Source organism: Balaenoptera ricei, chromosome 8, assembly GCF_028023285.1.
Source record: "Balaenoptera ricei isolate mBalRic1 chromosome 8, mBalRic1.hap2, whole genome shotgun sequence".
NCBI classification, from domain to species: domain Eukaryota; kingdom Metazoa; phylum Chordata; class Mammalia; order Artiodactyla; family Balaenopteridae; genus Balaenoptera; species Balaenoptera ricei.
Window position 1 is genome coordinate 60,498,957 of NC_082646.1, and position 57,201 is coordinate 60,556,157.

Here is a 57,201-nt window from a genome sequence, read left to right on the forward strand (position 1 = left end):
GGCCAAAGACCCTGCCAAGGGTCCAGGCAGCTTGGTGTACCCAGGGACAGAAAGAAAGCCAATGTACTAGAACCTTGCAGGCCCCGGCAGGATGGTCTACAGTTAGAGGGCAGGCAGAGGCCAGGTCATGGAGGGGTTTTCAAAATATGACAAAGGGTTTAGATTTTATTCTAAGTGCACTGGAGAGGTTTTAAGCAAGAAGGTGACACTGAATGATTTACATTTTTAAAAGATAACTCTGGTGGTTCCTCACTCTACCTTTGGGTGGATACAGTGCCTGCCACTGTCTGGCTATAGACCCCAAGTCGTGTGGCACTGTTTACTGGTGCTCTAGCTACATCTTCACAGACCTACGGAAAGAAGTCTCTGAGGACAAGCTGCTTTTCAAAAGTCCCCCTGAGCTTGGAGGAGGTAGGAACAGAAGATCCATTCTCCTTGGTGCTTGGTTAGTGATGACGCCAGCCGTGGAGGAGGCCTCTGGTTGGTTGCAAAGCTTAGGACCTGGATGAATGATGCTCCCACTCCATGCCTTCCATTGAAGACGCTTTGTCCCCACTCAGTGTCCCTCATGAGAGCTCTGTGAAATTAAGGGCTATGTGTTCCCCCATCCTGCTTTCCTGATACCTCCTCCATCAGAATCTCTGTGTGCAGGCTATCCTGGGAAGAGATGGCCCACTGACGGAGGAAAAAAAGGACTTAGGAATATTCACATAGCCACATAAGTACCCATACAAATAAATATGGGTGAGCCTCACGTTCATTCTACAAACGTTTATTTAGGCCAACTACATGCACAGTATCTGGAGATCCAAATGAACATGTCCTAAAATAACGGTAGGTCTTAAATAAATATTTTTTACATGGATGAATAACTCTGACCTGGCTGAAGAGTAGAAGTGGAGTGGGGACTGTTCACTTTACAAATAACATCAACTTTAACAGCTCCTATAAATAAGACTCTCCTCTTAATGTATCTAAATTGGACACAACTTTCAAGAGTCAATTTGTTCACCCTTTTCAGGGCATCGCATAAAGGCAATGTACTAGAGTTGGCTTATAAGGGCTTGGGAGAGCCCAGTGGTAAATTTTCAGGAATTTTGCAAGCTGATGGTTAAACTCGATCGTTACTCAACAGTAACTTATATAAATTTACAGTTAAATAATTTATATTTAAAACATTCAAATTATTGCCTCCTAATTATTTTACTACATTTTATTACCAATGTTCTTGACACTATTTACATTTATTGTATCTGTATGATGGAAGCACTGCATAATGGTGTCCTACTGTGCATCTCAACTCTGCATCCAATGATGTCCATCAGTAGCCTGAAATTGGCCCTGATGGGAATATTTACACCATGGAAATTGGCAAATGCTATAAACCAGGGCTTTTTTCCTTTGGAGAACTGGTTGTTAAACGTTTATCAGCATACCACTGTTGTAGTATGTATTATGTAGTCCTCTTATATTGATTCTTATATGGTAAATCTGCTTTTAGGATCTTACTTACAGAACTAAGTTGACTGAGTTAAGAAAACTTTCCTTGACTCTGAACTCGATGGTCCTTATTGCTATATTAATTTTACATAATCAGCAGCCTGCAGTCCAGGAGGAGGCCTGTTGGCCACAAATAACAAGTCACAAAAGGACTGTTTGAAAGAACAAGAATTCTGTTCAACAAACCTTTATTTAGCAGCTACTATGTACAAAACTGTGTGCTGAAAGCTAGGGAGGATATTAGACAAATAACAGTGAATGTCCTCACTTTAGAGGAGGTGACATAAAACCTTTGGTGATACAGTGCAATAAGGGCTATAATGGAGATACAGAAGCATGGAGGAAAGAAGGCCATTAGAGGGACTTCAGCGAGAACCTAGACTATAAGGATCAGTGTCTGTCTTGTTCTCCACTGTGTCCCTAGCACCTAGCACTGTGCCCAGCACAGGGTTGGCTCTCAATAACTATTGGATGAATGAAGGAGGTTACCTTGATCCTGGAAAAATAAGCCAGACAGATAAGAGTGGGTAGAGGGAGGTGTTAGAAAAAAACATACTGTGCAGAGGCGTAGGGAGAAAAGAGCTCAGCACATCTGAAGAGAGAGAAAATTTAATGTGGCATGAGGGGTCCAGGGGCCAGAACTGGTAAAGATGAGAGTACGGAAGAGTTCTCTGCCTCACATCTCTGTAGAGATCTCAAAAGACCAAAGGACTTGGCTTGTTCTGTGCAGCCCTGAGGGCAGAGCTAAGAGCAAAGAGGGGAATCTCAGAGAATCAGATTTCAGTTAAAGAGCTTTCTAACAGAGCTGTCCAACAGTGCAATGGGCCACCTAGGAAGGCTGTGAGCAAGTTCCCTAAGGCAGAAGCAAGCAGGTGCCAGACAAACTTGGTGCAACAAATTGCTATGGGTAATTTTTTTTCCTGACTAGATTTTGGAAAAATTTATCAAATCTCCTTTTTAAAAGGATATTAGATAATATATGGACAACCATCCTCAACAACATTTCTACAGATGACACAGAAACTTTCCTCAAGAGCTTGTTTCTTATGTCAATCACTGATTAAAGCTGAGGGCAATAGGGGTGCTGAAGGCTCTCCCATGAGAGAATAATATCACTGAGGTCTTCATTCCTTCATGAAGCAATTATTTACCCAGTATCTTTGTGTATCAGGGACTTTGCTAAATGCTGGAAATATAGATATAGATGAAAACAAACAAACAGGGCTTCCCTGGTGGCGCAGTGGTTGAGAATCTGCCTGCCGATGCGGGGGACATGGGTTCGAGCCCTGATCTGGGAGGATCCCACATGCCGCGGAGCGACTAGGCCCGTGAGCCACAACTGCTGAGCCTGCGCGTCTGGAGCCTGTGCTCCGCAGCAAGAGAGGCCGCGACAGTGAGAGGCCCGCGCACCGTGATGAAGAGTGGCCCCCACTTGCCGCAGCTGGAGAAAGCCCTCACACAGAAACGAAGACCCAACACAGCCATAAATAAATAAATAAATAAATAAAATTTTTTTAAAAAAAGGAAAAAAAAACAAACCCTTCCCTCAGAGTGCAGGGTAGAAATGCAAATATTTACACTTCAACAGTTAAAATACAAATTGCTACCAAAAATTCACTTTGCCTGGGGGACTCAGAGAAGGCCTGAGAGAGAAATGCCTCAGAGCTGACTTTTGAAAAGTAAAACAAAATTCATTAGATGAAGGAGGAGAAAGATAGTCCAGGCAGAAGGAAAACATATACAAAGCTATGGAGGTGTGAAAATGCACGGCCAGTTTGGGAGGTGAGTGGCTGGTGAAAGTATAGGGTAGGTGGCAATGGTGAGTAGGAGCCAAAATATGTGTGGTCTTGAATCCAATGCTAATGATTTTGGATTATAATCCATAAATGATAGGAAGTCAATAATGTTTTATCTTGTTATATATTTAATAAACTTTTTATTTTGGAAGGGTTTTAGATTGACAGTAAAGTTGCAAAGATAGTACAGAGTTTTTATCTAAGAACCATAGATCTTTCACCCTGTTTCCCCCAATGTTATCATCTTAGATAGGCATGGCACATTTGTCAAGACTAAGAAACCAATGTTGGTACATTATTATAAACTAAAGTATGGACTTTATTCATCAGTTTTCCCACTAATGTCCTTTGACTGCCCCAGAATCCAATCCAGGATATCACATTGCACTTAATGTTATATATTTTTTATTTCCAATAATGGGTTTTAAGTGGGAAAATGATGTGATCAGATTTGTCAGTAGAAATGATCAACATAATCCTTATGGCAGGTGTGAAGAAAATAGATTGGAGGGGCCACGCTAGGGACAGAAGACTTGCTAAGAGGCTGTTAAGAAAGTCCAGTAGGGGATGAAGATGGCCTGACCTCTGAGGACAATAAGGATGGAGAGGAGTGTTGAGACCTTTTTTGTCTCGTGGTAGAGACCTTTCCTGAAGTAGAATGGACAGGATGTAGGGGAGGCCAATCTCAATCCACCTCTTTTACCTGAGACATGAATATATGTGTAGAGCAGACTTTAAACAAAGATGGAGAAAGGAAAAGAGCTCTGTCCCAAGTCCTTGGGATGAGGTTATTTCTGCAATTAAACACTAAAATGGGAATTCCCTGGAGGTCCAGTGGTAGAACTCGGCACTTTCACTGCCAAGGGCGAGGGTTCAATCTCTGGTCAGGGAACTAAGATCCCACAAGCCTCGCGCAGAGTGGCCCAAAAAAGGGGGGCGGTGGGGAGGGAGGACGCAATTAAACACTAAATTTAACTCTGAGTGCCCTGAAAGCCTAAGCAAAAAGGGAAACTCAAGGGAGAGGAAGTGGCTGGCCATGTTGGAGAAGGAGAAATTAAGCCTGAAGGGCACCCAGGGGCAGATCATGTTTGTCTCTATTTCGGAGAGCCCTGGGGAAACTCTGTTTCTGGGATCACTCGTTCCTCCAGTGCTCTCTGTTCTTGGAGAGCATGGACTGGCCACACAGTAGATGGGGAGCACAGCCATAGCCCAGGAAGTCATCTTTACAGACACAGTCAGAAGTGTTTCAACCTGGAAATGTGATTCCCTACCAGAGTGGGATGTGATTCAACATCCCATCTTATCTCTTACTCCTCCCAGTCTTCTCCCCTCCAACATTCACTGGAGTTCCCAGCAGCTCTGCAAGAGAAGCTGGGCAGGAAGCTGAGGTCCAAATTGGGGATGGATGAACTTACACAAGATGTCCAAGCTAGGGAGAGAGCCAGGACAAGGGCCCTGCCCTTTTGAGTTCAGATTTTGAGTGTTTCTTATCTGGACTGAGCTGGTGGTTCTCTTCTTAGGTCCTATTAATTCATACACTCATTCAACACGAGGTATGGAGCACCAACCATGGGCTGGGATGGGGAGCTCTAGGCTTTGCCCTCCCAGAACTCACCTTCTGGTAAGAAAGACAACACTTTGACAAAAAGCTCTTACTCAAGAGGACTGAGTATGACAAACATTCTCAGAGAGGTGCAGGCCTCACCTGCAGAGGCAAAGGAGAGATTGTGTCCTGCTTCAGGACTGGGAGGGGGAAGCAGAGGAAGACTCCCAGAGTAAGAACCAAGGATCCCTCTGGGCTGGATTTCAGCTTGGGCATAGTGTCTGTGGGTTCGGGGGTGGGGGGTAACTGTTAAAAGCATTCCAGGCTCCTGGAATTAGGACCCCTTCCTTTCGAGATCTGAGTGCTTTGACGTTCATTATCTCATTTCATGTTCGAAATAATTGTGGGAAGACATTAAAATATCAAAAGATACTGAAGATACTAAGATCCCAATTTTAGTATCGGGATCTGGGAAACAGACTCAGGTGGAGTGGCCAAGTCCACAACATAATTAAGAAGAGCAAGTGTCCCGATTTCATCCAGAGGCGGAGTTCCGTGCACGCACCGCCGAGTTCCCTAACCTGAGCGCCTCTCGGTTCCTCAGCCCGCTTCCCCTCCCCGACTCGACATCTCATCCTTCCCCACCCCCACGTCCCACCTGAAGCCTAACTGGGTTCGGTCCTCCTGCACTCTGGGCGCCGCGGGGAGTCAGGGGTTAAAACCCGTGGCCCGGGTGGCTCCTTCCCCCTCCCCAGCCCCCTCGCCTCCACTCGGCGCCGCGCCTGGAGCGTCTGTCCCAGAGACCGGCACTAGAGAGGAGGGGGAAAAGTGGGCCTGTTTCTCGGGTGGCCAATCCACCGAGCCCGCGGTGCCCCAGAGGAGGCGCCAGCGCTAGGCCAGCGCCAGGCCGGGGCTGCCTGCTTCCCGCGGCAAAGTACAAATGCGCCCGAGCGCGGCGCCTGGCGCCCTTGGCGTGCACAGCCGGCCCGCGCGCAGCCTCCCCCAGCGGCCGCCGCGCCGTCGCCGCCGCCGGTACCGCCGCCCCGCCGGGCCCCAGGACCCCGCGGCCCGACCCCGAGCCCAGCGAGCAGAGGGCGCCGGCCGCTTCTAGCCCGCACGCCCGGAACAGCCCGCCGGTCCCGCGCGCCTCGCCCAACGCTGCGCGCTCGGTGGACCCCTGTCCTCTCCTGTCTTTCTTCTCCACCCCTCCCTCTCACCTTCTCCTTTGCTTTAATCGCTTTCCCCTCTTGCATACCTTCCTCTATCCCTCCATCTCTTTCCCTCCGTTCTCTTTCCACCTTCCCCTTATTCCCACCTTGGACCTCTCTTTTTGTCCTCACCACCTTCTTCTCGACGCTTCTCTGAATCTCCACTGTAGCAGCCGCCCTCCCTGTGTCTGTGCATTGCTTTGTGGCCCTGTGCCTCAGTGACCCCCTCATCTCATTTTCTCCCGACTCCCCCTCCCGGCTCAGCGCCTGGGGGCCTGGCCCTGGGGAAGGAAGGATGGTTCCCGAGGTAAGGGTCCTCTCCTCCTTGCTGGGACTCGCGCTGCTCTGGTTCCCCTTGGACTCCCACGCACGAGCCCGTAAGTAGCGCGGTGGGTGTACTGGATGGCAGAAGAGGGATGGGAGACCCGGGATGCGTGGGAAAGTGCCAGGACTTGGGACCCCAGACTGTTCTGACAGCCATCCAGGGAGCACCTGTACCGGGAGGGTGGAGACTTCTCTGCGGACCAGTATGGGCTCATGAGTCTGGGAGACTGGGGGGAACTTGGCAAGACTCAGAGCCAAGGGGGCTGCAGCCATGGACCCGAGGAGGAGGGAACTGAGAGCAGTGGGAGAGAGGGCAGGGCACTGTGCTTTTTGTTGGGGAGGTGGTATGCTTATTCCTAGTAGAGAGTCTGGTATGTTTGGCTGTAAGGGTCTGATGAAGGCAAAGAGGCTACTGCACTTAAAGAGAGCCAGTGGAAAGAAAGAAGAGCTAACTAGGATAACTTTCCCATTACTTTTCTCTTTTGATGCTCACAACACTCCCATGAGGTGGGTATTATCATTTGCATTTTACAGATGAGAAAACTTAAGCTGAGAGAAGAAACGCGCTCAAGTTTACAGAGGTAGTGAGCTATCCCAAGCCAGGACTCTCCAGTTCCAAATCCTATGCCTTCTTCCCCCGTGTCCCACAGCATGTGGAAGGAACCCTGATTTGGAGTTGTGAGACACTGGAAGATAGCAGGGCACAGTGAGATAGACCAGGGTCTTCACTATCCCAGATCTGTTGAATACCAGCTGGTAGGAGGCAGGCATGGAGGGCATGTCTCGGAGCCTCAGTTTGCTAATCTATAAAATGGGAGTGAAAAATCCTAGGACTGTTCTGAGGATTAAATTCAAGAAAACATGGAAAGCAACCAGCACCAGCAACTCGCTGGTCCATGGTAGGTTCTTGAAAAACATGTTCCCTAATTCATGCTTTTCCACTTAGACACAGCGTAACCGCAAACAGTTTATATAATCTCTCTGAACCTCAGTTTCCTCACTGTTTCCACAATAGGCTGGTGGACCTCCTCCCCGTCTTCTGCCAATCTCTTGGAACGCTGTGAGGATGGAAAAACAAAACCAAAGATTCTCTTAAAAAGAAGGAAGGAGCTTAGTTCAAACCCTGACATACCCAATAAAGAAACCGAGGCCCAGGGCAGTGGTCTGCTCCAGGTTACACAGGGCGGAGCCTAGGATGAAACCCCAGTTTCCCAGCCTAGAGCTCTTTGCTCTCCACAGCTCAGCTCCCCCACCTCTGCCTTCTTTTGCACGTGACTTTCTGGAGCCGGCAGTGCTGGATTTTGTTTCATTCTTGTCTCTGATCATGAGGGCAGGCTGCATGTCTGGTCGTCTCTGGGCTGCCAGCAGCGTGAAACTCATAGAAGTCCTTAGTAACAAGTCCTGAAAAGAGCCCAGGGTTGGTTCAAGTCCTGGCTCTGCCTCTTAGTAGCTGTGTGACTTTTCATAAGTGACAACTTCTCTGAGCCTCAATTTCTGCATCTATCTAAGACCCATACTCACCTGGAACCCGAACACTTCATGGGAGGATTAAACGAGGTGACTGTGTTAAGTACCCAGCACAATGCCTACTACTCAATCAATGTCTCCTCCCCCTCTTGGAGCCCTGGAGGTTTCCTCCTAGTACCTTCCTGTTGTTTCTTAAAAGAAACTTAGCACAGGAAGCCCTCCATGCCTGCCTCCCTTCCACTTGGCACATGGCTCTTAACCCCCAAGGCTTTTCTCCAAATTTCGTTGCCCTGGATGTGTCTTAGAAAGATGTCCTAGAATCAGATCTTTCTGCAGATTGCTCGTGTCCTACCCACACCTCTCCTCCTTGCCTCCCACAGTTTGTCAGCCCTCTACAGCCTTGCTTAGGTCACACCTCTTCCAGCAAACTCTCCCTGCCACCTGATGCACTCTGATCTCCCCTCCTCTGTGCCTCCACTGGCCTTTGGGCCATGTTTCTCACTAGGTGCTGCCAGTATTCCATCTCCCCTAGTCTGGAGCCTGGTTCCCGACATGCAAGAAGAACCTCAGAGCAGAACTGTTGAGTTAATGTGAGGTGGACTGGTAGTCAGAGGGGTGTAAGATTCTGGGATGTCAAAGCCAGAAGAACCTTTGAAAATCTTCTACCCCTCGATGTACCAATCCTTATAGTTAAACTGAAGCCCAGAAAGGGGGAGTGACTTGCCCAAAGTCACAAAGCAAATTTATTAAAGCAAAGAACAGAGGCCTGGATCCTAGTCCCCGATTTGTCACTTACTGGTTGTGTGAATTAGGACAAATCACTTTCCTTCTCTGAGCCTCATTCTGTGTAGTACTAACAACCTATGAATCTAGAAACAATCCTATAGTCATTTGCCCAGATCTTATGTGAAGATCTCCTATGAAGACCCTCATCTTAGTTTAGTAAGTTTAGTTAGTAAGGTCTCGGGCCTGTTATAGATAAGAAATCTCCTGGTGACATCTTAGGTGCTTTCAGAAGTGGTACCAACAGATGGAAATTCTCAAGCCCGTGTGGTGTCTGACTCCTGAGGTGGCCCAGTCCTGCAGAATGCCTAGGTCCTGTGAACATGCGTGGCAGCTTGCTCCTTATTTAAAGCACAAGGGTATTCAAACAAAGGTTATTCTATCCTTGGCTCTATTTCCAGCCACAGATTGAGCCTTGATCCTAGCCCAAACTGAATCTCAACTCCAGCCACAGGCTGAGGCCTAATCCTCAAACACTACCATAGATCAAACCCCTATTCCATTCCCAGCTAGAGCCCTTAGCCAGGGTGAGGTCCCTGACCTGGTCACTGACCAGTACTGTTGCCAGTCCCAGGCTGAGCCGCATGCGTACATGATGTCAGTCGCTTTGGGCACCCATCCCTCCCTTCTGTCTGTGGAACAAGAACCTGCCTAGTACCTTGACTCCCTCTCCAGTGCTCTTTCTCCTATGTCAGCTCCTCTTCTTTGTGCTCTTTCCTTACTAATTGTGCCCTCCACACCCCCCTTTAAGGGGTCCAGCACACTTCTGCTTTCTCATCTCTCCCTCCAGCCAATCCTGACTTCAGGAGAGAGTCAGTTATCAGGTAAAAGCATCGGCTCCTCTATTCTATCTCCAAGGGTTATATATACTATGGGAATCAAAGTTTTTTTTCCCAGGTGACAAAACCCCAGACCCCATAGGCAGAGATGGGGCGGGAAGGGAGCTCCCATGGTATGATATGGTGCAGAGGGCAAACTTGGAATCAGGAGGTCAGGGCTCCAGCCCTGGCTCTGCCACCAATTCCAACTGTGACCCAGGGCAAATTGCCTTTCTCTGCCCCTGAGATTTCCCCAGCTGTAAAGTGAGATGGTTGGAGTCAAATAGATAATCATTGAGGACCATTCCAGCTTTAACATCCCATGAATCTAAGACTCTAAGAACCAAAGATGCTGTTGCCTTGGTTCTGAGTCTGCTCTGACCTTTGGAAAAGGGAGTTGGGAGAGTGTGGGTCGGCAGCCTGGTACTCCTGCCCTGCCAGGGAGGACTGGATAGACAGACTGATTCTCAGACACCAAGAGAAAGTGCCTAGAGAGCCTGGCACAGTGAGTACAGAGGGCTGACACCTGGCTCCAGTCAGGCCCCTCTCTGGGTCTGTCTAGGAGGTTCTGCACCTCCTCTCTCCCACCAGTAGAGGTCTCTGTCTCACTCACTGGCTTGCCGGCTGCCGAGCCGAGCAGGGCAGCAGCTGTGCAGTTGCTCCAGCTGTTGCACCTGTTCCAGGACTGGCCTCTCAAGTTCCCCCAGCCGCTGGCCACGGTGCCAGGCTCTGGGAGAGGGACCTTGAATCCCTTGGACTCCCAAAGAAGAGGACTGGCATGGGAGCAGTGCTGCTGGGAGGTGCAATGCAGAGATCATTGCAGGCATCCCCCTGCCTCTGGGCAGGATCCCATCCCAGAGAAGCCTGTTCCACACTCTTCTGTTGCAGTCAGGATTCTTCCTTGTGTCTCAGCTAAACCCTTTTGTTTGCAATTTAAAGCCATTTCTTCTGATCCTGTCCCTTAGGGTATGGGTTTACCTATAATCAGCCCCCACCTACCCAGATCTGAAGACTGGCATTGGAGTTCTTGCTAGCAAAAATCAATGATCTTAGACAAGTCCCAATCCCTTTCTGGGACTCAGTGTCCACATCTGTAAAACAGGGGATTGGACATCATCTCTCAATCCCTAACTTTCTAAGATTCTGTAAGTCTATAAATGTACACGTCCAAGGCAGAATGGAATATAAATAGGGTCTTCTATGCCCCCTGACCTTTGCCAGGCAACAGAGCTGCCTTTCCTGGTTTGAGGACTCTCTCCTTTGAGGTCCTTCTATGCTCCTGAACATCTGCCATGTGCCAGGTAAGAATTCAGCTTCAGGGAAGTGAGGGCACTTTCCCTAGGTTGCACAGCTCAGCCACTGAGGAGCCGAGGTTTGTACTTCTGATTCCCTTCGGAGGCCTCCCCCATCGAGTGCCAGTGCCCAGAGCAGAGCTTATGTCTCAGAGGGGAGCAAGTTTGTTTGTGTGAAAAGGGAACTATACATAAATAAAGTATGGCTGATTGGGCGTGAGGGAAAAGATGTGAACATTCTCACATTCCCTCGCAGGCTGGCTCTCTCTAAGGTTTCCTGAGTTCTCTCAGGCTGGGGACAGGCCAGCCACAGTTCCAGCCCCAGCTCCACCTGGTGCCATTTTCGTGGTCTTATCCAGCCTCTCCTGCAGCCCAGAAGTTTCCTTCTTGTCTTTTCTGTCTCTTTTTGGAAGAATTCCCAGCCACACTACCCACTCCTGACTACTCCATAAGAGAGCTTTATCGCAGCATGAGGGTTTCAAGGCAGAATGTGCATTGACCTTGGATGGGGCAGCTTGGGAATTTTGACTTACACGTGAAGATCATGGAATCGCTCAGCCGCATACCTCCCCAGGCTCCTGGCCTTTTTGTACATGGTGTTTGGTTTGGTGGGTAATTTGAGAGTTCAGATGATGGGAGATGGAAAGGGGAGGTCAAAGGCTAATTCCCATTAGGTGGCAAGATCAAAGTGCCTAAAGGGATTTGGCCCTCCTGTCACATCCTGAATTTCCCTTTTTGTTAAAGCAAGAGGTTTCCAGGATTAAGGGCCAGCAATCCCCTCCTCTTCCAGAACCTCCCTCAACTCCATTCAGCCTCTCCCTGGTCTCTCTGATGTTTAAAGCACAACATCATGCATTCATTTATCAAGTGCCAACTCTATGTAGCCTCTGCACGGAACACTGGAGATACAAAAATGAATGAGATCTGGTCCTTGCTCTCAAGAAACTCACAGTTTAGTAAGGAAGAGGAACCCATTCAATAAGTATTTCTAATCTAGTATGATGAAAATTGTGACAGAGGGCTGAACTCAGTTCTGTGGGACCCCACAGGAAGGACTGGCCAGTGGCCCGGAAGGTTTGGGTGGCTTCACGGGGTGGCATCTAAACAGGCTTTGGAAGAATGAGGAGTTGGTCAAACGTTGGAGATGGGGGATCACATTCCAGGTGGAAGAAACAGTGTGTGTAAAGGCACAGAAGCCTGAAGGAGCGTGGGTGGGGGCTGGATGGGGGGAGTGAGAAATTTAGCAAGAGAAGGTGAGGCTTAAAAAAGGGCCACCACAGAGAGTTCTGCTGGAAAAGCAGGTGGGAGCCTGCTCGTGACAGGCTAGGGTGACGTGATAACATTGTGACAGATCCCAGAGTCTGATAAACGTTGCTACCCTGAATTCAGATTAGGTCAACCCGTCTCTACCTTGTTAACTCCTTCAAGGTCCAGCTCAGGCACCTTCTCAGGGAAGCCTTCCCTCAAGCCCCCATGCTTCCACTATTTTAGAACTTGTCAACTGTATGTATCCTATCTATCTGTCTTCTTCATTAGGCTGTAAGCTCCTTGAGGGTGGGGTGGGTGTCTTATTTAGTTACGTACTAGGCCCATGGACATGTATGACTTGATATACAAAATGCTCAATCAGTGAATGAATAGCAGGAACTAATGTTACTATTACTAATGATAATAATACATCAAAACTAATGACAATAACATTTACTGCCTGTTGTGCTAAGAACCCCACATTCACCTGTTTATTCAGGCCTGAAACCTCAATCCCAGCCTTGACTGCTCTTTCACCCTCTCCACCCACATCCAGTCTGTCTGAAAGCCTACCTACTGTACCTACTTAGTGTTCCTCAAATCTGTACTTTTGCCAATCAGCACTGCTCCTGCGTTGGTCCAGGCCAGCATTATCTCAAAACAGATGACTGTAACAGCCTCTCCCTGGTCTCTCTGCCTCCAGTCTTGCTCTCCAAACCATTCTCCATTCCTGCAGACGCAGTGATGATTCTAAAATGCAAACCTGACCATGGGCACACCCCAGTTTAAAGCCTTTCTGTGGCTTTCCTTTGCCCTTGGGGGTCTCAAGGCCCTTCGTGAGCCTCTGCCTCTTTCTCCAGCCTGATCTCTGGCCTCTCATCCCTGCCCTCCCATTTTCTCCTCCAACCTTTCTGACCACTTTCGTGGCTGTATCCCAGCCCAGATCTGTGTAGGCAGAGGTGGTGTTGAGGGAGTCTGGCTTGTGAGGAGAGTGCAGGAAACCACAGGAAGCAAGGTTGGTGAGGTTGAGACCTGGGAGATTTGACCTTAATGGCAGGCACCATGATGTTCATGCCCTAATAGAATTCTGGGAGTAGAAGGAATACCATGAGGAACGGACTGTTAGGGAAGTTTGGGGTCAGCACCCAGGTCTGCTTTCTGTCTGTTTGTTTTTAACCTACCATTTAATTGAGCATCTAATACGTGGCAGGCATTAGGCATATTACACATATTATTTGATTTAATTCTGCAATAACCCCCAAAGATTATTACTAATCTCATTGAACAGATATGGAAACTGAGGCCTGGAATGTTTAAATAGCTTGTCTAAATGCAGGCTGCAGATAAAAGCCAGATCCAATTTGAACCCCAGCCTATTGGATTCTGAAGCCAGAGTTTGGGAACTACATACACACTGGGTGAGGGGTTTTGAGGGGTATGAGACCTGTCCCACTTTAATTCTTCTTTGTCTCTCTAAAGCCTGGAACAGGGCCAATCATCCTCCTCAAACAGAAACTTCCTCCACTAATGTCTTTTTCCTGGGTTAGACATCACTGGCGGGGCACGTTAACTCCGAAAGTCCCCTGAGAGAAGGCACAGCTGGCCCCTGAGTTGGAGAAAGAGATGATGGGTGGGATGAGATATGGTGGCGGGGTGGAGAGAAGAAGCAGGGCAGGCCTCAGGCCAGGGCTGGAGTGGGAAGGCCACAGAGGACCAACAGAGAGTGGATGGGAAGGGAGGGGATATGAGAAACAGACTTTGCCTCCTTCTCCATGTCATCAGGATCGGCTGCACTGGCTACCTGAGCCTCATCCTAGCCCCCCTTGGAGCCCCTGAGAGCCTAGGTGTATGGGACCATCAACACATCCGAAATCATGGAAGCCTGAAATGATCGAATCTTAGAAGCACAACATCCTACAACTCTAGAAGCTTTGTGTTCTAATGAAATGTAGAATCTTAGAAACCTAGAACCTTGGAATCTTAGAATTTTGAAATCATGGATTCAGAAACTATCTGTACAGTAAACCCGTGAAGATCCAAGTTCACCCCCACCCCTTATTTTGCAGATGGGAAACTGAGGCTCAGAGAAGGAAAGGAGGAGTCTTCCTCAACATCACACAGTGATTTTGTGGCATAAGGAGGCTAGAGCCCCTTCTACCAGCCACGTGCAAGGATGGGGCGAGTGCCAGGACTGCGGGGACGGAGGCAGCCTGAGGTCTTGGCAGTTCTTCCTCCTGCCTGGTTTTGGCGTGGCCTTGGGCACTCACCTCCCTAGAAGAAGAGGGAACTCTGGGCAGTGCTTCTCACCTTGGAGGGCGTGGTGGGCCTGGGACTCCTGGGGTTGGGGGACGGCTTGCCAGGCCTCCACATTCGTAGCTGCTGCCAGGTCCGTCTGTGGCGGGGAGGGACCTCCTGGCCTGGGCATGGGCTGAGACATTCTCTCTGTCTTCATGCTCTGAGCCGGCGGAGAGGGGGAGGGGTTGCCAACTGGCACAGGGGCCGGGCTACAGGGCCGCCCCAGAGAAGGTGGGACAGGTTTTCTTCAGCAGCAAGGCTAAGACGTAAGGCCGCAGCGGTGTTGCAATCGCTCCCTTCTCTGGTGGGGGAGGGACTGAGGAAGAAAGACATTATTCAATCCTCGGAGCACTGCGCTGGCTCTGCCGAGCACCCCAGCTGGGTCTGTGTTCTGCCCTCTCTGCCAGCAGCGGCTGAGAGATAAACACAGCTCATTTGATACGGGCCAGCCGGGGCCTTGCTGGGAACGGGATCTGCTGTCTGATCCCCCCTCTACTATGCGGGGCTGGAGAGTGGGTGGGGAGCAAACCAAGCCTTGGCCGCCCCAGTGGCCACTGAAGCGCAGACTCTGAGGGCATCACGACCGCGGCCTCAAATCCTTGTTTTGGGGAGGCCCAAGAGGCAGAGCAGAAGCAGTGCAGGGAGCTGGGGAGGCTGCTCTCAGCTTCTCACAAAGGAAACTTTCTAAAGCTCCGCAACGGCCCTTAGCTCCTGTCCTCTGCTCCAGGCCATCCCCAGCACGGAGAGGGGATTCTGGCCTCGCGGGTGAGCTGCCCTCGCTACTGTACTGCTTTCCATGCTCTGTGATTCTGTGAGTTTAAACATCTAAGAGAATGATTCAGAAAGTGTGAGACTCTAGAAAGTGTGCAGGAGGAGGCATGAAAGGCAATCCCCCTCTAGATTCTAGACCAATAGGGGACCAAGAGAAAAAAATAGTGAATGGGGGATGGTGGCCCGTGGGACCGAGAGAATAAACCTCTAGGCCCTGAGTTTGAGCACAAAGCCATGGCAGGTGAGGTGAACTAAAGGGATCTCCGCTTGGGAACCTGGGGTCCTGGGTTCAAATCAATAGGTGGGTGGCCTCAGGCAAGTCACTCCGTCTTTGTGATCCTCCGTTTTCTCATCTAGTTTTCTTATAATCATGGTAACGATCCCAATGACCCTGCAAAACTGACCTTATCCTCTTGAATCTTGAACAGATGACAATATCCATCTTGCAGGGTCATTGTTACCATAATTATCATAATAATAGCATTCAGCTAAGTGTCAGGAACGGGGCTAAGTAAGCACTTTCCAAGCATTATTCAATTTAATTCTCAAAACATTGATGTTAATAAGATAATTAAGTAATTTACGTAAATAGAATATCATCAACAAATGTTGGTTCCTTTCTCCAAATTTCAATCTCATTTAATTCAACACGTCTTTATGGATACTTAGCTTGTGCTGGGCCTCCCAGTTTCCCCCTGAAAGAGCTTAGATTATTCTTTGGATAATGGAGAGGTTTTTGTAGGAATGATAGCAACCCTTCTGGGTTGTAAAAATCATCAGGTACCTGTATGGAGGAGGGTTGGCAGGGATAGGGCCAGAGGCAGAGGAACACAGCAAGGGGGCCTCAACGCCTGAGCTGGAGCCCTGACCTGGGGCAAGGTGCTGAGCTGGTGAGAGGTAAGGACATGATTGTTCTAGACAGCTTGAAAGACTGGGCAATTGACGGGCTGTGGGAGGAGAGAAGGGGTGGAGGTCTCAGGAAAGCAGGATTGCAGGAGAGATATCTAACCCACATAAGGAAATAAACTATTTTAGTCATTCTTAGAAGCATTCATCTACATATTGACGACTGATACGCAGATTACAAAAGTAATCAAGTGATGTGCACAGTACCAATGGCTATATTTAAGGATATTTAAAAGTCAGTTTTCTAACAACCTTTCACTAGGCAGCACTTTGTTTTCCCAATTCAAGCACTTTCCATCAGAGCTCAATGAGATATAGGGACACAGTAGAGTATGAAAGCAAGAAAGCTGCTGTCATTGGCTTTATTCGAAAGATAGGTCACATGGCCCAGAGAAGGGGTGTGTGTGTGTGTGTGTGTGTGTGTGTGTGTGTAGGCAGGGGAGCAGCAGAGGGCAAGGGAGGGGAGGGTGCAGAGATGTAGTAAATAAATAAGCAAAACGGGACAAAGGAAAAGGAAGCAAGTGTGATTATGAGGGCAGAAGGAGCACTGCATTGTGAGTCAGGAGACTTTGGCTGTCATCCCTGCTTGATGACTGACTTACTATGTGTTTTTCGAGGTGTAGTTTGGCCTCTCTGGGCCTCAGATTATTCATCTAATTATAATAACTAACATTAACACCACAATTTAAATCTGTAAAGCATGTTCACTGCTTAATCCCCTAACCACGCTGTGAGAGAAGTGTTAAGGTTCAGAGAGGGACAGTGACATGCCCAAAGTCACACAGCAAGTGTGTGGTCAAGCTGATATTCAAACTCAGACATTCTGGCCCTCTGACTAGGAGAGCACATCCTGTGGATTCTCTTTCACTTGAGTGGTCCAGATGACATCCTTCCTAGAGCCAGAAAGGAGGGAAGAGGCAGGGACTTCAGGCTGGAGCCTCCTGGGACTGATAAAGCACTGGTTGGTTTGCCAGGCCCAGACATGTTCTGCCTTTTCCACGGGAAGAGGTATTCCCCCGGCGAGAGCTGGCACCCCTACCTGGAGCCCCAGGGCCTGATGTACTGCCTGCGCTGTACTTGTTCCGAGGTAGGTTCCTCTGGCCACCTGTGACAGGTATGTCTGGGAGACCTCCAATGAAGGCACCCCGGAGGGAGGGAGGACAGCCTGACTCTGAGGGTCAGGGGCACTCTGGAACTGGGCCCCCTAGAATTGTGCTCTGTCAGCAGCAACTGAGGGACTTGGGGCCACACCACTTCACTACTGGGTATCTAATACATAGGCATAGATGCCTACTGTGCATGCCTCCCAGAGATAAATCACACAGTGGGTCGGTAGCTGGGCTGGGATGAGGACCCAGGCCTTCCATCTCTCATCCAGCCTTCTTTCCTGCTGGTGCCAGCCTCCCTGTGCCCATGCAGCAGAAGACAGCCTTCGTGACCTGACCTCCTAATCCTTCCTTTCCTCGGGCTATCTCCTCCAACCACCTCTCTTGCCGCCCTGCCTTAGGATGCGTTCTCCCAACACCACTGGTCCAAGTATTTATTCTTTGCAGCTTCACCCAAACGCCACCTCCACCAGGAGCCTTACTTGATCCCTCACCTGGAAGTATTTTCTTCTGGGAGGCCACCTAAGTTTCTCTGTCCCTTTCTCCTGATCACTGTTGGCCAAGTAAAATGGTTGTCTGTGTCTGTTAGTTACTGCCTCGCCTAGATGGAGCCCTGGGAGTAGGTCTTCCTAGGCATTCACTCATGCCCATTTCGGGGTCTTGCAGAAGGCTATACCAACTGGGGCAGAGACCAGATCTTCTGTTAACCTCTGTCTCCCCCCAGCCCACCCCAACCCAGTATCCTCCACAGGCCCTTGTACAGTCAACTGGGTGGAATAAACGAGAGCCCCACGTGGTCCAGAATTCCCAGACCAGGTATGGGGTTAGAGGATGGCGAAGGAGGGAGTGATTGAGAACAGGGGTCCCCAACCCACGGTACCGGTCTGCGGCCTGTTAGGAACTGGGCCACACAGCAGGAGGTGAGCGGTGGGCGAGTGAAGCCTCATCTGCCGCGATGCTCCCCATCGCTCACATTACCGCCTGAACCATCCCCCCCATTGCTCGCATTACCACCTGAAGTAATATTCCCGGCCCTCACCCTGCCCCGTCCGTAGAAAAATTGTCTTCCACGAAACCGGTGCCTGGCACCAAAAAGGTTGGGGACTGCTGATTTAGGAGGCTTGAACCCCCTCAGCTCTGGCTCAGCTGCCGGTGGCCCAGTCTCATTGGCGTGAAGTCTGCAGCTCTCTCTGTCCAGGCGAGGGTGCTGGGGGGAGGGAGTACCTAGCTCCCAGCTGCAGCCAGCCCCTTAGCTCCTCTCTTTCCCTGCACAGCCAAGGCTGTGAGAGCCTCCGTTGTTAAAACAATCCTCAGGGTGGGAGCAGAGAAGAGCTTCTGAGGAAACACTGGGACATGGAGGGGGCGTGGGCCAGCCCCTCTCCTGACTCTGACCACTGGGGTCTCAGTCCTCCTGGGGTCTTTCCCTCTGATTCCCCACTGCTTCTACCATGCTGGCCCCTGGTCGAACCTGACGCCAGTGGGAGCACAACCCCCCATCCCTGCTTCCCCTTGGTTTTCCTTAGCACATCTGAGGCCAATCAGCTTTTTCAAAAAGAACTTTGTGAAATATAGCCAAAAAACAGGAAGGAAACCATAACAGAAAATTCCAGACATATCATGCGGTCCAGTTGACAAAGTCCAAGTTTTGTGATCCAGTGGAGCTAATTCATTTCTCCCTCCCCAGAGTTCACACATACACAGTTTCCTCACCCCAAGGGGCTGTAGCTGGCATCCCCCCAATACATCCTGAATCCCTTCCTTCTCTCCATCATCACTGCTCCCCCCTAATCTAAGCCACCTTCCTCTCTCACCTAGGCTGCTATGTGAGCATCCCATGAGGTCTCCCTGTACCCCTTTCTAATCTGTCCTCCGCACAGCAGCTAGAAGGATCTTTTCTGAACAAAAAACTAATCATGTCATTCAAAAGCTCTTAAAACCCTCCAATAGCTTCTCGTTGCACCTAAAGTAAAATTCAAATTGCCTGCTGTGGGTGCTATGTGATATGACTCTGCCTTATTCTCCAACCTCATTTCCTACCTGCACCAACACTTCAACTCATTCCGACTTGTTCCTCCACCCGGAATGTTCTTCCCCCAGATCTTCCCAGGAACGGTTCCTTCTCATCTTGCAGTTTATAACATAAAGTTGCCTCCTTATGAGGCTTTCTCTATGGCTGTTTCTAAAATAGTCTAACCTTGTTAACGCAATCACATTACCTTGTTTTATTCCTGTTATAAATTTAACATCTGACATGATCTTGTTCCTACCTATTTATTTTTTATAGTCTGTCTCCCCCTGCTAGGGGGGAGCTCCGTGAGAGCAGAACTCTTGCTTCTCGCTCACTGCTATGCCCCTAGTGCTCAGAAGAGGATGTGGCGCCAGCTGTCATGCAGTAAACACTGAGTGAATGAATTAGTCCCCGCCCCCTCCACCAGAGGCACTTTCATGGAAAGTGCACAGACCCTACACAGTGCTCACCTGCTGTGTGTCTTAGGCAACTTGACCTCTCAGAGGCTCTTTTCTCGTTTTGAAATAGTGGATAATAAATAGTATCTACCTCTAGGGTTGTTGAGAGGATGAAGTGAGAGAATGCATTTCTATATAACATAATGCCCATACCTAGTAGCCACTCAATAAATGGTAGTTATGACTTTCCTGAGAGGCACCCTTTGGCTGCAAGGCCTCCTGCCTTGCCCCTGCCCTTTCGCCCCCCTAGCCTGTCTCTGCCTTACTTCCTGCTGCATGTCGCTCATCATCTCCACCCCTTGGTTCCTTCAAGGCCAGAATCAAGAGAGAGATTCTAACTCTTCAGACAACACAGTTCCTCATACTTTACCCTAGTTTCTCACCTGAGAGGCTCCGTTCACCCTCTGGACATTTATCAAACACCCCTGTGTGCCAGGCCTCTAGAAGGCCCCTTTTGGAGCTCAGACCAATCCTGTGGACTCTAGGATGTCCCTTAGCACTGATTAATCCTTGCGATCACCTCTGGCCATCTGGGGAAGCAGTGACCCCAGAGAGACTAAGGCCTGCTCCAGGGTTCTCCATGAGGCAGGAGGCTGCCTTGGGAGAAGTGTTTCGGGGGCACTCAGCTGGGGCTGGAAACACTCTTGCCAACTCCAAAGTTTAAACAAAGCTGGCTCCATTTGACTAAGGGAGAGACCATCTCTCCTTCCCCTCCTGGCTCTCATTCATTCTCTCATTCGTTCATTCGAACTTCAGCAGGCACTCGTTTGGAGCGAGGCCCTGTGCCCACAATTCAGAGATGAATAGAGTGAGGCTTGGCCCTTGTTCTTGGGAATTCGCGGTTGAATAGAAGAGACAGATGTAATGGTTTGTTACAACACAGGGCAACGCCCTTACAGCAGAGGGAGAGGAAAGTGTGGGACGTCTGTGACAGGCTGACACACTGCCTGGGAAAACCTCCAGTGGTGGCCTCTCCCTCCAGTTCTGTTTCTGCTCATCTCTCTGAATGCTTCTCTGCCCCTTCCCTCTCGTTTGCTGTATTTGAAAAAGTCCAAGATTTCAGGCCCTTCCTCTGGTACCAATCCCAAGGCTTTGTGTGGGATCAACCACACCTCCCAGAGACTTAGAGAGCAGATCACAAAGCCCTGAGTCTTCTCCACATCCTGTTTCTAGCTGTGTCCCCATCCCTGTCACCTCCCTTTGTGTGTCACACTCCTCTCTTAGCCCTGAGGCTCAGGTCCAGAGATAAAAGAACAAAGCCCTGGAGTTAAAAAAGCACAGTCAAGATCAATGTTAGAATAACCCAGTCTTTTACTTGTATTTCTCAAATACCACAAAGGGACACAAGATCTGTGCAAATCCAGGCACACGGTGCCCTCGTGCGTGGTGGGGAGGGACACGGATGGGCGAGCCAGACAAATGAGCGGGGGAAGGGGAGAGACTGGGCACACGGAGTTTATCACTTTTATCCCATCGCAGGCTTAAAACGAGTACAGTGCCCTGCAGTTGGGAGGGGGTTTGGGGAGAGGACGGTGGGAGACAGTGGCTCCTTGGAACTAGGACTGACCCCTGTGTCGCCTTCAGAGTGCCCATGTGAGCTGCTACCGCCTCCACTGCCCGCCTGTCCACTGCCCCCAGCCTGTGACCGAGCCACAGCAGTGCTGCCCCCGGTGTGTGGGTAAGTAGCCACGCTCCTGCCCTTGTGCCAGCCTCCCGCTGGCCCCCTGACCCTTGACCCACTCCTGGCACAGGCCTCCAGCTGAAGGAGGCCCCTGGAATGAGAGGGGCAGTCTGCAGACACCAGAACTGTTGAGACACCAAGGTGCTCAGGGGAAGACATCCTCCATGGATCCCCAGGGAGGGCTGGGGTAGCCACAAACTTCTCGTACTTAAGCAGCTGTGTTTGGCAGGAAGACAGAGAGAATGTGGAAAATAGCTGAAGGAAAATGGGCATGCTTGGCCTGTTGACGGCACACATGGTCTCCTATCGCTCTTGGGCTGGCGGCCAGAGCCTGAGCGAGTGGACGTGCCTTGTGTAAGTGCAAGTGAGTGAGCTGGGGCTGGGAGGCCCTGCAGGGTCACCCCAGGGTTACCACCAGGGGCTGGGACTGGCCGAAGGAGTTGGAGTACATGTACTCTGAGATTCCTCCCAGGGCTGGGGTTTAGGGATGCTGTGTGCCATGATGCTAAATGTCCATGACTTTAAGAACCTGCTAGGAGCCTCTGAGACTCGGATTCGAGGAAGCAGAGGTAAGAGAGAGGAGAGGAGAGGTGGTCTGGGAAGAGACTGGCATAACCAAGTGGCAAGTGAGGAGCAGCCAGTGGGGAGAGCAACTCAGAAGGCAGGGACACGTTGAGAGGAGCATCCACGTTTAGTAGCATTGGGAAGGTGATGCGTATAGCTGATGCACTTTGTTGTACAGCAGGAACTAACACAACATTGTAAAGCAATTATATTCCAATAAAGATGTTAAAAAAAAAAAAAGGTTAAGTTGGGTGAGAAAAAAAAAAGGTGATGAAGGGAGGGAGGCTCCAGATTGTAGCCTCAGCTCCAGACTCTGGAATCATGGCTCTCCTGGGGAGCTGGGGGCCTGTATGGAGTACGTATGTAGAGGGGCTCCTTTTCCAAGTGGGACCCCAGTAGGGCTCTGACCATGACTCCAGCTTGGGTCATAGTTTCCTGATTCTGGGTTCCCTAGGGGAGCAGAGGCTTTGTGCTTCATCCTGACCAGTGAGGGGGCATCACGCCTCCTCCCCGGCTGAGGCTGACCCCGGGAGTCCTGACCACGCCTTGCGGACTGTGCCTTGGCCCAGACCCCTTCTTCCTCACAGCCTCCCTCCCTCTCTCTTTCCCAGCCTTGCCCCTTTGCCTGCCTGGTCTGAGAGTTCCTCAAGACTCAGCTCAGCCATCAGCCCCTTCAGGAAGCCTTCCCCGCCCACCCTCCCCGGCTGAGTTAGGGGCACCTCCTCTGTGCTGCCACAACTTCTGTGCTTCCATCGCCCTAGCCCATACCACACCAGTGTCACTGCTTGGGGCCTGTCTCTCCCCAGTGAGACTGTCAGTTTCCTGATGGGAGGGGCCGGGTCTTATTCGCACTCCACTCCCAATGTGTAGCAGGGCGCCTGGTGCAGAGAAAGTGCTTAGTAAATTTGTCTTGAAAGAATGAGCAGGTTGTGACCACCTAGAGGGGTGGGATAGGGAGGGTGGGAGGGAGACGCAAGAGGGAGGAGATATGGGGATATATGTATATGTACAGCTGATTCACTTTGTTATAAAGCAGAAGCTAACACACCATTGTAAAGCAATTATACTCCAATAAAGATGTTAAAAAAATAAAATTAAAAAAAAAAAAAAGAATGAGCAGGTTCCCCCTGGACAGGAGGCTTACCCCTCTACCCAGCAGGGTGAGGGCCGGCTAATTGGCAGGTGATGGGGAGGGGGCTCTGGTGGCCAGGGAATGGCAGGAGCTGACACCAAGCTTACACAAGCACAGTCCATATCATACCAGCTGACTCCACTAGGATGAAACTCCATGTGGGACCTTGTCTTGTTCACTGCTGTATCCCCAGCACCTAGAACAGTGCCTGGCACTAGGAGGTGCTCCATGGATGCTTACTGAACGTTGAATGAACTCACACAAGTCCCCACTGAGTGGGGCTCAGTGTACCTGAAGCATCTGGCCTTGCCTTCTTGCTTCGATCAGCGCCAGCTCTGAAACTGAGGGGCTCAAAGGCCATGGGAGGGAGTGACATAGTCAGACATAGGTGTCCCGGGGACCTCTTTGTTCACTGATAGGAGGTCTGGCTGGGAAGGCTGAGGCCAGAGCTTGGTTTAAATGATAGCAAGGGATAGGATACAAAAATTTCAGAAAAGTGACCCAGTTAGTTCTGGCGAAGCTCTTAGACCATTTTCTCCTTCCTCCTTCCCCTCCCCACCTGCAGAACCTCACACCCCCTCTGGGCTCCGGGCCCCGCCAAGGTCCTGCCAGCACAACGGGACCACATACCAACATGGAGAGATCTTCAGTGCCCACGAGCTGCTCCCTTCCCGCCTGCCCAACCAGTGTGTCCTCTGCAGCTGTACCGTAAGACCTGCTACTTCCCTTTAGCACAGGCCAGTGGTCTGGGCCTGCAGAGCACAGTGGTGTGGACCGGGGCGGGTAGGGGGAATTGTTCCTCCTGGTCAAAGGACAGTGAAAGTGAATGGGCTCACGGGGAAGGGAACATCTGGGACTTGGAATGTCCTGCCTTTCTCTGGGCTTCTGCACCCTCCTAAGCTGCCTGGTCACCTTGCACTGACATTTGCCATTACTGTGTCCCCCAGTAGACTCTGCACTCCTTGAGGGGAGGGGATATATTCAACTCATTTCTATATCCTCCACTACGCCCAGCTCAGGGCCCGGCCCACAGATGTCTGTAATGATTGTTGAATGAATGAGTGAGTGAATGAGTGAATGAGTAAATGATCAGTTATCAATCCTGGGGCACAGAGACAGGGCCAGACTGTTTGCAGCAAATGTAATTTAATCTGAAGCTGCTTAAACTCCCCTGCTGTGGTCAGAGTTGGGCCTAGGGATAGGCAGGGCTGAACCAGCAGTGTTATCAGGGGACAGAAACTGAAGCCAAGCAGGGCCTGAGCTGGAAAGTCTTCCCCTCCTCCTCAGGGGGGGTTCTAGGCCTGGCCCTGCTGCATGTTTGCAGGTGCCCTTCGGCATGTCACCCTCATCCTTGGGCTTAGCGCATCTGTGCTTTGGTGGGAGAAACTCCTGCCCTCCTGATTTCCCTACTACCTGATCATCGAACTTCTCTGGGCCTCAGTTCCTCTGAGTGTGTAAGGGAGTCTGACCAGGTGATCTCCAAGGTCCTCTCCATTTAAGATAATAATCTGATTCAGTGGTGATGAGAGGATAAGAGACCAAGACCCATGTTTCAGCTCCAGCTCTGCCATGGTTCCCTGTGTGACCTTGAGAGAGTCACCTCTCTCTGGCCTGCCTCCCATCTTTTCAGTGAGAGGATCTCATCCCTCCAAGAATCTGAATTTTAAGGTATCTGTGCTGCAGAGCAAACAACTTATAATAACAAGAGTGACCACTTAGAAATCAACTGAGAGAATGGTTATTTTTGCAGGGCCTGGGCCTCTTGCAGTGAACTAGTACACTGTACCTACTAGGAAATGCCTTATGTTTATATACAGCATCCCAGTGGCCCTATGAGGGGGATATCACTCTTCATATTTTTTAGATAAGAAAACTGAGGCTCAGAGCAGTTAAGCAATTTGCCTAAGGTCACACAGCTAGTTAAGTGGCAGACTCAGAATTCAGACCCAGGGCCACATAATTCCAAACCCACATTCCTTTACCTGCATTGTGTGGCTTCCTGTGAAGGGATGAGCACCTAGATTAGGAGGGGCTGTGAGAAGAGACAGAACTGATGGTGGTGGGGTGGAGAGAGCATTCTTGTGACCCCTTGTCTCCACTCCCTGGATACTTGGGTCTCCCCTTCTTTCTTCTGATCCCTGTTTATATGGGACTGGTTTGAAGGATCAGAATCCTTACTTTTGAGACTCACTGGAAAAGGAATAGGGAAAGGACTCAAGGTAATATCACTTCCTCCCAGGTACACATTGTGCCTTGCAGTTTAACAAGGGTTTTCGTAACCATTCCCTCATTTGATTTCACAACCCAGATGGGAGTGCCCCCATTTCACAGAGGAGGAAACTGAGGCCCAGAAAAGAGAAGTGACTCACCTAAGGTCATCTGGTCTCTGACTCCCAGAAGGCCCTTTCTCCTGCAGTCTTGCCTTTGCAGGCTGGGTCCTGAAGTTTGGGGACCTCGAGTTTCAGTAAAAGCAAGATGAGCCCAAGTAGTCATGCACACGTCCCCTCCTCTATGCTGGGCTCCCTGTTCTAGGCCAGGGGAGAAGGACACTGATAGCAGTAGGAAAAGCCTGAAGACGGGGTTCTAGCCCATTCTGCCCAGTTGTGTCTCTGACTTCAGAGGGTCCAGGCCCCTCCGCAGTCCCTCCCCATCTGTAGGATGGGAGAATCTCACCTTATTGGGTTGCTGTGAAAGCCTAGGGAGAGACTGGGTACAAAAACACTTTAGAAGCTGAAGGGTAACTGTTACCTCAGGGCCTGGAGTAAGAGTGGGAGGGGTACAGGGACCCCTCCTCTGAGGTGGCTGGGCCTTGCCCAGGACACTCTGCTGCTCCCTCCCTCTGCACCTCAGAGGGGACCTCAAGGCCATTTGCCCCCAGGGCAGGGGCTCTCCCAGCCCCTGGGCTGGTCCTCATCAGAGCTCGTCTCCCAGCTCCTGTTTGCTCTGTCTGTCAGGAGGGCCAGATCTACTGCGGCCTCATGACCTGCCCAGACCCGGGCTGCCCTGCGCCCCTCCTGCTGCCCGCCTCCTGCTGCCAGGCCTGCAAAGGTGAGTCTGTCCCTAGATCCGGCAGTGCCCGCCCATCCCACCGCAGGGACCTAGCCATGGACTGTTAGGGGGGAACCTCAGGGGACACCAAGCATGTAGCAAACCATTCTTTCCTCAGGGCAGTGGCTTAGCTGCAGCCTCTAGAAAGCTAAGCCTGTGTCAGAGGCTGATGTGCATTATTTGTTATTGCAATCTCAGGGAGCAGGAAGGAGGGGAAGGGAGAGTGAAGCAGGGAGGGAGGGAAAAACAACACAGGAATGTGCTGGGGAGCGGGCCTTTGCTTGACATCAAGTGTGACCTCTTGCTCTAAGTGGCCTTCTGCTCCTCAGAAAAGTCTGGAGGTGATAGCGGAGGAGGAGGAATTTGCCCGACAGCCACCAGCTCTCACTGGTCAAAGATTCACCCCAAGGCGGGGTGATTCCCTCACACTCCCCGGTTGTGCTAGGCTGTCCTGGGAGCGGGAGGTGGGAGTGGGGCAGGGTAAGAAGTGGGGGCAGAGACATGGAGGAGGTGTGGCACGAGGGCACCCGCCGGCAGGCTGAGTCTGAGGGAAGTGGGCTGGAGCCCATGTGAAGGGGGTGTTACTGCAATGCCTGCGGTGAGGGGACAAAACCCCTGCAATCAAATGAGGCCAAGAGGATCAGAAGAGGCACGAGAGAGGGTCTGTACAGGCAGTGACCGTGTCTCTTCCTGTCTTCCTCATGGCAGAGCTGGGCACAGGCCTGGGGTCACTGGAGCTCAGGGCACCCGTGTCAAGCAGAATCCAGGTAGCATCTCTGTATAGCGCAGAGAGAGGCAGCACACTGACGAGTGCGGGGCAAGCAGCTTGGGCAGAATGAAGTGCACAGGTGGCCGGACTGTCCCCTGTGGGCAGGACTTGAGGGGAGTGCTCCACTATAGAATGTTTCCCCAGATGCTGGCACTGTGGAAGGGCACCGGACCAGGAGCCAGGTGATCCCAGTTTAGTCCTGGTTCTTCCAGCTAATTCCTGCAGATTCCTTCCCCTCTCTGGGCCTCAGCTGTGCTGTGTGTGCACTGAGAAATTGGCCTTGGTGATTTCTAATGAACAGGCTGATTCCAACGTTATGGATCTTTGAACCCAGAATGCTCAGTGGTAGACACTCTGTATGTGAGGCAGGGGTGAAGGGGAGAGAATCCCACTCAGGGATCTAGGAAGCTGCAGGACTCCAGGGGGTTTTGTGTGCTGGTGCCCCAGGGTGTAGGGGATGGAGGAGTCCTAGGCTGTTCCAGTTGGAGGGGCAGAGGGTCTAGAGGGCAACCACGGGAGCATATAGTGTAGACCAAGTCTGGTGACTTCATGCGTGGCTGGGCAGAGAGGCTGCCCAGGGGACTGCAGCTAAGCAGGCTGGGATTCAGAGCCCTTGGGCCATCCGTGACGACACTGAACAAGATGCTCTGGCCCAGCCAAGTGGTTCAGTCTTAAGTGACCAAGAGGCCAGTGTGGGGAAACTGAGGCAGTGGCCCAGTTGTAGGGACTTCATCAACCCAAGGGTGAGGCGACGCTATAATGACAAGTAGGAATAAGTCCCCACTGGGACAAAGGGACCTACTGGTGTGGGGGGCTGCAGAAGTGGCAACAGGCCTTGGAGGGGCAGAGCCTAGAGGTGGTGGCCTGCAGGGCTCTGGCCCCAAGGCTGAGGAAGCAGAGGCTGACCCGACTCCCTTTGGGTTTCCAGATGGGTCAAGTGAGAAATCAGCTGAAGAGGACGCCACGCAGTCACCCCGTGGGGTGGTGAGTGCACAGCTTTAGGGACAGGGTGGGGAGAGGAGGGGAGGGGGCTGGTATCCAGGGCCTAGATCTCCTTGCTCTGGAGCAGGCAATACCAGTTGTGGTCCTCATTTCTCATCTGTGCCCTGGGTCAGCTCCATTAGCCGCCACCAGGTTCCAGGCCCTCTCCTTAGACTTCCATCCCGGCTCCCACCGTGGGCTGATGAGTCAGGAGGGGTCTGGGAAAAAACACCACACAGGGCAGGAGCAGGCCCCAAGCTTCCCGATTTCCCTCCTGGAAAATTCTGACGCTGTTCCGTCCAGAGCCTGTGTCTGTCCTTATTCAGGCCACCTCTGGGCAGCATGTCCCCCAGGGGAGTGGCCTCTGACTTGGGCCAACCTTCCCCATCTAGCTCCTGAGGTACCAGTTCTTTGTCTGGGGCTACCTCACTGTTGCTGGCTCCATCTTGACCCCTCTCGATCTTGGTCTAGAGTTAAGATGAGCTAACCTGCCCAGCGCTCTCTGGTCAGAGAGAAAGAGGTGGGAGAATGGGCTCACACACTGACTCACGTCCCTGTCTGCCACCTGTGCTATGTCTATGATGTGAATAGCTCCACCTGCTCTTTCATCCTGGGTCACCTGGACCCTGGGGGACTCGAAGGGGGGAGGGGGTTCCCCTTCCCAGAGACTCCCCGGGGGTCTGAACGAATGAGCTCTCCCTTCTCCCCTGCCAGCTCATCCCCACTTCCCAGGCTGGGCTTTGTATAGCGGGTCCTGGGCCACGGGACTTGACCATGTCATCCCCCTTCCTCCCCATCCTCTCCCCAGGAGGCAGCTAAGTGAAACCCACCAGACTTAGTTCCAGGCCCCGAGCAGCTACTTACTGACTTGCTGGATGCTGTGGGCAAGTCACCAATTAGGGGGCTGGGCTCTTCAATTCCTTTCTGCCTCTATTCTACTTGACAAGCATTTCCTGGGTGCCTCCTGTGTGCCAGGGCCTGTGCTGGGGCCTGGGACACAGTTTCCACTCTAGGAGCTCTTGTGGGCTCAGTGCAGCCATCAGAGGACTGACTCAGAGACTGTACAGTCAGAAAGGGGCTGCAGAAGAAGGCATGTGAGTGACTCAGGGTCAGTGACGGGGTGGTAAGCTCTGCCCCTTGCCCCCAGCCCACTTGCTCCTCTCCCACGGCCTGGAGCTCCCAATCCCCAATCTCTGGACTGGAGAGTCCCTGCCCTGTTAGGCTGCCTTCACACACACACACCCTTTGTTCTCACTGCCAGCCCTCCCAAGACCTGATCTGGAGGGGTGGGGTCTCGGGATGTTGGATTCCAGGGACTCAGGAAAGGAGGCTCCCAAGACCCATCACCTCCAGACAGGGCCTGCTCTCAGTCCTCCTGCCTGTGGGATTCCAGGGCCTGGTGGGATCTTCAGAGGCCCATCCCCTGTCCTATCACCTAAATCTTCTTGGACAAAGAAGAATTTCCTGACTCTCATCCCCACTACGTTCTCACCTTCCATTTCTTACATATTAAGTTCTCCAGGTCCCTGATCACTTATGTCTCCCAGATCAAGACCTCAGCACCCTTGCCCATCTCAGCCCCAAGGCTCTGGCTCTGCCAGCCTGAGAAGGGCTCAGTGGAGGCTGGATTTCCAAACCACTATCCTCTGAGAGTTTTCAAAGGCCCATTGCCTGGGAACACCTTCGACCCCATCCAGATCTTCTTTCTACCCAGAGCCTATGTCCTGTCTTCCCTGGGCCGTCAGGCTCAGTCACTCGAGCCATCCTCAGGCCTCTCACCGCAGCCTCTGTCTGGCTGCTCCTGCACTGGCAGTGGCCTGTCGGTGAGCTGCATCCTTCCTGCCCTTTGCAGAGACATTCCCAGGATCCGTGTTCAGGGGACGGTGGGAGAAAGAGAGACCCGAGCACCCCAAGCCCCACTGGCCCCAGCGCCCCCCTGGGCTTCCTCCCTCGCCACTTCCGACCGAAGGAGGCAGGCAGCACGACAGTCAAGATTGTTCTGAAGGAGAAACATAAGAAAGGTGGGAACTGGAGCCTCTGCCCACCCCTGAGGTGGGAAAGGGGGGCCCTGACTGCTCCCACTTCGATCCCTGCACCTCCACTGAGCGGTTCCCCAATCTCAACTTGGCCATGAGCTTGTAGACCCCTAGAACGTCAGGTCTAAACCCCCATTTGATAGATGAGGACACAGGTTCAGAGTATTGAGTCAGAGACAGAACCAGTCCTGGAACCAGGACTACGGGCCATACAACAATATTTTTTTTAGCATCTGCCATGTCTTTGCTGGGAATTGAGGGACACAGAACAGAGAGATGAAAATGGTCCCTGTCCTCCAGGAGCACATAGACTAGTAGGGGAGACAGACATGTACATTAATTATTATAAGATAAGGAAGTGGTGAGGGAAAGTTTCTGATGAAGGAAGGAGGAAGCAGAGCTGGGCTGCAGGATGATGGTTGGGATGGATCAGGGAAGGAGGCTAAGGGGACAACTGTGGCAGCAGAGGGGGAGGAAAGAGGCCTCACTGCAGGGCACCCTCATTGGTGGAGCGGGAGGGGCTGCAGAGGCATCCGTCCAGCCCCTCTCTGTACAGATGGGACACTGAGGCTGAGAAGGGAGAAGGGACCTGACAGAGCTCACATGGCCAGGAAGTGACAGCACTTGATCACAGGTCTCCTACTGTCAGGCCATCCCTCCCCGTGCCCCACTGGAGGTGCCTGTGAACAGCAGGACTCTCCATCTTCGGCAAGAACTTACTGGCCCATCTCGGCCCTGAGTGCTGAGATGGGGGATGTCAGGGACAGAGGCCTGGTTTACTCCCTGGCCTCCACTTTGCAGGCAGTGTGGCTGGGCCAGGCTGGCGGAGCAGGGGCGCCCCAAGGACCTACTCCCAGCCGTTACTGGACTCTGACCCGAGTCCGAGGCACTGACCCTCCTCCCCTCCTGCCCTCCCAGCCTGCGTGCATGGCGGGAAGACGTACTCCCACGGGGAGGTGTGGCACCCAGCCTTCCGCTCCTTCGGACCCCTGCCCTGCATCCTGTGCACCTGTCAGGACGGCCGCCAGGACTGCCAGCGGGTGACCTGCCCCACTGAGTACCCCTGCCGTCAGCCCAAGAAAGTGGCTGGGAAGTGCTGCAAGATTTGTCCAGGTACAAAGAGAGCCTGGGGGCAGGGAGGGCACTGGCCAGAGTGAGTCATGGGTCTCTGTCCCCAGAGCACAGACACTTGGAACATCTCTGACATGGATGGGGCACGGACTCAGAGCCAGGGGACGTAGGGGTTATTACATGCACAGAATGTTAGAAGCACAGCAGTGAAAAATGCCCAACTCATAAAATATTAGACTGATGGAACCATCTGCTGTTACAGATTCAGAGACTTTCAGACATACATAGAATCAAATAATGTCCTGGATTCTGTGAAGTCATAAAATATTAGGCTATTAGGACTTTTAAGAGGAATGGCCAACATTTATTGAGCACTTACCATGTGCCGGGGTAGGTATTTTGGCTGAATTCATGTAATCCTCACCAAAATGGACAAGGCAGGCATCTTTATCTCCATTTTACAGAATGAGAAGATAAATACCTTGTCCCAGGTCCCAAAGCTGTAAGTGACAGAGCTGGGATATGAACCCTGTCTGTCTTATTCCAAAGACAATTCCCTCTTTTAATTTACTTATTTATTTATTTTGGCCGTGCAGCGCGGCTTGCAGGATCTTAGTTCCCTGACCAGGGATCGGATCCCGGGCCCACAGCAGTGAAAGCGCCGAGTCCTAACCACTGGACCGCCAGGGAATTCCCACAAAGACAATGCTCTTGACCACTGCTGTCTTCCTTCAATCCTCATCAACATATGGGAAAACTGAGACCCAGAGAAGGGAAGGGAACTTCCTAAGTCACACAGCAAAAGAGCAGTGGAGCTGGGACTGGAACTCCTTCTAGAACCTGTCCCGTATCACACTCATCATCATCATTACTGCCATCGTCACCTCAATCCCTCCCAAACCTTTCATTCTATGTGTGTTCAGTGTGAGCCTGTGCTGGGTGGTATGAGTGACTCAGAAGACTTGGAGAACATGATTCCTGCCCTTCACCCTGTGGGTTTATTTTAGAGAGAAAACATACCCAAGTGAAACAATTACAAGGCAATGCAAGGCAGTGTGGGATTAAGGGCCTGAGGGAGAGGCATAAGCAAGAAGGGTTTTAGAAGCTACGGGTGGGAGGAAATGGTGCGCTGAGCTGTTCCAGGTGGGCTGCCTGGAAGAGGTGGAAGGTGAGCTGGGCCCTGAAGGGTGAGAAGTTTCCTGACATGCTAATCAATGGGAGGTGAATGGGGGAGAGGCCCCCTCTCTCTTCCCCAGAGACCTCCTTCTCTTCCCAGGGGCACCAGAACTTTCCCAAGGACCCTATTGACCCTGAGGGGGATGTCAGACCAGTGGCCCCTCTTCCTGGGCTACCAGGGGTGGGGAAACAGAGTGTTCACAAGCTCCCTGTCTCTCCCAGAGGACAAGGCAGACCCTGACCACAGTGAGATCAGTGCCACCAAGTGTCCGAAGGTGCCGGGCCGGGTCCTCGTCCACACGTCAGTATCCCCAAGTCCGGACAACCTGCGTCGCTTTGCCCTCGAGCGTGAGGCTTCTGATCAGGTGGAGATCTATCTCTGGAAGCTGGTAAAAGGTGAGCAGTGGCCCACTCCCCCTCTGGCCTGTCCCCCTTCCTTTGCTCCAGACCCGCCAAGGGTGTTAAGGGAGTTTTGTTGATCAAGTGCCTCTGGCCCAGGAAGACCTGCCTTGGGCCACCTTCCAGCTTTGAGTCCCAGATTCCGAGATAGAGGGAGACTGATTCTATCTGACAATTCTGATAAGCTCACCCACTCTGAAATGCCAGGGCCTTGAAGTGCTCCCTCTCCTGGGGGAAAGGGGTTTTTACACTTTGTGAGGAGCCAGGACAGAGTAATGCCTACCCTGATAAAACAAAGAGCTGTCTATTGGTAGACTTTCAGCAGACTGGGAGGAGAGATCTTTTCAGGCAGGAGGGCCCTCACAGCATCCTCAAATCCTCAAGGCTAGTCTCATTCAGCCTTTTCTATAAGGTGGATTCTATCCCTCCAAGGTAAGTCGACATCAGAATATGTTTCTCATTCTGTGAGAAACTCACCCTGTTCATCAGGCTGCTCCTATCACCAACTGAAGGTCAAGAGTTTTCATTGATAAGGGAATTGCCGGGAGTTCAGTTTTGGGGCTCTTCTTGTAAAACATAAATCCCCTGGATAGAGTAAAACAAATTAAACCCTTTAACTGGGAATTAGCTCTAAGGTCAATTTACTGATGTGTTTGGCTGGCAGTGGGGAGGTGGGGGAGATGGGGGTTGGTGAAAGGGGATGATAATAAGAATGATGACAATGATAATAACAACCAATGTGTGAAGCACTTTGGAGTTTACAAAGTGCTTTCACGTTCATTATCATTTGATCCTCAACGATCCTGAGAGTTAGGTATTATTATCCCCATTTTACAGATGAGGAAACTGAGGCTCAGAGAGGTGAAGTACCTGGCCCAAGGCCACACAGCCAGTAAGTGGAGGACGGGAGCTAGAGCCCAGGTCTTGTGACGTCAGATGCGGCTCTTTCCCTGCTCTACTCTGCCCCCTGTCGTAGGAGGAATGGACGAAGAAAGCGGAGCTGTTCAGCCTGGAGAAGAGAAGACTCAGGGGGACAGGACCGCTGGCTTCATGGCTCTGAAGGACTGCCCCAGGCAGAGGGAGCAGTTGTGTTCTCAGTGACCACAAGGGTCAGAACAACAAGCAGGGGCTTTGGAATCAGACAGACCTGGGTTTGAATCCCGGCTCTGCCATTTCTTAGCTGTGTGGCCTTGGGCAATCACTTGACCTCTCTGGGCCTCAGATTTCTCTTCTGTTAATGGGGGAGAAGGGGTTTTGGAGGATTAAATGAAAGAATATAGGTACCACCCCTGACCTATAGTAAGTGCTAAAAATGTCAGCCTCCTTCTTATCCCGCCTCATCAGTTGGTTAGAATTGCAGAGAGGCAGGTTTCAGTTAATGAGAGGAAGCACCTTCTCAACCATAAAGCCTTCCTGCAGTGGAAGGGAGGAAGCAAGTTCCATTCACGCAAGTGTGCAAGCAAGGGCTGGGTGGGGATTTGGCCACTGGCTGAGGAGTAAGTTCAATAACCTTCATGATTGTTTTGAGCCTTGAGATTCCATCTTTCCCTGGACAGGTGGGGCTGCATGTTTATGCTGGGCCTCCTCCCACCCCTCTGTGACCAAAGAGAGTAACAGGCCCAGGCTCTGTCCTCAGGACCTCATGGCTCTGTGCCCTGGGTGCAGGAAGAGCTCCCTGGGAGCTGAGCTGGTCAGGGAAGGCTTTGTGGAGGATGGGCCTGAGCTGGACAGGATTTAGAAAGGCAAGAGGGGCACACTACAGGCAGGCCGACAGTGACAGCCTCAAACTCTGGTGCCAGAGCCCATGTTTACATGCCTGGTGCTCTGTGATTGGTATTTAGCAGGTACTATATATAATGTGCTTCAATTCACCCATATATAAGAAAGCTGAAGGGTATGTATTAATGCCCCATTTTGCAGATAAGAAAACTGAGTCTGAGAGGTAAAATGACTTGCTCAAAACCACACGGTTTAAACAGTAAAGCAAAGATTCAAACCCAGGTCTTACTGTCCCCAGTGCCGCCTCCACAAAGGTGACCTTATGCTTTTAGGGAAGGGCCTAAGGAAGGCCCAGGATGGCAGAGAAGGAGGCATGATAGCTCAAGGCAAAATCTCATTACCAGGCGGCCCAGCAAAAAGGAACAAGGTGGGGAGGACTCTTCAACTTCACCATGCCAGGCCCTGCCATCCTGTCACTAGCAAACCTTCCCCCACCCCCGCCCCGCTATCTCCTGAGCCTCTGGGTGCCTGAAATGCCCCATCAGCCTCCTTGTCTGTTACCTCCCTGTCCCAGACTGTGAAAGTCAAAACAAACTCTCCCAAGGTCTGATCGTCAGTGGGAAATCTTTCCTGTTTCCTCACCCAGACAAGTGGAAACAGCAGGCCTTGGGGGCCAGGAGAGGAAGAGGGCAATTGGCCTGGACGCAAAGTGAGCAGGTGAATGCTGAAAGCTGAGCTGAGGCCACACCACAGTGGGACCAGCCCCAGGCCCATAGTCTGAGCAGAGTTGGCGTAGGGTTAAAGGGCTTTTTAGAGTCTAGAATTTCACAGTAGAAGGGACCTCAGGGGTCTCAATTCCTCCCCCCCACCCCAGGAAGGAAGTCCCCCTGCAGCCTCCCTGATGGTCTCTAGCCCCTGACTGCACACACCCCCTCCCCACCTCCAGACAGGTCGTTCACTTGCCATTCTGGGCATGGCTCTACCCAGAGAGGGTTCTTCACACTAAGCTAAGCCTGTCCTATCTCTTGGAACTCGCCCACCACTGCCACCTCTGCCCAGGACACACAGAGCCCAGCCACTCTCAGGCCTGGCACGCCCTTCAAAGAGCAAGAGGCACAACCATGACCCTCAGGCAAGCTCTTGATTCCAGGCCCAAGGTCTCATGCTTTCAATCATGCTTTATAGGCAACAGCGTGGGGACCTGCCCTCATCCCCGTTACCTCTCCAATTTGTGTTTGGGGGTTTGTGCAGTGGCAGGACTGGAGCACCAGGACCTGTCCCCATCTCATGCTTGTGATGTGGCCTGGGCCTTTGGAGCAAGTCTCTCCCGTATTCTGGTCCTTGGCATCTGGACTGGGGGGCCTGAAGACAGCGCTGGGCATTCCCAGCTTCCTGGGCCTCAGTCCCAGGACCAGTGCTGTCTCTTCCCCTCGGTGGGATCCCACTTGGATTCCCATAAGCAAGGCCAGTTCTTGGTTTTCTTGAGGGCGGTGCTGGCCTAGCAGAGGTCTTGCTGTCACATCTGTTCTTTCTGGCCACAGACCCCGGTGGTAACAGCCGGCACGACATCAGAGCCCATGTGCTCAGGGCCTCAGCGCCATGTGTGGTGCCTGTGCTCCCCAGGGGATGCAAACATCAGGAGATCCAGCTAATACCTCATTCCCCCTCAGGGCCTGGCCTACACAGGGTACACATATATTTGCTTATCCATCCATCCATGGATTCATTCATTCATTCATTCAGCATGCCTAATGTGGGCCAGGTGCGGGGAACCCAAGAGGAACACCCTCCCCGAGTTCCCAGTCTGGTAAGGGAGGCAAGAGCAGACACAATGATAGCACATTAGCAATAGGAACAATCACAAACAGAAGCCAAGAGCTGTGGGTAACCCAAGGAGGAAATTATAACTATTTGGGGGAAGAGGGAGAATCGAGGAAGACTTCCCAGGTGAGGCTGGGAGGATGAGTAGGAGTTCACCTGTGGCAATTGGAGAAGGTGTTTCAGCAGAGGGGGCAGCATATGTAAAGGCTTGGCCCCCTCAGGGACCTCAAGTAGCTGATTAGGACTGGAGCACAGGCAAGGCCACTCAGAGGGATGGGGTAAACTGAGCCTTGAGCTGAAAGGGAGACTACAACCCTGACACCTGTAGTGCTTGGGTGTCTGAAGCAAATCACCTATTGATTTTTATCATACGTTCTATGTCCAGAAAAAAGCTTGACCAGGCCCTACAGGCCTGGAAGCTTTTCTTCCTTCTTTCCTCCCTCCCTCCTGCCTTTCCCCTCTCTGCATTGTGGACAGGTGAGTGGTGTGAGAGCAGGAAGGTGACGGTGACAGGAGCAGGGTCACAGAAGGGGAATGACGGGGTAACATGCATATTTTCCAATGACCACAGCCAGGATCATAGATTAGAGGCGGGGTTAAAGGGGTCAGAAGTCTAGTGCAGTGACCCAGGCAAGGCATGATGGGGCCTGAATGGGAAGGGTGACAGTGGGGATGGGAGAACAGATTCAAAATATTTAGGGAATTTAGTCCACAGGATTTGGTGTCTGGTCAGAAAGGGGGAGGGGAGGGAGGTGACGGGGTCTGTCCCAGGTCTAAGTCACCCTGTTTCACTGACCACACACCCTGCCTTTCCTGCTCACGCCCTTGTCTCTGCCCTCAGGAATCTTCCACTTGATTCAGATCAAGAAAGTCAGGAAGCAAGACTTCCAGAAAGAGGCACAGAACTTCCGGTTGCTCACTGGCACCCACAAAGGTGGGACCCTGGGCTGAGGACTGGGGCCTGGGAAGAGAGCCGGGCTAGAAGCTGGGGCCTCCTGGGGAGTTCCAGGCTGCTGGTGCTGGGAGGAGGGCGGCTGTCAGCCACAGACGTCAGTTCCCGGCACAGGAATCCAGTGGGCGTCTGGGCCAGAGATTTCCCAACTCAGACGCTCTCGGGAGCTTGGGAGCGGGAAGGTAAAGCAGAGCCAGCTGGATTTGGTCTTGGGGGTGAGGGAGACAGGGCTGTCAGAGGTGGGGCTCTGAGCCCCTAAATCCTGGTGCTGCTTAGCGTCTCTCCACTGGAGCCTTTCCCACTGAAACCTTCTAACCACGTTCCTTCTGATGCCCTTAAGTTGCTCTACACTCCCCTGAGCAAGATGGACCCAGGTGGGTCTTCAGGTGGGGGAGAGGAAGTCACAGATGGGAGGGTCACCAACAGGAGTCAGGGTACCAGCCCGGCCCACACATGTTGGTTGTTTGAAGGCAGGGTCATGTGTCAGAACCCTTTGGGATTTGGGGTGTGATGGGGTCCGCACCTCCCTCCTCCCTGTGGGCTCCAAACCCAGGCTACACAGTCCTCGTTGTCCTAAGTTTGCCCCACCCCAGTCACCCTGTCTCTGTTGTGCACATGCATGCACACACACACACAACACACATACACACCCCTGCACATACACATACAGCACACACCCCTACACACACACACGACTCTTCCTCTTTTCTCCATGCAGGTCACTGGAACGTCTTCCTAGCCCAGACCCCGGAGCTGAAGGTCACGGCCAGTCCAGACAAAGTGACCAGGACCTTATAGCAAAGACCTGAACAGTTGCAGATGTGAGCTTTATTATTTTTGTTGTTATATATTAATAAATAAGAAGTTGCATTACCCCTCAACCCTGCCTGCTGAGTCCATATCCAGTCTCCACGTGTTCTCACAGTGACTGCAGGCAGGCAGTCACTGTGAGAACTGTGGTTATCCCCATTTCACAGGGCTGGAAACTGAGGCAGAAGGGGCAGAGACTGGCCCGTGTCCTCACGGTGAGTTGTTATGAGAGCCAGGGCTAGTTCCCCCAGCCTTCTGATGCAGACCCTTGTCTGCCATCGTGGCCTCTCCCCTGCTCTGTGCTGCTTCTGTGCCCAGCCCCCAACTACGGCGCCTCCTGCTTTTGTGGGCCGTCCCCCTCCCATAGCTCTTTGGCAGTGAGCCTAGGAAGGGGGACTGACTGGAGTTAGCCAGCGGAGGGGGGTGCATGGAGCCTCAAAGTGCTTTCCCAGCAGATATTCCAGGGATCCTTACAATTGTCAGCTACACTTTACAGTGAGGATGCCGAGTTTAGGGAGGAGCAGTAATCTGCCTGAAGCCACAGAGCAGGGTGGTAGCAGATTTGGAATTGGATGCCCGGTCTCTTGCTCCAAGCTAGCACTCGTCCCCGTTCCACCGTGACCAATGTTATAAACCCAAATATTCTCACCTCAGAGGATTTCCAAGACTTGGCAGTCAGATTGCCAACCCTGGCACCACGGTCTGGGAAGAAAGCCTAACAGTTACAATTAAAGACAACATCAGTAATTTATCCTGCCCGCGTGTACAATTCCTTGCCATTTCAAAGATGTTTTAATGCCCATGATTCTACTTAAGGTGAACTAGTATAGGAATTACCCCCGTTTTAGAGAGGAGAAAACAGAGGTTCAGGATCGGCCACTGTCTTCCCCAAAGCCTCACAGTGATGAGTGGTGAAGCCAGAACCGGAATTCAGACCTACTGACTCCTAGACCTGTGCTCTCATCCCACGGCCATGCCCACTCCCACCCCAAGCCTGATTGGAAGCCGTGGAGAGACAGTGTCAAGTGGGCTTTTGGTTGGATTCTGCCACCTGCAGCCACTTAGAGGGCTCTGCTCCAAGCCCTGGTCTTGTACCTGGGCGTCTGAGGTCTGGGAAGTCGTCTAAGCAGCCTCCCAATGCTGCCCTTACTGAGCAGGGATGGGTATCACCCTCCCCAAACTCCCTCTGCCAGCTCCCAGGGGGCCTGGTTTGAGAGGCTGGGGTTTGAGGAACATGGTTGGAATCTCCCCCTCATCCTCTGAGTCAAAAGACATCCAGCTCCTCCCAGCCTCTGCCTGTCCCTCCTGGAGAAGACTCGTCATTCTGGCCTTGTTTGCGCACCACGTGGGGTTAACTTGGAAGTCCAGGCATGGCTTCTGAGCCTCCTGAATTTAAAGCATAGGAGCCAGCCATTCACACCATGAACTGGTCATCCTTCAACCTAGCTCAGATGTCTCCTGCTCAGTGGGGCTTTTCCTGCCACACCACCCCCACCCCTGCTCCTGCACAGGGTCGCCTCCCCTCGGCTGGAGAATGGGGTTGAAGGCAAGGCTCTGTAATCAGAGGCATCTCCGGGGCCTCAGGACAGGAATGACTTCCCTGTATACTTTTCGTGGTGTTGCAGGCCAACTGCCTTCCTGGTTTCTCTGATGGACTTATCTGAAGCCTGTGATGTTCACCCCAGATCTTTCCCACCATGGGAGCATGTTCAGCCCATCAGCACCTCCGGACTTTGGTCCAGACTTTTCTGAGTGTATCAACATAAGGCTTGCCTTGGGAATCTCTAAGCAGCTCTCCCAGGGCTTTACATCACTCTGAGTTGTCTTCTCCTTCCCTGTATTCATTCATAAAACACTTTCTGATCTACACTGGCCTAGGCCTTGTGCTAGATGACTGACACAGTGTAAGGAACCAATATGGCCCTGCCTGTCCCTAGGGAGCCAGAATCTTGAGCAGGAGATGAGGCCTCACAACACCATGAGTACAAGGGCTGTGACAGCAGGGCTGTGGGGACCACAGCCCCTGCCCAGATGGAGGACACTTCAGCTAGCTCTGAGGGATGAGCAGGAGTTAGAAGAAAAGGTGGAGGCAGGGAGAGGCGGGTGGGACAGTGGTACAGGAAGAGACAGCTTCATGGAAGACGAAAAACAGCATCTTACAAGGAGAACCACAAACAGCTCACTGTTGCTGGATAATAAAATGTGAGGCAAAGAGCAGAGGGAGGTGAGGCTGAATGCCCAGCCGAGAAGCTTTGGCATCATCCTGAGGGCAGCAGAGAGCCCTGGAAGGGTTTCAGTGCTTTGGTCAGATTTGTGGTTTAGAAAGCTGGCCCTGCCTGCTGGGTGAAGCACGGTGTGGAGGAGAGAGGCGGAGACCAGGTAGGGGGCTGCTGTGGGATCCGTGGAAGGGATGACAACGCCTGGGCAGGAGAGAGGCGACGGGGATGGGAGAGAAGGCAGAGCTGAGGAAGAGGGGGGAGTCCGGGTGCAGCTGGTGCCTCACGTGGTGACTGAGGGGAGAACCCAGGAGTTTCAGCTGAGCTGAGTCTCAGGAGAGAACCCCAGCCCTTTGGGTATATTATGGTCTGGAGAGGAGGCTGGGCCAGAGACAAGGATTTGGGAGCTGTTGGCCTGCAGGTGGTAACTAACGCCAGGAGATGGGAGACATTGGCCTGCAGAGTGAAAAGAGAAGGGTCATTAGGACAGAGCCCCGGGGCATCAGCAAAGGAACTGCATGGAGGCGAGAGACAAGCCAGGAGAGTGCACGGCTGAGAGTCCAATAGGTGAAACCTGGAAAGGGTCCTCAGCGGGGAAAGGGGGCTTCTGGTGACCGTGGCCGTGGGCAATGTGAGGGGAGCTGGGAGGCAGGAGCAGGTTGTGGAGGGCTGAGGCGGTGTCTGGGAGGTGAGGAAACAGACGAGCCTTTGAAGAACTTGGGTGGTAAAGGAGAGGAGAGAGGCAGGGCAGTGGATGGCAGTGAACATGAGATGGAAGAAGGGGGTTTTTCAGGCAGGAGAGATTTAAGCAAGTCTTGCTGATGAGGAGACCTCACAGGAGAGGGAAAAGTAGAAGAAATAGGAGTGAGGATGGAGGAAGGGAAGATTTAGGGACAAGTTAAAATCCATTCTTCCTCAGCCACTAACTCGTTGCATAACCCTGGCTGGTCTCCCCATGAGTGTGACGGGGGAGAGGGATGGTCTCCTGGGGCTGTGGTGACCTGGGGCTGGTGGTCTCCTGGGGCTGTCCAGCTCTATCCCTGATGGGGCTCTCTGAGACTGCAGCAGGGAGTCCTGTGGGATCCACTATCTTGGTGGCCAGGCTGGGCTCTGGATGAAGTAGGGACATCCCCTCCCACATGCACGGTCAAGTCCGTTGTCTCATCTAATCCCCGGAACAACCCAATGAGGTGGGGCGTGTCAACCACATTATGGAGATGAGGAAACTAAGGCTCAGGGAGAGGAAGTGACCTAATTAAGATCACACATTAGTAAATGGAAGGCTTGGATTCCAGCTGAGGTCTGGGATTCTGCACCCTGATGGATCCCAGAGCACTGGAGGGGCCAGGTCCTGGGCTGGAGCAGGTGCAGGCTCTGCTCCACTCAACCTTCCCAGGTAGCTTCCTGGCCTCTAAACTTGATCATCCTATTATGAGGCCAAGCCCGGCCTCCAGGTTTCCTGGAGAGGCTCCCTCCTCCTCCTCCTCCTCCTCCAGCAGCTGTGAAGCCACCTCCCCCTGTCCCCCAACAAACCCTGGGCTCTGGGAAATGGCAGTATTTCTGAGAAACAGGACATGGCCTGTGGTTTGGGACTGGCCTGGGGGTGAAGGAAGGCCTGGGGCCCCACCAGGCACAATGGCATCTCTCTCCAAGGCAGGCCCGGCCACCCTCCTTCCCTTCATCCTGGTCCCTGGAAGACACCCACTGCCTGCCTTCTTCACCCACAGGGTCAGTTCGTGGAAGATGAACAGGAAGCGCCTTAGGAGGTTGGCTGAAGTTGGGAGGGGCTGGGGGGTGTGGGTTTCTGTGCACAGGGGTTATCTCAGACCTTCTATAATGGGAGTTAGGACCTGGATCTCTGGTCCCCAGCTCAAGGCTGTTTGAATGACCACATGACACCTAATGTCTCTCCCCACCTTCATCCATCCCTGGCACAAAACAGAGCCCACATAACTTGCCCAAAGTCAAACAGCAATGAAGAGTTGGAGCTGTGACTGGAACCTGCAGGGTCTGGCCCCAAAGTCTGCCCTCTCCCTCTGCCCCATGATGTCCGGGATGAGGATGAGATCTGTCTTCTCGCCAGCTCCCCTGCCACCAGCCTCTCCTCTCCACGCTTTCCCCTTCCTAGCAAGTCTTACCTATCAAACCAGAATGATCTTTTAAAAATACAAATCTTACCCTGTCTCCCCTCCATTAAGCCCCTCCTTCAATGGCTTCCCTCTGCCCTCAGAATAGCACTGAAACTTCCTCTCCTGGCCCTTCAGGATCTGACTCCTGCTGCCTCTTCAGCCCTAATTCCCCCACTTTTTCTCCCAGCTGCATCCCAGGGTCCGGTTTGCTGCCCCACCTGATCAAGTTGGGATGGGTGTGGGCTCTAGGAACACCTGGATCACAGGATCCGACACCATCAGGATGTTCTCTCTCTGTTGCCCCCTGCCTATCAGCAATTTCTTTCCAACCAGCTCTTTCAAGAAGCAGATATACCGTGCACTGCTCAGCATCCTGATAGCTCTCAATTAGATAAGATACAAAGGTTCTTCCCTTCCAATTCCAATAGAGAGATTCTCGGGGAGAACTTGGATTGGTCCATCTTGGGTGATCAGGAAGGAGGTATTAGAATCATATGATTGGACTGGGGGAGCAGTCCCCCAAATAAAGGGTCACAAAAGGAATCCCTGTTCCCAGGCTGCCACTGCTACACCTTCAGACCATTTCTTAAGCCAGTGTCCTCTCTTCCACACCTTAAACATGCTGTTCCCACTTTCTAGAATGCTTTTCCCTGTTTTCTGCCTATAGTGGTCCAGCTTAGACTTTAAGCCCTCCTCAGAATAGCCCTCCCTGGTTCCCTCTGCTGCCCCAGTATTGCACACTCTTCTGTAATTGAATTCATCCTTTTGTACTGCAGTGATGTTCCCGAGCCTTTCGCCCACTGGTCAGTAAGCTTCTTGAGCCAGAGACCACATGGTGGTTATCTTTGTATTCCCAGCCCCTAGCATAGCCCTAATAATACGTACTTATTGAAGAAGGAAAGGAGAGAAGGAAGGGAAATAATGACGATGAAGACAATGGTGGTACAACGTGGTTGACTGCTGACCTATAGTAGGTGCTCAATAAATGCTGAGCCCTCGAATAATCGCCACTACCATTTTCACCACCATCACCACCAGTGCCACCACCATTATTGCCACCTCCATCACCAGGAATACCCCTCTCATTTGCAGGGTCCAGCCAGGAATACAAATAGAGCCTATTTATCACATCCTAAATATTTAAAAGCTATAAATCAAACGAACAAACCATTAAATAAATATGTTCTATCTTCCTACCTTGACAAACATATTCTCTTCATGACCTGGAAGGCCAAGTTCAAATTTTAAAATTTCTGACTTCTCTGAATTCTTTGCCAGAGCATGGAAGCACAGGAAGACCAACCCCCTGGCTTCTAGCTCCTCGTCCAACTCTCTTCTCATTCCAGCTCTGTCCTGAACTATGAGGAGCCTCATACACACATAGACTAGGTGGAGATACCCTAGTCTACATGTCTTTGGTGGTTTTAAAACATGTCTAGAAATGTTTTTATACTCCTCTCATTGAGAGGTGTGGCCCATGTGCCCTCCCCTTAAGTCTGGGTGGGCTGTGACTCATTTGTAACCCAATAGATTATGCTGGGTGACTTCCAAGGCTAGGCCAGAAAAGGCAATGCAGCTGCTTCTCTGTTTACTAAGATACTTGCTCCAAATAAGAAATCCAAGTGCTCTGAGGCTGCCATACTGTGAGGAAGCCCAGAGCACATGGGGAGCCTATACATGGATGCTCCAGTCAACAGCCACAACTGGCCTCCCAGCCAACTACCAGCATCAACCATCAGATATACAGATAAAGACCCCTCCAGATGATTCTAGCCCCCAGTTACTGAGTCTCCCCAGCTGATGCCCCAGACATTATGGAGCAGAGACACACCATTCCCATTGTGCCCTGTCTAAGTTCCTGACTCACAGAATTCATAAGCATTAAAAAATAGTTATTTTACAAATAATTCTTAAGTTTGTATTGAAACACAAAATACCCCAAATAGCCAAAACAAGTTTGAGAAAGAAGAACAAAGCTAGAGGGCTTCCCTGGTGGCGCAGTGGTTGAGAATCTGCCTGCCAATGCAGGGGACACGGGTTCGAGCCCTGATCTGGGAAGATCCCACATGCCACGGAGCAACTGGGCCCGTGAGCCACAATTACTGAGCCTGCGCGTCTGGAGCCTGTGCTCCGCAACAAGAGAGGCCGCGATGGTGAGAGGCCCACGCACCACGATGAAGAGTGGTCCCCACTTGCCACAACTAGAGAAAGCCCTCGCACAGAAACGAAGACTCAACACAGTCATAAATAAAGAAAGAAAGAAAGAAAGAAAGAAAGAACGTGAATTTCTTAAAAAAAAAAAAAAAGCAAACTGGGCTATTCATTTCAGTAACAGTCAAGTGGTCTTAGTTTGCATTCAATTTCCAATCAGTTTCTCAATCTATTTCAAAAAAAAAAAAAAGAACAAAGCTAGAGGTATCATGCTTCCTAATTTCAGGCTATACTATAAAGCTACAGTAATCAAAACAGTATGGTACTGGCACAAAAACAGACACATAGATCAATGGAACAGAATAGCCCCAAAATGAACCCACACTTATATGGGCAATTAACCTACAACAAAGGAGGCAAGAATATACAATGGGGAAAAGACATCAGCTGGGAAAGCTGGACAGCTACATGCAAAAGAATCAAACTGGACTACTTTTTCACACCATATGCAAAAATAAACTAAAAATGGATTAAAGACTTAAGTGTAAGACCTAAAATCATAAAACTCCTAGAAAACATAGGCAGTACGCTCTATGACATCGGTCTTAGCAGTATTTTTTTGGATATGTCTCCTCAGGCAAGGAAAACAAAAGCAAAAATAAACATATGGGACTACGTCAAACTAAAAAGCTTTGGCAGAGCAAAGGAATTTATCAACAAAATGAAATAGCAGCATAAGTGAATGGAAGAAGATATTTGCAAATGATACATCTGATAAGGGGTTAACACCCAAAATATACAAAGAACTCATACAACTCAACATCAAAAAAAGAAACAACCCAATTAAAAAATGGGCAGAGGATCTGAATAGTCATCTTTTCCAAAGAAGATATACATATGGCCAGCAGACACATGAAAAGATGCTCAGCATCACTAATCATGAGGGAAATGCAAATCAAGACCAGAATAAGATATCACCTCACAACTGTCAGAATGGTTATTATCAAAAAGACAACAAACAATAAGTGTTGGCAAGGATGTGGAGAAAATGAACCCTTGTGCACTGTTGGTGGGATTGTAAATTGGTGCAGTCACTATACAAAACATTATGGCGTTTCCTCAAAAAATTAAAACTAGACCTACCATATGAACCACCAATTCCACTTCTAGGTATTATATTTATCCAAAGAAACAAAAATACTAATTTAAAAAGATATATGTACACCAATGCAGCATTATTTATAATAGCCAAGATATAGAAGCAGCCTAAGTGTCCATCAACATATGAATGGATAAAGATGTGATATATATATATAGATAGATAGATAGATAGGAATATTTCTCAGCCATGAAAAAGAATGAAATCTTGCCATTTCTGACAACATGAATGGACTTAGAAGGTATTATGCTAAGTGAAATAAGTCAGAGAAAGATAAATACCACATGATCTCATTTATATGCAGATTCTAAAAAAACAAACAAAACAAAAACAGACTCATAGATACAGGGACCAAATGGGTCCAGAAGGGAGGGAAGTGGGTGGTGGGCAAAACAGGTTTAGAGGATTAAGAGGTACAAACCTCTAGTTATATCATAAATGATATTTATTTATTATGTAATATACAGCATAAGGAATACAGTCCAAATATTGTAATAATTTTATATGAGGACAGACGGTTACTAGACTTATCATGGTAAGCATTTCATAATGTATGCAAATGTCAAATCATTATGTAGTATACCTGAAACTAACATAATATTATACATCAACTATATTTCAATAAAAGATATTTAAAATTCCCTCCCAAAATAGTTGTTTTAAGCTAAGTTTTGGAGTAATCTGTTATGTAGCAATAATAACTAGAAAAATGTCCAAGTTTCATCCAAACCCTCCCCCCCTCCCCAGGCAAACTACCCCTCAGGCTTAGAGAACAGACCTAGGGAAGAGGACTGCACAGTCCTGGAAGCGGACTCAGGCTGTTTGGGCAGAGAATACCAGGGCCCTGGGTTCCCTGGTCTAAAGTCGGGGTGGGGGGGCACACATCCTTTTGATCCCACAGATTCCTTGTGCTATATGGGTAGGGGTGCAGCTGAAAGAGGGTCAGACTGGGGCCCTCTAGAGGGTGTGGCCCAGGATGGGGTTCCCCCTTGCCTGGGCCTAAGGGTTGTCCTGCCCTCCACCATCACCACCACCACTATCACCACCCATTACTACCAGCACCGGTGATGCAATGGTCCTCTGTGTCCCAATGTACCCTCAAAGAGATCCCAGTCTGGTGAGGGAGAAAGACATAAACATGACAATTGAGAGTGACAAGCACTCTGATAGAAGAAAGCACGGTGGGGGGGGGGGGCGGGTGCTGTGAGAGACCATGGTGATGAGGAGAGGGGTTTCAGAGAAAGCATCCTGGAAGAGGGGATACCTAAGTAGAGACTTTAAGGAAGCAGCCAGAGAAAGTGGGGAAATCACATTCCAGTCCCAGGAAACAGCATGTTCAGAGGCCTGGAGACAAGTAAGAGTGGTACATTCAGGGAGTGCAAGCAGACCAGCCTGGCAAGACGGTTGGGCTGGGCAGTGGAGGCAGGTGGTACAGGCAGCAGAGAGTGGCGGCAACAGCCTCTAGAGAAAAGCCAGGAGAGGTAGGCAGAGGCCAGCTCTTCCAGGGCCCTCAGAACAGGAATGGTGCTCAGGGAGGATACCCTCACATGGCTGTCAATGCTGGCACCTATTCTGATTGCCCAGAGCCTATTCCAAATCAGTAATAATTCTGAATATCACCCCTTTTTTCTTTTTTTTTTTTTTTGCCTGGAAGTGTTTTCAGCAAGGAGGTGACTCAATCAGATTTGTGTTTTACAAAAATCTCTCAGGCTTCTGTGGGAGAAAAAGCCTTGGAGGTAGCCAAGAATGGAAGCAAAGCCATCCATGAGTAATTTGTCTCAACTATCATGAGAGAGATGATGGCAGTAAGGACTAGGGTGTGACAATAGAGATGGAGAGAAGTCGACGGGGTTCAGCACCATTTAGAGGGTAGAATCAAGGGAAGCAAAGGTGAGTGAGACATGGCCTCTACCTTCAGTGAGCTCACAGTGAAGCAGAGAAGAAATGGTGTGAACATACATAGCAATTAAAATCAGCTCATTTCTGGGGATTTCCCTGGCGGTCCAGTGGTTAAGACTCCATGCTTCCACTGCAGGGGGCACGGATTCGATCCCTGGTGGGGGAACTAAAATCTCGCATGCCATGCAGTGCAGCAAAAAAGGAAAAAAATCAGCTCATTTCATCTTCACTATAAATATCAGAGGCAAGTACCAAAATTACTCTTTTGCAAATGAGGAAAAGTGATGTTCTATGGCAGATACTGTTGGTTGCCCACCTAGTAGCCATTCCCCAACCTCCTCTTTGCTAACAGAACCCCATCTGGATAGGTGCTCAGCATCTGGAGTGAACCATGACTGACTTAAGTCAGCTTTGGCAACCCAACACCCCTCTGCCAGTTACTGGTCTAGGGCTGAGCCCATTGAGCCCATGACCCCATTTCTGGTGGGGTGGGGGGGTGGGGGGAGATTTTTCTCTGCATAGTAGAGAGTCACATGAGGAGAAAGCCTTTTTGCTGATGCCCTCCCTTTGCTTCCTGCTTCAAATGCTATCGTTTAAGGACATGAGACATGGAGCTGCAGCAGCCATCTTGTGACCATGAGGCCAAGGATTATGGAAGCCAGCAATGCTAAAGAAGGCTGTAGAGAACAGAATCCTCAATGACACCGATGACCCACACTGAGACAATCTGGGGATCACCTACATTTTTTTTTGTTGTTAAGAAAACAACATATATCCTCATAGTTTAGGCCGCTGTAGCAGTACTGCCAATGACCCTTTAATATTTTCATAGATGCTGGCTTCCAATGTGCTTTCACTCCCAACAGCCAGCATCGGCTTCTCCTTGTCCGAAGACCGCCCGCAGGCTGCTGGAGCCCACTTTGCCTGTGAGTGTGGGAATTTACACCCCCACCCACTCAAAGGTGCCCCTTAACCAATGATGGAATAGTATGGAGGTGTCAGTCCTCCAGCTGCCTTGCACTGATCTGTACAGCTCTGACGAGTGATCTGTACTATCCCCAGAGCTCCTTTGCAAGATGGAGCCAAAATTCCCCCTTGGGGGACTTGGCTTGATATAATACTTGCCCTCCTGGCCCCACTTCTATACTTCCCTACTACTGGTTTGTCTTGGAAATAGTTCCTAATACATCGCTTTCATATGACTCCTTGTTTCAAGTTCTGCTTCTAGGAATTCCAACCTAAGAGAGTGACCACTGGTCAGGTTTCTGTACTTGCAGCCTAAAGCATCCTAACAGACATAACCCAGCAAGGTGAAGGTCTCCTAGCAAGTTTGCTCAAGTCTAGGTTTCCTGCTTGCAAATTCTACTTTTTTAATGCACTAATTAATAAGCTGATGATTAAAAACTTAATTTTGTAAAGTGCTATACTCTAAGCATAATAACAATGGCAACTAATCACAATCATTTACTGAGCATCTCCCATGAGCCTGGGAACAGGCTAAGGCTTTACCTTGGTGACCTCACTTAATCTTTACCAGAACACTATAAAGTGGATACTATCAGTTTTCTAGGCTGAGTAACAAACTACCACAAATTTAGCAGCTTAAAACACATTTATTATGTGCGGGGCATTGGGCAAAATAGGTGACAGGGATTAAGAGATACAAACTTCCAGTTATAAATAAGTTGCAGGGACATAATCTACAGCATAAGGAATATAGTCAATAATACTGTAATAATTTTGTATGGTGGAAGATGGTTACTCAACTTGTCATGGTGATCACTTTATGATGTATTTGATTGTCAGATCACTATGTTGTACACCTGAAACTAACATAATACTGTACATGAACTATACTTTAAAAAATACATTTATTATCTCACAGTTTATATAGGTCAGAAGTCTGGACACAGTTTAGCTGGGTTCTCTGCTTTATGGTGTCACCAGTCCACAATAGCATGTCAGTAGGGGCTGTGGTCTCATCAAAGACTCGACTGGGGGAAAGATCCACTACAAAGCATTCTCAGGTTATTGGCAAAATTCAGCTCCTTGTGGTTATAGGACTGAGGTCCCTGTTTTCTTGCTGGCTGTCAGCCAGGAGCCACTCTCAGTTCCTAGAGACCACCACATGCCCTTTTCATGGGCCCTCTCACAACATAACAACTTACTTCTCAAAAGCCAGGAACAGAGAGTCTCTGACTCCAGGCAGGGTCTGGTTCCTCTTTTAGGAACTTTTACTTGATTAAATCAGGCCCAGGCAGAATAGTCTTCCTTTTAAGTAACTCAAAATCAACTGATTTGGGACTTTAATCACATCTGCAAAATCCCTTCACCTCTGCCATACTCCACAGGCCACAAGCAAATCACAGGTTCCACTCACACTCAAAGAGAGGGATTATACATGGTGTGAAATCATGGGGGCCACCCTATGATCTACCCACTACACAAATATTATCCAAATTGTATAGTTGTGGAAACTGAGGCAAAGAGGGTTTTAGGAATCTTACCCAAAGTCATACTGCCAATGAGTGGAGGTGGAATGTGGTTTCAAACCCATGCACTCTAGTTCAGAACCCACAGTCTTAACCATGATGCTGCAGTGACTGCCCCAAGCACTTTCCCTTTCCCTACGTCCCTGAATCCCCTCAATAATCACAAGGAGGAAATAGAGTCTCAGAGAGGTTAAGGAACTTGCCCAAGGTCACAAGGTGGTAGAGTCATGGCAACAAACCTGGTTTATCAAACTCCCAAATCCAAGATCTTAACCAGTGTAGATGATAGGTAGTGCTTTAACAGAGGACTAAAGAGTGCTGGAATAGTTCATAGGAGACTGAGGCAGGGGTGGGGTGGGGCAGGGCAGGAATGGAGGAGGTAGCCCTTCAACAGGGTAATAAAGAAATGACAGAATTTATCTATTTGAAAATGGGGGAGGTGGGAGAGGGAGGAAGTGTATGTCCAGCTGGGACGAAGGCAAGGAAGCAGGAAAGCACAGCTGTTTGGGACAGGGTGGGGATGGAGGGTTGTTTCAGACCAAGATGGGGGACTGTGAGAAAGGAGGTTGGAGATGGGGCCAGGACCCAATTTGGAACATTAGGCTGAGGAGTCAGAGTTTTATTTTGAAGCCAATTAGGATTTACAGAAGGGTGTTGAGAAGCAGCAGCCGTGCACAAAAATGCCTTTAGAGAGGTTGCTTAATGGCAGTGTGTGGGAGAGGGGACTGTTTAGAGTTTTCTTGCCCCTAATAGCCTTTTCCACAAAAGGGCACCTTTAGTCCTCCCAAAGCCCAAAAAGGGAGGGTGGATGAGCGAGGCTGTGCCATTTTATGGGCAAGGACACTGAGGTCTATTGAAGGACATGCTGCTCTATGAGGGGAATGAGACTCAGTAGTGGGGCCCAATGTCCCACTTCAGGCACGGCGCCGGGGAAATGGGGCCCAAGGATTATATTTTTTTCCCTACAGACTATGGCTCATTCATCCTCTGCACATCCCAGATTCACCCACGAGAATCAACATGGGGATCGTTTGAAATGTGGATTCTGGGACCTACGGCCATAGGTTGTGATTCAGCAGGTGTGGAGTAGGGCCAGGTTTTGGTATTTTAAACAAGCATCCCAGGTGGACCCGAAGGTCCTGGCTACCCTTTATGAAACCCTCAAGAGTATAAGAGTCTAGGACTTCCCTGGTGGTGCAGTGGATAAGACTCTGCACTCCCAATGCAGGGGGCCCGGGTTCGATTCCTGGTCAAGGAACTAGATCCCACATGCATGCCACAACTAAGAGTTCACATGCCGCAACTAAGGAGCCGGCCCGCCGCAACTAAGCCCCAGCACGACCAAATAAATAAATAAATATTTTTTAAAAAAGAGTATAAGAGTCAAAACCTCAGATAGAAGAACGCTGCCCATGATGGGGCCTTCCCCCTCTAGGCCCCCTCCTCCCATTCCTCTGCCTCAGCCCGTCATATCCGACCTCATCACAAGCCACTGCCTCAAGTACCAACCCTTCAACCCCTCCTTTACAGGGCAGTCCAAGTGAACTTTCCGAAGAGCCAATCTGACCTTCTCACTCCTCAAACCCCTTCCACACAAATGAAAGTCCTTATCTCCCCGGCCCACCCCTTGAGGATGCGACACACCAGCTTTTTGCGACCCTGTTCCCCCTGCCTGGGCTGCCCTGGTGTTTCCGTTCCCCTGGTGAACACCTCGACTTGCTTAAAGACGCAGCCTTCTCTCCCCTAAGAAGGGTTTTTGATGCCTTGTCCCAAGGCTCGCCCGGCTATTTTCTGATGTAAACCCTCCCAGCCACACGTTAAGGGCTGGCTGACCAGGTGAGTGCTATTATTAATGGGGAAACTGAGGCTCAGAGCGCCAAGAACGTACCCCGGGTCCCTCGGCTGTAAAAGGCGAGATTCGAACTCGAGGCGGCGTCCTGGGAAAGCTCCACTTCCTGCGGCTGCCAGCAGGGGTACGCGGAGCCCGGGGGATCCGGGAGGCGGGAGGCGGGGACGCTGGAAGAACGGGGGCTTTGATTCCCATCAGCCGGCGCAGACCCAGACACTAATTAAAATCGCCTGGGCCACGGGGGCGGCGGGGCGGGCACAAAGCCGGCTTTGACCGGGCGGCGGCGGTGCTGGCGGGCGCGGGTCCGCGCCGCACAGGGGCCGCTTGTGGGACGTGTTTGTTTTTGCTCGTAAAACGCGGCAGCCGAGTGGTGCCCCGGCGGCAAGGGGGGGGCCCGGAGCCGGGAGAGGGCCCCTGAGGCCACGACCGACCGCCCCCGCCCGGGCTGCTTCGAGATCGACGGCCCTTGACACGCACCCCACTCTGGGGGCCCCTTTGGACCAGTCCCTTCCCTCTCGGAGCCTCAGTGTCCCCATGTATTTATTACGTGGTAATGATGGTAACCGAGTAGTATCACTAAGAATTAATATTTATTGAGCGCTTACTGTACTCCAGGCCCTGGGCTAAAGCTTTTCCCACTTCATTATATTTCTCCTAACTCTGTTAATAGCCCCATTTTACAGATGGAGCCCAGAGAGGTTGAGTGCCTTGCCCAAGGTCACAAAATTCTAAATGAAAGAGCCAGGCCTAGAATCCAACACTGGGACTCCAGAAGCTAGAGGAGGCTGTCTCCCAGCAGAGGGAGACCAGGGCTAGGGCCAGTTGGGAGTGTCACAGGAAGGTGGGTTTCAGCAGGAAGAATTTCCCTGGTCAGAACCTGCTCACTGCCTGTCAAGCTGCCTGTCAGAGTGAGCTCCCCAGAGCTGGGGTATTCAAGTAGAGCCCTAAACAGGAGCAGTGTGGCTCTCTGAGGTCCCTTCCTGGCCGGGTCTCTAGGATCCCCTGCATATGCACCAGTGGAACTGCCCTGCTGGGGAGGCACCTCCCATCCTGGGCTGTACTGGGTGGTGGGGTGGGATGGGGTAGTGTGTGTGCCTGCAGGGGTGCAGGTCTGTGTGGGTCGGTGGGCACCAGGGAGAGGAGACCAGAGCCTCCTCCTTGGGAGCCCCTGTGTTTGGAAGGATCCCCTGGCCGCTCAGGTCACAGAATCACTGAACCGTAGGCTCACGCTCTGGGCCTTTACACCAGGGTCTCCTGTGATGAGAACTTGCTCCCACCACGTGGCTGTCCCTTCCACCCACTTTTCACCTGCCTTCTACTCATCCTTCAGTTGTCAGCGCTAAGCAGGTTGTACTCTCAGCACCCACAGCTTCTCCTTCGGTAACGTCCCACCCCACGCCCTGACCCCGACCCCAATTTGGGGAGCTCCCTGTGGGGAGCGCTGTCCCCTCCAACCACAGTGGTAATGATGTGCACAGGGTCGCTGCCTCCCCTGCCAGACTGGCGCCCCTGGGGATGGCACTGTATGGGCCTTGCTCACCTCTCTGCCCCCAGTCCCCTCCTTTCATGAACTGACCCTGGGAAGATACCCTGATTGAGTAGTATTTCCTCTGGTGCCTCAGGATCAGGGCTCAGCCTAGGCCAGAACAGGCTCAGTGAAGACCTGGCAGGGGACTTAGGGTGAGGGTGGGTGCCATCAGAGAGATGCGGAGCCTGGTGGGGGCCTGAGTTCCCCGCCCCGGGTGGGGTGGGGTGGTGACAGGCCAGGCAACTGACAATTTCCATCCAGTGACATGAGCGCTGACGGAGGGGGTCCTGTGTCTGGGGACCTCCCCCTCTGAGACTGGGCCTCTAACAACCTGAGCTGTAAGCCTCTCCACCTCCCTTCCCCCCACGTCCACCCCCCATTTGCCCTGTGTCTGCAGATGGCTGGCTGGGGAGGGCTCCGACCTGGATGGGAGTCCCCCACTGATCCCAGGCACCTGTGAGGAGAAGCACACTAATGAGGAGGAGGAGAAGAACAAGGAGGGAGGGAGGGTTTCTCAAAGACTCTTTCCCTCCCTAAGCCCTGGGAGCCAGAGCTTGGACAGAGACACTATTAACACGGAATTTGCAAACATGGCTTCTAAAAATAGCTCCAGCTGGCAAGGCCCACCTGGCACAGGCTGCACCTTTGCGGCTGCTGGCCCACTCCCCTCAGAGCATCGCCTTGGTCTGTCAGCGAGCGTGTCACTCTGCCCTCCCCCCATCCGTCGTGAGGGCGGCCACAGCCCTGGGTCCAACCCAAGGGAGGAGATGAGACTTGTCCCAATCTGATGGGGGAGCGGGATGTACGGGCTGAGGGGAAAGACGGTCTTGCCTATAAGGTGGTTGGAGGAGCTCCCCAAACCAGAGTAGAGGTCAGGGATGAGGGGGCGAGGGGGGGATGTACACATCTGTACAAAGAGACCAAAGTGGTGTTTAAACTCCTGCAAAAGAAAACAGCCCAATCAGAGTAAAAAATACCAAGATGAAGGAAGAAAACAGGAGGGGAGGAGCGCGGGGCCAGAGGAGTGGTTCATGGATCCAGATGGGGGTGAGGACGCGGTCACCTCCCAGCAAATCCTTGGGGCCTCAGAACCGAGAAGCAGCCTGAGAGCTCCTCTCGTCCAGCTCCTTCATTGAACAAATGAGACAACTGAGGGCCAGATTGGTAGTCTGACTGGCCCTGGGTTCCTCAGCAAGCCAGTGGCAAGACTGGGTCTGCTGGCCCGATGCCCTTTTCAACAGGCCCCTGGCCTCCCTTTCTGCTGGCTGATGGAATGACCATCGTTAATAATGAGTCTCAACATGCTCCTTTTCCATCACTGACTTATTTAGAAAAGATTTACTGAGCACGTGTTGCATGCCAGCCACTGGGTTCACAAAGGTGAACTGGACAGGCAGGCCCCTGCTTTCTGGTTAAGTTCCATTACAGTCTAACTGCAAGATCTGCTTAGGTGTGCACAGAGCTCTGCTGTGTTCAAGGTGCTTTCATGTGAACTCACAAAACAGAATACATATTGTATTTCCCAGGTGACTTGAGGAAACCGAGGCTCAGGACACTTAATAACTTGTCTGAGGTCATGCAGTAAAGTTGGGACTGGAGCCTCCCCATGTTACTTCAGGAGGCCTTGGGTTCCTTCTAAATCAGTGGGGACAGCCTGTAGGAGGCATTACTTGCCTCTGGAAGCCTTCTGTTCTGGCTGTCCCCATGGATGAGAGCTAAGAGTGCACTGGGATGTCCCATGACCAGAAACACCAGATTGCCCTCAGTGACCTTGCTTTTGGTTGGATTCAGTGGCATCCCCTGGACACATTACATAGGTAGATCCTGGCTCTTATAGACTCAAGGCAAAGCCTGGCCTCTCCCTATTAGGTGGCTTCTCCCTGATCTCTCTAACCCTCCCATGAATCAATCAGACCAGATGCAAATGCCATTTCCTGGAATGGGAAAGTAAAGCCAGAGCTTTTATCTTCCTGGCCCTCACACAGGCCCCATTCAGGGTCTAGAGCAGGAAGGGCTAGTGGTCAGCAACACAAAGACACGTGACCTCCCTCGAGGGGGCCTGACTGTGCTGGCCCTGGGCATTGCCCCCCCCCCCCCCCGTGGTCTCTAGAGCCCCAGGCTCACCTCGGGTGGGGTCTGCGGACCATTTCTTCCTCTTTTTTTTTTTTAACATCTTTATTGGAGGATAATTGCTTTACAATGGTGTGTTAGTTTCTGCTGTATCACAAAGTGAATCAGCTATACGTATACATATATCCCCATATCCCCTCCCTCTTGCATCTCCCTCCCACCCTCCCTTTCCCACCCCTCTAGGTGGTCACAAAGCACGGAGCTGATCTCCCTGTGCTATGTGGCTGCTTCCTATTTTACTAGCTATCTATTTTACATTTGGTAGTGTAGATATGTCCATGCCACTCTCTCACTCCTTCCCAGCTTACCCTTCCCCCTCCCACTTCCTCTTTTGACGTCACAGTGAATTCTACTCTGCAAAGGACTCATTCCAGGTGGGCTTATCTGGGGCCTGTGCAATCACTCCAGCCATTCCCCCACACCCACAGGGGCGCCTCACCACATCTATACCTCCCCACTTGCTGCCTAGAACTTTCCAGAACACCATGATGCAACACTTGCCTTGAGTCCCCAGCTATCACACACCTGGTGGGCTGACAGGCCTCTGACTGTGAACCCTGGGAGTCACTGGCTGTTTCACCCCGTTCACGCTCCAGATTCATCTGCAATAGAGAGGCAGCTCCTGCCTCAGAGAGCCTGCTACCTGCATAGCCCCTGCTGATGAAAATGGCTACTGTGCACACATAAATTGCCAGGTTTGAGTTATATGCCCCTTCTATCCTAGCCACATCTCAGGCTAAAAAAAACCCATCCCTAAGCTGGACCTCAGAGAGATTAATGTTCTTTGAGGTGCCCTGGCCTGGGAATCCTGCCCCCTAGGGGCACTCCAGGATAAGTAGAGGCAAAGCCAGTCTGAAGGCAGTAAGGATGTTCACAGCCTTACCTGTCCAGCATTTTCTTCTGGTGAAACAGCTACCCTGTGTCCTTTCAAGGAAGCAGGGGCTGGGCAGGTGTTTGCCCAGGGAAGGCCACTGATCCATCCAGAGGTGGGGAGAACATCAGCTCACGGGTTCCCTGGGCCCCAAGGTGGTGTCTGGGAAGGGTTGGCCAGTGAGGTGATCAGCTCACCAGTGGTGAATAGCTCAGCCTGTCTGAATGCACCCTCCAGGGGTCTGGACTGGGCTGGTCAGAGCAGTGGCAGGTGAGAGTGGAGAGGGCGGAGGGCTGCCTTGGTGTCTGAGCTCTTCCCACTTCCAGACCATGTGTGCCCACCCAACGCCCAGAAATGGATTCCTAAGATGGCTTGAGAGAGCCTGTGCTCCTTGCAACCAAAATGCTTGTTTAGCTAACAGATTCTGTCATTTAGGGGGTTTAAATGGGAGGCCCAGAGAGCAGGCAGGAAAGAGAAGCAGAGGCTGAGAGAGGCTGGGTCATGGAACCAGGAGAGGCTAAGGTGGGAGCTGAGGCTGCACGTCAGCTGGAGGGGCTGCTCGGCCAGCAGAGCTGCAGTTTAGACGCCGATATCAAAAAGGCCATTCCTCCCGAGAAGTCCTGTGCTCCCTCACCATCCCCACGTGTACCCATAATAATCAGTGGCTCTCTATTCCTTGCAACCTGAGCAACCCAAACTTAGCCCTGGACTCCTGCACCAACCCTCGGGCTGGAAGGGAGAAGCAAGCCCCAGCCATGGCATTAACTGCCAGGTGACGCAGATAAGTCACTCAGCCTCTCCCAAGCTCAATTTTCCCATCTGGAAATTGGGGCGACCAATCCCAGTTTCTCCATAACCTCCCGTAAAACATGATGTTGGCAGGGGGCGGGGTTGTGCGAATAAAATGAGATCACAAATTGGAAACCACACAGAGACTCAGCATCCAATTACACGTGATTCATCGTTTATGACCTCACCCGCGTGAAAACACCAAATGGCAAATCCTTGCCTTCTTCCCTCTCTCAGGTTAGCAGATTCTTCCGTCATTTGGTCAGTGGGTACAGAAAAAAAAAAAAAACCTTGGGTACCTGGCAC

The 57,201-nt window shown here is 51.2% G+C and overlaps 1 protein-coding gene across 2 annotated transcripts; it reads left to right on the forward strand.

Annotated features, from left to right (window-relative positions):
* The first annotated feature begins 5,881 nt into the window (after positions 1-5,881).
* Positions 5,882-37,693, forward strand: CHRDL2 (chordin like 2). Of its 2 annotated transcripts, XM_059929461.1 has the most exons (12): positions 5,882-6,424; positions 16,926-17,038; positions 21,108-21,201; positions 23,466-23,608; positions 25,855-25,948; positions 27,646-27,701; positions 29,551-29,719; positions 30,653-30,847; positions 32,204-32,377; positions 33,218-33,272; positions 36,762-36,854; positions 37,591-37,693. In XM_059929461.1, exons 1-12 carry the CDS (start codon positions 6,343-6,345, stop codon positions 37,679-37,681), a joined length of 1,359 nt encoding a protein of 452 aa, XP_059785444.1. In that variant the 5' UTR covers positions 5,882-6,342; the 3' UTR covers positions 37,682-37,693. The 2 variants fall into 2 exon arrangements, with proteins under 2 accessions (XP_059785444.1, XP_059785445.1); XM_059929462.1 differs by lacking the exon at positions 33,218-33,272.
* Positions 37,694-57,201: the final 19,508 nt, after the last annotated feature.

Excerpts from the sequence above, each read along its gene's own strand:
- CHRDL2 (XM_059929461.1), top strand. The coding sequence starts at position 6,343 with ATGGTTCCCGAGGTAAGGGTCCTCTCCTCCTTGCTGGGACTCGCGCTG. Across the intron at positions 27,702-29,550 it reads CGCAGTCACCCCGTGGGGTG|AGACATTCCCAGGATCCGTG; the intron begins GTGAGTGCACAG and ends TGCCCTTTGCAG. Across the intron at positions 36,855-37,590 it reads GCTCACTGGCACCCACAAAG|GTCACTGGAACGTCTTCCTA; the intron begins GTGGGACCCTGG and ends TTCTCCATGCAG.